The sequence below is a fragment of the Oncorhynchus nerka genome, linkage group LG25 (assembly GCF_034236695.1).
Source record: "Oncorhynchus nerka isolate Pitt River linkage group LG25, Oner_Uvic_2.0, whole genome shotgun sequence".
NCBI classification, from domain to species: Eukaryota; Metazoa; Chordata; class Actinopteri; order Salmoniformes; family Salmonidae; genus Oncorhynchus; species Oncorhynchus nerka.
The window spans coordinates 10,224,905-10,296,993 of record NC_088420.1 but is presented as its reverse complement, the minus strand read 5'-3'; the positions used below and the strand labels follow the sequence as shown (position 1 = coordinate 10,296,993).

Genomic DNA, 72,089 nt, shown 5'->3' with positions numbered 1-72,089 from the left:
GAGTATATTTGGTATTTAATATTTTATTAGGATCCCCATTAGCTGTTGCAAAAGCAGCAGCTACTCTTCCTGGGGTCCAACACAAAACATGAAACATAATACAGAATTACATAATACAGAACATCAATAGACAAGAACAACTCAAGGACAGAACTGCATAAACATTTTTTAAAGGCACACGTAACCTACATGCATACACACAATGCATACACACAAACTATCTAGGTCAAATAGGAGAGAGGCGTTGCTTTATCTGTTTTTTGAAACCAGGTTTGCTGTTTATTTGAGCAATATGAGATGGAAGGAAGTTCCATGCAAGAAGGGCTCTATATAATACTGTACGTTATCTTGAATTTGTTCTGGATTTGGGGAATATGAAAAGACCCCTGGTGGCATGTCTGGTGGGATAAGTGTGTGTGTCAAAGCTGTGTGTAAGTTGACTATGCAAACAATTTTGGGATTTTCAACACAATAATGTTTCTTATAAAAAGAAGAAGTGATGCAGTCAGTCTCTCCTCAACTCTTAGCCAAGAGAGACTGGCATGCATAGCATTTATATCAGCCCTCTGATTACAATTAAGAGCAAAATGCGTCGCTCTGTTCTGGGCCAGCTGCAGCATAACTAGCTTTTGTTGCAGCACTGGGCCACACTACTGGACAATAATCAAGATAAGACAAAACTAAAGCCTGCAGAACTTGCTTTTTGGAGTGTGGTGTCAAAAAAGCGGAAAATCTCTTTATTATGGCTAGACCTCTCCCCATCTTTACAACCATTGAATCTGTATGTTTTGATCATGACAGTTTACAATCTAAGGTAACGCCAAGTAATTTAGTCTCCTCAACTTGTTCAACAGCCACACCATTCATTACCAGATTCAGCTGAGGTCTAGCACATAAGGAATGATTTGTACCAAATACAATGCTTTTAGTTTTAGAGATGTTCAGGACCAGTTTATTACTGGCCACCCATTCCAGAACAGACTGCAACTCTTTGTTAAGGGTTTCAGTGACTTCATTAGCTGTGGTTGCTGATGCGTATATGGTTGAATCATGAAACATGCTTTGTTTAATGCCAGTGGCAGATCATTGATAAAAATAGAAAAGAGTAGAGGGCCTAGAGAGCTGCCCTGCGGTACACCACACTTTACATGTTTGACATTAGAGAAGCTTCCATTGAAGAAAACCCTATGAGTTCTATAAGATCGATAGCTCTGAGTCCCATTATGGCAGAGGTTGAAAAGTCGTAGCACATACGTTTTTTTCAATAACAGGTTACGGTCAACAATATCAAAGGCTGCACTGAAATCTAACAGTACAGCTCCCACAATATTGTTATTATAATTTGTGTCAGTGCAGTGCATGCCGAGTGCCCTTCTCTATACAGTGGGGCAAAAAAGTATTTAGTCAGCCACCAATTGTGCAAGTTCTCCCATTTAAAAAGATGATAGAGGCCTGTAATTTTCATCATAGGTACACTTCAACTATGACAGACAAAATGAGAAAACAAAATCCAGAAAATCACATTGTAGGATTTTTAATGAATTTATTTGCAAATTATGGCTGAAAATAAGTATTTGGTCAATAACAAAAGTTTATCTCAATACTTTGTTATATACCCTTTGTTGGCAATCAGAGGTCAAACGTTTTCTGTAAGTCTTCACACGGTTTTCACACACTGTTGCTGGTATTTTGGCCCATTCCTCCATGCAGATCTCCTCTAGAGCAGTGATGTTTTGGGGCTGTTGCTGGGCAACACGGACTTTCAACTCCCTCCAAACATTTTCTATGGGGTTGAGATCTGGAGACTGGCTAGGCCACTCCAGGACCTTGAAATGCTTCTTACGAAGCCACTCCTTTGTTGCCCGGGCGGTGTGTTTGGGATCATTGTCATGCTGAAAGACCCAGCCACTTTTCATCTTCAATGCCCTTGCTGATTGAGGGAGGTTTTCACTCAAAATCTCACGATACATGGCCCCATTCATTCTTTCCTTTACACGGATCAGTCGTCCTGGTCCCTTTGCAGAAAATCAGCCCCAAAGCATGATGTTTCCACCCCCATGCTTCACAGTAGGTATGGTGTTCTTTGGATGCAACTCAGCATTCTTTGTCCTCCAAACACGACGAGTTGAGTTTTTACCAAAAAGTTATATTTTGGTTTCAATCTTCTTCTGGATCATCCAAATGCTCTCTAGCAAACTTCAGACGGGCCTGGACATGTACTGGCTTAAGCAAGGGGACACGTCTGGCACTGCAGGATTTGAGTCCCTGGCGGCGTAGTGTGTTACTGATGGTAGGCTTTGTTACTTTCATCCCAGCTCTCTGCAGGTCATTCACTAAGTCCCCCCGTGTGGTTCTTGTGACCATTTTGACCCCACGGGGTGAGATCTTGCGTGGAGCCCCAGATCGAGGGAGATTATCAGTGGTCTTGTATGTCTTCCATTTCCTAATAATTGCTCCCACAGTTGATTTCGTCAAACCAAGCTGCTTACCTATTGCAGATTCAGTCTTCCCAGCCTGGTGCAGGTCTACAATTTTGTTTCTGGTGTCCTTTGACAGCTCTTTGGTCTTGGCCATAGTGGAGTTTGGAGTGTGACTGTTTAAGGTTGTGGACAGGTGTCTTTTATACTGATAACAAGTTCAAACAGGTGCCATTAATATCCGGGTAACGAGTGGAGGACAGAGGAGCCTCTTAAAGAAGAAGTTACAGGTCTGTGAGAGCCAGAAATCTTGCTTGTTTGTAGGTGACCAAATACTTATTTTCCACCATAATTTGCAAATAAATTCATAAAAAATCCTACAATGTGATTTTCTGGATTTTTTTTCCTCATTTTGTCTGTCATAGTTGAAGTGTACCTATGATGAAAATTACAGGCCTCTCTCATCTTTTTAAATGGGAGAACTTGCACAATTGGTAGCTGACTAAATACTTTTTTGCCCCACTGTAAGTATGATGAAAGTCTGTTGTTAATTAATTTACAGAGAAATAGCATTGTATTTGATCAAACACAATTTTTTTCCAACAGTTCGCTAAGAGCTGGCAGCAAGCTTATAGGTCTGCTGTTAGAACCAGTAAAGGCCGCTTTACCACTCTTGGGTCGCAGAATTACTTTGGCTTCCCTCCAGGCCTGAGGACAAAGACTTTCCTCCAGGCTCAGATTAAAAATATGACAGATAGGAGTGGCTATAGAGTCAGCTGCCATCCTCAGTAGCTTTCCATCTAACTTGTCAATGCCAGGCGGTTAGTCATTATTGATCGATAACCATCATTTTCCCACCTCTCCCATGCTAACTTTACAAAATTCAAACTTGCACTGCTTTTCTTTCATTATTTGTTTTTTTTTATACATTAATATAATTGCTCACTGTTAGTTGTTGGCATTTCCTGCCTAAGTTTGCCCACATTGCCAATTAAATAATCATAAAAATAATTGGCAACATCAAATGGTTTTGTGATGAATAAGCCATCTGATTCGATGAAAGATGGAGTTGAATTTGTCTTTCTGCCCATAATTTCATTTAAAGAACTCCAAAGTTTATTTTCCATCATTCTTTATGTTATTGATCTTGGCTTCATAATAAAGTTTCTTCTTCTTTTTGTTGAGTTTAGTCACATCATTTCTCAATTTGGAGTAAGTAGGGACGGCAGGTATCCTCGTGGTTAGAGCGTTGGGCCAGTAACCGCAAGGTTGGTGGATCGAATCCCCGAGCTGACAAGGTATCTGTCGTTCTGAAAAAGGCAGTTATCCCTCTGCTGTCATTATCAATAAGAATTTGTTCTTAACTGACTTGCCTAGTTACATTTAAAAAAAAATTAAGGCAGCCAGACTTATTAGCCACTCCTTTTGCCCCATCTCTTTCAACCATAGTTTATCAATTCCTCATCAATCCATGGAGCCTTAACAGTTCTAACAGTCAGTGCATGTTTATCAATAATTGGAAGAAGCAATTTCATAAATTCATCAAGTGCAGCGTCTGGATGCTCCTGTCATGCCCTGATCTTAGAGAGACTTTTTATGTCTCTATTTGGTTTGGTCAGGGTGTGATTTGGGGTGGGTATTCTATGTTCTATTATTTGTATTTCTATGTTTTGGTCGGGTAGGGTTCTCAATCAGGGACAGCTGTCTATCGTTGTCTCTGATTGAGAACCATACTTATCGTATTTCGTCGTCTCCTATCTGTCCAACACGTTCACCGTCTACCGTAGCACTGTAGTACTATCACACTCAACTGAACGTCTTGATTAGTGTAGTGTTAGCTAGCTACATAGCTAGCTACATAGTTGTCTTTGCTGTCTTCGTATCCAAGATAATTGTGTAGCTTAGAGTGTGGAGTCTTAGAGTGATAATTGCGTTATTATCGTATTTCGTCGCCCTCCTATCTGCCTAGCAGCTAGCATACGTTCACCGGCTACCGTAGCACTGTAGTAACTATCACACTCAACCGAACGACTTGATTAGTGTAGTATTAGATAGCTACATAGTTGTCTTTGCTGTCTTCGTATCCAAGATAATTGTGTAGTTTAGAGTGTGTAGTCTTAGAGTGATTATCTTAATTCACCGAGGTTAGCTAGCCAGCTATTTTGTCGTCCTTAACGTAGGAGACACTCCTAGCTAGCCAATAGCCAGCCAACGTCTACTGAATAGAACTTTCGCATTCCGGTCGCATTCCGCGTCGCTCCACAGGTAGTATCACTTTTTCACTTCATTTCATTACAGTCCCAACGGTGTGATTTGTTTGATCGTAGCTAGCTACATAGCTAGCTACATAGCCGTCTTTGTTTCAAAGATAATTGTGTAGTCTAGAGCGATTTTCTAGGTTAGCTAGCCAGCTATTGTCGTTCCCCTACGCAACGTAACGTAACCAACACTGATAGCTAGCCAGCTAGCTCCCGATAAGCAGCATTGTAGAAACTTCACACTCAACGGTACGACTTGATTAGGGTAGTGTCAACAACGCAGCTAGCCTACCCCAGCAGTACTCTATCATTTTAATCATTTTAGTCAATTAGATTCTTGCTACGTAAGCTTAACTTTCTGAACATTCGAGACGTGTAGTCCACTTGTCATTCCAATCTCCTCTGCATTAGCGTAGCCTCTTCTCTAGCCTGTCAACTATGTGTCTGTCTATCCCTGTTCTCTCCTCTCTGCACAGACCATACAAACGCTCCACACCGCATGGCCGCAGCCACCTAATCTGGTGGTCCCAGCGCGCACGACCACGTGGAGTTCCAGGTCTCCGGTAGCCTCTGGAACTGCCGATCTGCGGCCAACAAGGCAGAGTTCATCTCAGCCTATGTCTCCCTCCAGTCCTCGACTTCTTGGCTCTGACGGAAACATGGATCACCACAGACAACACCGCTACTCCTACTGCTCTCTCTTCGTCCGCCCACGTGCTCTCGCACACCCCGAGAGCTTCTGGTCAGCGGGGTGGTGGCACCGGGTTCCTCATCTCTCCCAAGTGGTCATTCTCTCTTTCTCCCCTTACCCATCTGTCTATCGCCTCCTTTGAATTCCATGCTGTCACAGTTACCAGCCCTTTCAAGCTTAACATCCTTATCATTTATCGCCCTCCAGGTTCCCTCGGAGAGTTCATCAATGAGCTTGATGCCTTGATAAGCTCCTTTCCTGAGGACGGCTCACCTCTCACAGTTCTGGGCGACTTTAACCTCCCCACGTCTACCTTTGACTCATTCCTCTCTGCCTCCTTCTTTCCACTCCTCTCCTCTTTTGACCTCACCCTCTCACCTTCCCCCTACTCACAAGGCAGGCAATACGCTCGACCTCATCTTTACTAGATGCTGTTCCTCCACTAACCTCATTGCAACTCCCCTCCAAGTCTCCGACCACTACCTTGTATCCTTTTCCCTCTCGCTCTCATCCAACACTTCCCACACTGCCCCTACTCGGATGGTATCGCGCCGTCCCAACCTTCGCTCTCTCTCCCCCGCTACTCTCTCCTCTTCCATCCTATCATCTCTTCCCTCTGCTCAAACCTTCTCCAACCTATCTCCTGATTCTGCCTCCTCAACCCTCCTCTCCTCCCTTTCTGCATCCTTTGACTCTCTATGTCCCCTATCCTCCAGGCCGGCTCGGTCCTCCCCTCCCGCTCCGTGGCTCGACGACTCATTGCGAGCTCACAGAACAGGGCTCCGGGCAGCCGAGCGGAAATGGAGGAAAACTCGCCTCCCTGCAGACCTGGCATCCTTTCACTCCCTCCTCTCTACATTTTCCTCCTCTGTCTCTGCTGCTAAAGCCACTTTCTACCACTCTAAATTCCAAGCATCTGCCTCTAACCCTAGGAAGCTCTTTGCCACCTTCTCCTCCCTCTTGAATCCTCCTCCCCCTCCCCCTCCTCCCTCTCTGCAGATGACTTCGTCAACCATTTTGAAAAGAAGGTCGACGACATCCGATCCTCGTTTGCTAAGTCAAACGACACCGCTGGTTCTGCTCACACTGCCCTACCCTGTGCTCTGACCTCTTTCTCCCTCTCTCTCCAGATGACATCTCGCGTCTTGTGACGGCCGGCCGCCCAACAACCTGCCCGCTTGACCCTATCCCCTCCTCTCTTCTCCAGACCATCTCCGGTGACCTTCTCCCTTACCTCACCTCGCTCATCAACTCATCCCTGACCGCTGGCTACGTCCCTCCCGTCTTCAAGAGAGCGAGAGTTGCACCCCTTCTGAAAAAACCTACACTCGATCCCTCCGATGTCAACAACTACAGACCAGTATCCCTTCTTTCTTTTCTCTCCAAAACTCTTGAACGTGCCGTCCTTGGCCAGCTCTCCCGCTATCTCTCTCAGAATGACCTTCTTGATCCAAATCAGTCAGGTTTCAAGACTAGTCATTCAACTGAGACTGCTCTTCTCTGTATCACGGAGGCGCTCCGCACTGCTAAAGCTAACTCTCTCTCCTCTGCTCTCATCCTTCTAGACCTATCGGCTGCCTTCGATACTGTGAACCATCAGATCCTCCTCTCCACCCTCTCCGAGTTGGGCATCTCCGGCGCGGCCCACGCTTGGATTGCGTCCTACCTGACAGGTCGCTCCTACCAGGTGGCGTGGCGAGAATCCGTCTCCTCACCACGTGCTCTCACCACTGGTGTCCCCCAGGGCTCTGTTCTAGGCCCTCTCCTATTCTCGCTATACACCAAGTCACTTGGCTCTGTCATAACCTCACATGGTCTCTCCTATCATTGCTATGCAGACGACACACAATTAATCTTCTCCTTTCCCCCTTCTGACGACCAGGTGGCGAATCGCATCTCTGCATGTCTGGCAGACATATCAGTGTGGATGACGGATCATCACCTCAAGCTGAACCTCGGCAAGACGGAGCTGCTCTTCCTCCCGGGAAGGACTGCCCGTTCCATGATCTCGCCATCACGGTTGACAACTCCATTGTGTCCTCGTCCCAGAGCGCTAAGAACCTTGGCGTGATCCTGGACAACACCCTGTCGTTCTCAAATAACATCAAGGCGGTGGCCCGTTCCTGTAGGTTCATGCTCTACAACATCCGCAGAGTACGACCCTGCCTCACACAGGAAGCGGCGCAGGTCCTAATCCAGGCACTTGTCATCTCCCGTCTGGATTACTGCAACTCGCTGTTGGCTGGGCTCCCTGCCTGTGCCATTAAACCCCTACAACTCATCCAGAACGCCGCAGCCCGTCTGGTGTTCAACCTTCCCAAGTTCTCTCACGTCACCCCGCTCCTCCGCTCTCTCCACTGGCTTCCAGTTGAAGCTCGCATCCGCTACAAGACCATGGTGCTTGCCTACGGAGCTGTGAGGGGAACGGCACCTCACTACCTCCAGGCTCTGATCAGGCCCTACACCCAAACAAGGGCACTGCGTTCATCCACCTCTGGCCTGCTCGCCTCCCTACCACTGAGGAAGTACAGTTCCCGCTCAGCCCAGTCAAAACTGTTCGCTGCTCTGGCCCCCCAATGGTGGAACAAACTCCCTCACGACGCCAGGACAGCGGAGTCAATCACCACCTTCCGGAGACACCTGAAACCCCACCTCTTTAAGGAATACCTAGGATAGGATAAAGTAATCCTTCTCCCCTCCCCCCTTAAAAGACCTAGATGCACTATTGTAAAGTGGCTGTTCCACTGGATGTCATAAGGTGAAAGCACCAATTTGTAAGTCGCTCTGGATAAGAGCGTCTGCTAAATGACTTAAATGTAAATGTAAATGTTAGGCTGCCCTAAGTTCACATTAGTAAAAATGTGATCGATAAATGTGGATGATCTTGTTCCTGTCGAGTTTGTAAACACCCTGGTAGGTTGATTAGTAACCTGAACCAGATTACAGGCACTGGTCACAGTGAGAACCTTCCACTTGAGCGGACAGCTTGATGAAAACCAGTCAATATTCAGGTCCTGAACCCTCTCTGTTTACATCACATACACTATCAAGCATTTCACACATATTATTTAGATACTGACTGTTAGCACTTAGTGGCCAGTAGCAACACCCCAAAAGAAAAGGCTTTAGATGTGCCAAGTGAACCACAACCCTTCAATAACACTTGACATAAGATCTTCTCTAAACATTACAGGGATATGGCTCTGAATATATACAGCAACACCTCCCCCATAAGCATTTCTGTCTCTTCTATAGATGTTATGTCCTTGTAAGTAAGAGTAGAATTTGATCGTCAGTTAAACTGAAGAAAGAATGCAGAGGTTTTCTCTCTGATGTAAACATTCTTGGTTCTATGTTCTTTAGCACAGTCTAGTGGACACTGTAAATATGGGTGAAAACTACACTGATTTGATAGCCTTCCAACATATCATTTCTATGGGTTAAAGGTTAAGGGTTAAGGTTAGGGGTAACGGTTAATGTTAGGTTGGAGGACGAGAGAAGGTTAGGGGTTAAGGTTAGGCTGGAGTATGAGAGAGGGTTAGGGGTTAAGGGTTAAGGTTAGGGGTAAGGGTTAATGTTAGGCTGGAGGACGAGAAAAGGTTAGGGGTTAAGGTTAGGCTGGAGGACGGGAGAGGGTTAGGGGTTAAGGTTAGGCTGGAGTATGAGAGAAGGTTAGGGGTTAAGGTTAGGCTGGAGGACGGGAGAGGGTTAAGGGTTAAGGCTGGAGGACACGAGAGGGTTAGGAGCACAGGAGGTTGGTGGCACCTTAATTGGGGAGGACAGGCTTGTGGTAATGGCTGGAGTGGATTCAGTGGAATGGATTCAAATACATCAAACACATTGGTTTCCAGGTGTTTGATGCCATTCCATTTGCTTCGTTCCGGGCCATTATTATGAGCCGTTCTCCCCTCAGCAGCCTCCACTGGTTAGGGGTTAAGGGTTAAGGTTAGGCAGGAGGACGAGCGAGGGGGTTTTCGAGTAAGGAAACCCTAAACGGCCTCTGTGACCATGCGTTCACCTAGGGTGGGGCGGGTGGGAAGGCTTGGACTTTTTCATAATTTCACCCCTTCCAACAGAGACTGCCAGAAAGCATCAGGCTGATTATATATTCATGAAGCAGCTGCTTTCAACAACAGAGCACAAGGTCAGCGTGTCAATACACTTCCTATGACACATTCCACTACGAACCCTCAAGTCTAATTCAAGATGAATGGATTCTACAATGGAGTCCAGAAACACAGGGTGACCAAAGACGCTCTGCCTGTCAGGGGATGTTTTGCTGCATGTCATGGGGTTGAGCTTGTGACAACAGTTCTCTAGGTCTCTAGTTCATGAGCGGGTGTTTTCATGTTTTCACTGAACTTAGGCAGCAACCCTCCCCCCCCCATATATGGGGGAGATCAAATCAATTTCATCAGTGACTAATTTATAGATGTTTTTTTTAAACATTATGTTTGTATTGGCAAGCTGAAGAAGAGAGAGAGAGAGAGAGAGAGAGAGAGAGAGAGAGAGAGAAAGACTGCATTAGATACAGACACACTGGCTGTATTTGATAGAAAGATATACATTTAAAATCAACAAAAGCCAATACATGTCACAGTCATAGGATATTACAACATACAGCATCTATCTGGATAATATACTAACTTGAAATCAGTTGGTTTAATATTTAATTGTTCCATGACAGATAAAAGATATATGCATAGATATTGAGCCCTATATCTATTTGAGATCTTTCTATGGATCCATGCATGTAATCTATTCATAATAATACCATTTTGACAACTTCAATATCACCTAATTCAGACAAGTGAAGCATATGATCTTTACAGGTTTACTGCTCCCAACAGAATGCTACACTGCATTCTGTGCATTGGAGGGGAACGACAGGGAAATTAATTGGCAGGATGCCTGGTCATTTGTGTGTGTGTTTATGTTTGTGTGTGTGTGTGTGTGTTTATAATATTTCCCTGAAGCTGACAAATGGCCTATCTTAACCTTTCACTCACATTTTACAACATACAGTAAATCAACATTTGAGGAAAAACTGACAGCTATAATTAAATCTGTCCTTCTAGTCCAACCCAGAGCCCTGGGCAAACCCCTTCCATGCCACATTGCTTGAGGACATCTGATCAATTGAAGTACCGGTTCCATTCCTTCTTGGTTATTTGAGGACAGGCACTACTAGAGGACAGGCACTACTAGAATCATGCAGTTCACAAGATTAAAGACCACTTGTAAAACACTGGTTAGACAGTGATACAGTAGCAACCTTCAACACCTACTGACCTTGTCAAGAGGTTCAGACATCTTGATGTTGAGGTGTTGGACTGTCAGTCACATGGAACCGGTACAGCTACCCCCCCCCCCCCCCCCCCCATATTTGCTACATCAGTGTCAGAGGTGTCGCTGATATGAGGACTTTGAAAATGTATCCGACTGGTTCAGGCGCAATATGTTATAGTGAAGTGTTCTGACGCATTGTCTAAAGAAAGACTGGAGTGTAGAACCCTTAGCGACCTTGTCAGGAAGTTACATCTATTTTATGGCTAAGATGTTGGACTGACAGCTGCTGGGACCGCCATGTTATAAATCTAATCCAAACACTTTGTTTTCTTCAAATATCAACTCTAAGGACCATTATGCTTCATCAGGGAAAGTTTTGTATAAATCTGACTCTAACTATATTCAGATACATCAGAAAAATTGAACTCCGCCTACAGTTGTTTTTGCAGAAGAAAAAAAAACAGTTTTTCATTCGCTTCAGATGAATATAACAGATTATTGGCACAAAACTTCGCTTTGCAACGGAGAACATTTTTATGGCTATTTTGGAGCAGATCTGGAGTCTGTGCAGCATACTTGCCGGCACAACTACTGTAGTTGGGCAGTTGCTTTCCTACAGACTGTGGTGGCATGTCATAATGTTTGCTTATAAAATTGGATGTTTAATAGAGTCCCAGTAAGCAAAATTACATTGAAAATACATATTTTAGATGTCTTTTCCGTGACGTTAACATTGTGTGCATTTCAGGCGGTGAATGAAAGTTTAGAAGCGTCTTATATGGGCGTCAAAAATACGTATTTTCCAGACGATGAAAATATATATTTTCTCAACGATGAACACGAGTCTTTCAGACATTGAAACAAGGTGCCTTTTTAGTACTGAATGAAAGGTTGAAATATGTATTTTCCGGACGTTAACAATATCTAATTTACAGACATTGAAAAGTATTTTACCTTCATTGGGGGCGGCAGGGTAGCCTAGTGGTTAGAGTGTAGAGGCGGCAGGGTAGCCTAGTGGTTAGAGTGTAGAGGCGGCAGGGTAGCCTAGTGGTTAGAGTATAGAGGTGGCAGGGTAGCCTAGTGGTTAGAGTGTAGAGGCGGCAGGGTAGCCTAGTGTTTAGAGTGTAGAGGCGGCAGGGTAGCCTAGTGGTTAGAGTGTAGAGGCGGCAGGGTAGCCTAGTGGTTAGAGTATAGAGGTGGCAGGGTAGCCTAGTGGTTAGAGTGTAGAGGCGGCAGGGTGGCCTAGTGGTTAGAGTGTAGAGGCGGCAGGGTAGCCTAGTGGTTAGAGTGTAGAGGCGGCAGGGTAGCCTAGTGGTTAGAGTGTAGAGGCGGCAGGGTAGCCTAGTGGTTAGAGTGTAGAGGCGGCAGGGTAGCCTAGTGGTTAGAGTGTAGAGGCGGCAGGGTAGCCTAGTGGTTAGAGTGTAGAGGCGGCAGGGTAGCCTAGTGGTTAGAGTGTAGAGGCGGCAGGGTAGCCTAGTGGTTAGAGTGTAGAGGCGGCAGGGTAGCCTAGTGGTTAGAGTGTAGACCCGCTTATCCAGAGCGACTTGTAGGTTTAAGTTGTCTTGCTCAAGTGCACATCAACATATTTTTCATCAAGTCAGCTTGGGGATTTGAACCGGCAACCTTTTGGCTACTGTCCCAACGCTTGCAACCGCTAGGCTCGCTGCCCTAGTAGAGTACATTAGAGTAGAGTGCAATACAGTACACTATAATTGTCTTTACCTTACTGTACTCTAGTGTGCTATACTATACTGTATTGTACTGTACTGTACTCTACTGTACTATACTACTTTTCATTACTATACTCTGCTGTGCTCTACTGTAATGTGCTGTGCTCTACTGTACTGTACTCTGCTGTGCTCTACTGTACTGTACTCTGCTGGGCTCTACTGTAATGTGCTGTGCTCTACTGTACTGTACTCTGCTGGGCTCTACTGTACTCTACTCTACTGGGCTCTACTGTAATGTGCTGTGCTCTACTGTACTGTACTCTGCTGTGCTCTACTGTACTGTACTCTGCTGGGCTCTACTGTACTCTACTCTGCTGGGCTCTACTGTAATGTGCTGTGCTCTACTGTACTGTATTCTACTCTACTGTACTGTACTCTGCTGTGTTCTACTGTACTCTACTGTACTGTACTGTACTCTACTGTGATGTACTGTACTGTACTGTACTGGGCTCTACGGTACTGTACTGTACTCTGCTATGCTCTACTGTACTGTACGGTACTCTACTGTGCTATGCTCTACTGTACTGTACTGTGCTGTGCTCTACTCTACTGTACTGTACTGCACTGTACTGTACTGTACTCTGCTATGCTCTACTGTACTGTACTGTACTCTGCTGTGCTCTACTGTACTGTACTGTGCTGTGCTCTACTCTACTGTACTGTACTGCACTGTACTGTACTGTACTCTGCTGTGCTCTACTGTACTGTACTGTACTCTGCTATGCTCTACTGTACTGTACTGCACTGTACTGTACTCTGCTATGCTCTACTGTGCTGTACTGTACTCTGCTGTGCTCTACTGTACTCTGCTGTGCTCTACTGTACTGTACTGTACTCTGCTATGCTCTACTGTACTGTACTGCACTGTACTGTACTCTGCTATGCTCTACTGTGCTGTACTGTACTCTGCTGTGCTCTACTGTACTCTGCTGTGCTCTACTGTACTGTAGTGTACTGTGCTCTACTGTGCTCTACTGTACTGTGCTGTACTCTACTGTACTGTGCTGTACTCTGCTATGCTCTACTGTGCTGTACTGTACTCTACTGTACTCTGCTGTGCTCTACTGTGCTCTACTGTACTGTACTGTACTGTGCTCTACTGTACTGTGCTGTACTCTACTGTACTGTACTGTGCTGTACTCTGCTATGCTATGCTCTACTGTACTGTACTGTACTGTACTGCACTGTACTGTACTGTACTCTGCTATGCTCTACTGTGCTGTACTGTACTCTGCTGTGCTCTACTGTACTCTGCTGTGCTCTACTGTACTGTACTGTACTGTGCTCTACTGTACTGTGCTGTGCTGTACTCTGCTATGCTATGCTCTACTGTACTGTACTCTGCTGTGCTCTACTGTACTGTACTCTACTGGGCTCTACTGTACTGTACTCTACTGGGCTCTACTGTACTGTACTGTACTCTACTGTACTGTACTGTACTGTACTGGGCTCTACTGTACTGTACTCTGCTATGCTCTACTGTACTGTATTGTGCTGTGCTCTACTGTAATGTATTGTGCTGTGCTCTACTGTACTGTATTGTGCTGTGCTCTACTGTAATGTATTGCGCTGTGCTCTACTGTACTGTATTGTGCTGTGCTCTACTGTACTGTATTGTGCTGTGTTCTGATGTATTGTGCTGTGTTCTGATGTACTGTGCTGTGTTCTGATGTATTGTGCTGTGCTCTACTGTACTGTATTGTGCTGTGTTCTGATGTATTGTGCTGTGCTCTACTGTACTGTATTGTGCTGTGTTCTGATGTATTGTGCTGTGTTCTGATGTATTGTGCTGTGTTCTGATGTACTGTGCTGTGTTCTGATGTATTGTGCTGTGTTCTGATGTACTGTACAGTACTGGACTCTACTGTACTGTACTCTACTGTAATGTATTGTGCTGTGCTCTACTGTACTGTATTGTGCTGTGCTCTACTGTACTGTATTGTGCTGTGTTCTGATGTATTGTGCTGTGTTCTGATGTACTGTGCTGTGTTCTGATGTATTGTGCTGTGCTCTACTGTACTGTATTGTGCTGTGCTCTACTGTACTGTATTGTGCTGTGCTCTACTGTAATGTATTGTGCTGTGCTCTACTGTACTGTATTGTGCTGTGCTCTACTGTACTGTATTGTGCTGTGTTCTGATGTATTGTGCTGTGTTCTGATGTACTGTGCTGTGTTCTGATGTATTGTGCTGTGTTCTGATGTATTGTGCTGTGTTCTGATGTATTGTGCTGTGTTCTGATGTACTGTGCTGTGTTCTGATGTATTGTGCTGTGTTCTGATGTACTGTGCTGTGTTCTGATGTACTGTGCTGTGTTCTGATGTATTGTGCTGTGTTCTGATGTACTGTGCTGTGTTCTGATGTACTGTGCTGTGTTCTGATGTATTGTGCTGTGTTCTGATGTACTGTGCTGTGTTCTGATGTATTGTGCTGTGTTCTGATGTACTGTGCTGTGTTCTGATGTATTGTGCTGTGCTCTACTGTACTGTATTGTGCTGTGTTCTGATGTATTGTGCTGTGTTCTGATGTACTGTGCTGTGTTCTGATGTATTGTGCTGTGTTCTGATGTACTGTGCTGTGTTCTGATGTACTGTGCTGTGTTCTGATGTATTGTGCTGTGTTCTGATGTACTGTGCTGTGTTCTGATGTATTGTGCTGTGCTCTACTGTACTGTATTGTGCTGTGTTCTGATGCATTGTGCTGTGTTCTGATGTACTGTGCTGTGTTCTGATGTATTGTGCTGTGTTCTGATGTATTGTGCTGTGTTCTGATGTATTGTGCTGTGTTCTGATGTATTGTGCTGTGTTCTGATGTATTGTGCTGTGTTCTGATGTACTGTGCTGTGTTCTGATGTATTGTGCTGTGCTCTACTGTACTGTATTGTGCTGTGTTCTGATGTATTGTGCTGTGCTCTACTGTACTGTATTGTGCTGTGTTCTGATGTACTGTGCTGTGTTCTGATGTACTGTGCTGTGTTCTGATGTATTGTGCTGTGTTCTGATGTACTGTGCTGTGCTCTACTGTACTGTATTGTGCTGTGTTCTGATGTATTGTGCTGTGTTCTGATGTATTGTGCTGTGTTCTGATGTACTGTGCTGTGTTCTGATGTATTGTGCTGTGTTCTGATGTACTGTGCTGTGTTCTGATGTATTGTGCTGTGTTCTGATGTACTGTGCTGTGTTCTGATGTATTGTGCTGTGTTCTGATGTACTGTGCTGTGTTCTGATGTACTGTGCTGTGTTCTGATGTACTGTGCTGTGTTCTGATGTACTGTGCTGTGTTCTGATGTATTGTGCTGTGTTCTGATGTACTGTGCTGTGTTCTGATGTACTGTGCTGTGTTCTGATGTACTGTGCTGTGTTCTGATGTACTGTGCTGTGTTCTGATGTATTGTGCTGTATTCTGATGTATTGTGCTGTGTTCTGATGTACTGTGCTGTGTTCTGATGTACTGCGCTGTGCTCTACTGTACTCTGCTATGCTCTACTGTACTGTATTGTGCTGTGTTCTGATGTACTGCGCTGTGCTCTGCTATGCTCTGCTGTACTGTATTGTGCTGTGTTCTGATGTATTGTGCTGTGTTCTGATGTATTGTGCTGTGTTCTGATGTACTGTCCTGTGTTCTGATGTATTGTGCTGTGCTCTACTGTACTGTATTGTGCTGTGCTCTACTGTACTGTATTGTGCTGTGTTCTGATGTATTGTGCTGTGTTCTGATGTACTGTGCTGTGCTCTACTGTACTCAGTGGTGGGAAAAGTACCCAATTGTCATACCTGAGTAAAAGTAAAGATACCTTAACAGAAAATGACTAAAGTAAAATTGAAAGTCAACCAGTAATATACTACTTGAGTATTTGTAATTGCTAAAATATAATTTAATACGTAAAGTAAAAGTATTAATAATTTCAAATTCCTTATTAAGCAAACCAGCATTATTTTCTTGTTTATTTTAATTTACGGATAGCCAGGGGTACGCTCCAACACTCAGACATCATTTACAAACTAATCATGTGGTTAGTGAGTCTTACAGATCAGAGGCAGTAGGGATGACCAGGGATGTTCTCTGTTTAGTGAGTCCTCCAGATCAGAGGCAGTAGGGATGACCAGGGATGTTCTCTGTTTAGTGAGTCCTCCAGATCAGAGGCAGTAGGGATGACCAGGGATGTTCTCTGTTTAGTGAGTCCTCCAGATCAGAGGCAATAGGGATGACCAGGGATGTTCTCTGTTTAGTGAGTCCTCCAGATCAGAGGCAGTAGGGATGACCAGGGATGTTATCTGTTTAGTGAGTCCTCCAGATCAGAGGCAGTAGGGATGACCAGGGATGTTCTCTGTTTAGTGAGTCCTCCAGATCAGAGGCAGTAGGGATGACCAGGGATGTTCTCTGTTTAGTGAGTCCTCCAGATCAGAGGCAGTAGGGATGACCAGGGATGTTCTCTGTTTAGTGAGTCTTACAGATCAGAGGCAATAGGGATGACCAGGGATGTTCTCTTGATAAGTGTGTGAATTTGACAATTTTCCTGTCCTGCTAAGCATTCGAAATGTAAGGAGTACTTTTGGTTGTCGGAGAAAATGTATGGAGAGAAAAGTACACTATTTTATGTGTGCTGTGCTGTCCTCTGCTGTGCTCTACTGTGTTCTACTGTACTGTGCTGTACCCTGCTGTACTCTACTGTACTGTGCTGTACTCTGTCTGCTCTACTGTACTGTGCTGTGTTCTACTGTACTGTGCTGTACCCTGCTGTGCTCTACTGTACTGTGCTGTACTCTACTGTGTTCTACTGTACTGTGCTGTACCCTGCTGTACTCTACTGTACTCTGTCTGCTCTACTGTACTGTGCTCTACTGTACTGTGCTGTACTCTGCTGTGCTCTAATGTACTGTGCTGTACTCTGCTGTGCTCTACTGTACTGTGCTGCGCTGTCCAAACTTGTGAAACATAGATGTCTGTGATTGTTTCAGATTTCCGGGGCATTTCTGAACCAATCACCATCATTAATAATAATACTTTATTCAACTTTTATACCGTGTGCTTCTTGAAGCCTCCAGCAGCCGGACAGCTGTGGTCATGAGAGGATCTGGAAGCTCATAGCTAGATGGTCAGCGGAAGTGGTAGTCGGAGCTGGTGGTCGGAGCTGGTGGTCAGGTCAGCAAGTCTGTTTGCAGATTCTCTGTATTGGGACTCTGTGATTAAGTTTTAGCTCCCCACAGAGTACAGCCCACTCCTTACTTCAGAATTATCCTCCTGAGCAACAAAAAAGATGTCCCACTGCCACCTCTGTATGCAAACCCTCCTCTTGAGTCACTGTTGGTGAAAAACAACCCAGAGTCAGTAAGTGTAATTCAAATGAAAACACACACCGGATAGCGAGCACTAGCATTAGCTATCTAACTTTGGTTGACAACACTGTTTTTTTTTGTCAATTTAGAGAAAAAATCCAATACATGATATGAAGACTTAATCTGCATTCTATTAAGCTATTCAAAAATAAAAAGTTTATCAAAAAGTATTTGCATATTAAATATGATTAAATACGTAAATAATTGACATGTCTATGTTATATAATTACAGATGTCTATTTTCTGAATAAATCATGGCCAGTCCGGACCAAATTTGAACGTCTAAGTTTGGACCAAATATAGACTGGACATCTGTGGATATCTATGATTGGTTCAGGTCTAGTCTGGTCTGAACTGGACCAAAAATCTGCATCTGTTGACGTTGAGAAATCAAGGTCGGTCTGGACTGCACCAAAAAAAGACCCCAAAAAGACAGAGGACCAACAAAAGACCCCAAAAAGACAGAGGACCAACAAAAGACATCCAAAAGGACAGTGCCTGACGCTAAATGCTTAGTGGGGTGGCCTAATCTAAATGATGTGTGTCATACTAGGTTGATCAAATCATTTAAATATTTGTTTTTATCTATATTGCATTTTCATAGCTTTGACATTGCAATATCTATAATGGATATGTCCAATCAGGCTGCATGGGAACAGAAACTGACAATACGAAAAACAATGATTCATTCAAGAAATGTATTACATTCATCTTGATCTGTGAATCATGGTCATGAGTCATTTTTCTATTGAACAAAAGATTGAAGTCAAGCTGAATCATCGTACCTGGATTCATTGTGGCCACAGGTTGGTGGCACCTTAATTGGGGAGGACCGGCTCGTGGTAATGGCTGGAGGGGAATCAGTAGAACGGTATAAAATACATCAAACACATGGTTTTCATGTGTTTGATGCCATTCCAATCGCTCCATTCCAGCCATTATTATTAGCCGTCCTCCCCCCAGCAGCCTCCATTGACTGTGGCACACACTTTCACGTGTCTAGCTTGCTCAACTCCGAGACATGGGTGGCTCAGTAGAGAACATTTATTTGAGATCCAACATATAGCGCAGTGTTTGATGCCGAGTTCACGTCATGTCAGAAACTCAGGACCTCTGAGTTAGAATGAATGTAAGTTATTTGCGTTGAGCTTCCTATTTGTTGATTCTGATACTTCTCAAGTGGTAAACTCGGGCATCATCTTTAACCGCATTCATGTCATGTTGGACACTCGGGACCTCCGAGTAAAATGGAACGTAAATTATTTGTGTAGAGCTTCCTATTGGTTTATTCTGATACCGCCCAAGTGGAAAACTAGGGATCCAAATCTTCCACCTAGATTAGAAAATTGGAAAATTCAGAGTTTCCAACGCAATGGGAAGGCGGCATTTTAACAACGAGTAAGCAAGTCATGCCACATTCATGTGCTAGTCGGAACGCCGACTAGGACGTGCTTATCGTTGTAGAAAGATGATCCTGAATTTCTTGGTAAGTATCAGAATCAACCAATAGGAGGCTCTATGCCAGGAGTGTCAAACTCATTCCATGGAAGGCCAAGTGTTTGCAGGTTTTTGTTTTTTTCCTTTCAATTAAGACATTAAAAAACCAGGTGAGTGGAGTTCCTTTCTAATTAGTGACCTTAATTAATAAAGTACAAGGGAGGAGTGAAAACCACTCGGCCCTCCGTGGAATGAGTTTGACCGCAGGTTGGTGGCACATTAATTGGGGAGAATGGACTTGTGTTCATGGCAGGAATTAGTGGAATGTATCAAATACATGGTTTCCATATGTTTGATTAGCTCTGTTCCAGACATTATTGAGTCATCCTCTCCTCAGCAGCCTCCACTGAGTTTGACACGTGCGCTCTACATAAATAACGTTTGTTAATTTACGTAAATAACTTATGTTAATTTTAACTTCTGAGTTTCCGATAGCACATGAACGCAGCATTTGACACTGGTTTGAGATGAGAAACACTATTTTCACGCCATTGTGAGACCACCACAGCCGGAAGTTAAGGTTAGGGAAAATGTTCACATTACCTGCTATAAAAATCACTCCAGGTCGTAGCTGAATCGAAGTGGCATGAAAAGTGTGTCCCGGTTTGGGATATCAAATTCTTTCAGAATACGATAAACGCTCTTTTCACGGCACTTTGATACAGCTACAACAGGAAGTTACTTTTTCATAGCAGGTTAGGAGAACTTAGGCAACTGGTTATGAGAATTAGGTTAGGGTTAGCGAAAATGCTCTCCTAACCTGCTACGAAAAATAATTTCCGTTCGTAACTGTATCGAAAAGAGTGTGGCCAAATACAGCACAGCACGGTTAAAGGATTTGTTCTATCTGTGGTATGATGTGTCCCTTCAGAATGGTCGTCACTAGTTACCACAGCCACAAAGTCCCACCGATTTCTACAATATATTTTCCTAAAATCTGATTTTAAACCTAATCCTTAACCACACTTGTAACATTATGCCTAACAACCAAACTTATATTAAGACAACAAAAAAGCACATTTGCGTTTTCATTTTTACGATTTAAAAAGTAAATCAGCGTATCCCATTCGAATTCTCCAATGATTTACGTAAGTCAATGCGCAATCCTCCCAGAGTGCTGTTCGTTTTCTTTTTTGCCATCTTGTCGAGTGGTAAGAGGAAGAGCAGAGCGGCAGTTAGCTTGCTGCTAGTAAGTAGGTTTCTGACATAGCAGCAGCTCTAAATAGAGACAACCAGAGGACGAGGAAGATAAACTTTATTAAATTCAGGAATATCTGTCTATCGGAGGATATAGATTCAATGTAAAGATTTGGAAGAACATTAGGACTTGTTTACATGATGTCGTACAGGCTTGTTTATAGGTAAGGATCGAACTAACGACACCGATAGCTATTATTTGGTTAGCTTTGAGCTACATTAGCTAGCCAGCTAAAAGGGAGAGTGGTGAACGGAGCCCGCCTCAGACTAAAGTGTTGGTAGCAGCTGGTGAGCGGTAACTGCAACAGGGGGCTGCTTACAACTCCGGGGCCGGGACAATAACGCACGCAGGAGGCCAGGTTCGGGAAGAACTGGAGGAGAGGAGGTGGTGATATCGGGATACTTGTCACACAGCGACAAGCTAACGTTACCCTGTCCGATTCCGGACGTTGGGCTGTTTTTTTTTTTTAACAGACAATCTGCAACAGGAGAGGGGAACAAGGAATATGTCGCATACTTGCTTGCTATAATCTGTAAATTCTTTAGCCAGCTCGTTAAAAGGTATCACTTATTGAGCTCAGACGAAACGCTTATCAAGGAAATAGACAGTCACTTGAGTGACTAGCAAAGATATTCAACATGTCAAAAATGCCAGCAAAGAAGAAGAGTTGTTTTCAGATCACGAGTGTGACACAGGCTCAGGTGGCGGCCAGTAGCATCACGGATGACACCGAGAGTCTGGACGATCCGGACGAATCCAGGACCGAGGATGTGTCATCCAAAATATTCGACGTGTCCCTGGCCGATCCGGGAGTATGTGATCGAAGTTCATCCGAGGAGACTTTAAACAATGCAGGGGAGGCGGAGGCAGCTGTCATGGCCTTACATTTACTTCAAGAGGGGCAGCCAGTAGCTGCAACAGGTACTTTTAATGGGAGCCATGCTCTTAGAAGTACAGGCCTGAGCCATATCAACCCACAATTTTTAGGGGGTAGTGTTCCTGTACCAGCTGCGAGTCAGCCCTCCATTCCAACCTCGGCCACCCAGCAGCCGACAACAGTCAACGCTGGCCCTGCTGCGAATGTTTCCCCAAGTGTATCTCAAACGCCCACAGCGGCGCCTAGCTCTACAACAACGACAAGCTGTAGTTCCCGTTTCAGGGTCATTAAACTTGACCACAGTACAGGAGAGCCCTTCAGACGGGGCAGATGGACATGTATTGAGTTCTATGAGAGAGATTCTGAGTGCTCTAGCATGAGCAGGACTGTGGATAGCATAAAACACGCTGTCACCATTGACCACAATGCAGACAGTGGGCTAGGGACCACAGGAAGCAATCTGGTTGCTCCTAGTACTCTCTCCACACAGGCTCAGGAGTCCACAGGTGATAGTGGCTACTACACTTTCCACCATGGCCACCCTCCGGAGCTTCAGCAGCAAGGCTACAGCCAAGAGCCCCAGACAGGGAGTGGGGCGAATGCCTTACAGCCCACAGGGTACTCAGCGACGGTATCGCAGACACAGGTCAACGTGCAGCCCGCTGTCCCCCAAATGCTTCACCCTATTGGCCTCAATGGCGTGCCCCAAGGTGGCATGCTGCAAAAATCTCCCCTTGTGCCTCTTGCCACGCAGGCCCAGCAGTTTGCCTACTCCACTCATCCCTCTGGAATGCACCCCAGTCAGCTGGACTACCGACAGCAGCACTTAGCCCCTCTACAGCCTCAGGGCTCCAACCCTCAAACCCACCCCATGGCCTCCCTCTCTGTGGGGCCTCTGTCGAGTCAGGGCCCCTCGTCTGTCAACACCCCTCAGGCTGGGGAGCTGTCTGGGTCTTTGCACGGCGGTCCATTAGCCTCGACCCATGGCCTGTTGCTGCAGGTAGCCAGCGGGGCCGTTATGTCTCCTGCCCTACAGCAGCCGGTGAGTCATCCTCAGCCTTCAGGAGGAGTGGGCAGGGCCTCCGATGTCCAGAATGTGCCTGCCACAGTGCCCAGTGCCACCAACACCCCCCCAGGCATGCCAAGCCAGGCCCTTGACCCAGGAGGACTCCCCCTGGCCCAGGTAGCTCGCGGTGAGGCCACAGCCGGGCAGGGCCTTCCCACGGCCAGCCAGGGGGACGACAGCCGCAGGAGGTCGGACACCCTTCCTCAGCCCAATGCAATCCCTGGAAAAGATGTCATGAGGCCTTTCATCCCTGAGAGTTTGCAGCTGGCCACTCCCACCGTCAACAGCCTGTTCGGGATAGCCATTCCCATGGATGGAGATGAGGATGGGTAAGAGATTTGTTTTAAATTCACTTCAAATGTTGGGGGGCCTAGCTCAATGTTCAAACCTTATCTGTGTAGTGTCCAGCCAAGGTGTTTATCCATTCACTCTCAATGGGGTGTCAATGGGCATCATGTTAAGATGTAAACAAAACTCAAGTGTTAGAAAACTGAGTAGCGCTGAGGGACTGAGGGCTGTTTCTGGAAGACTGCCATCATGTTATACATTCCCGTGGCATTCTGCAGCAGTGCGGTCATACTCAATGTTGTGTAGTGAAGGCCTCTTCTTGCCAAGGCTAGTGTGAGGTATGCTGTTCCTGGAAATGTTTACTTGTATGTAAAAACATCTCTCGCGGTTGTGTTCAGAAGGTAAATGTGGAGTTTGGGGAAGGGCAGGGGGGGGGGGGGGGGGCACTGGTGAGAACTGCGCCAGAGAGAACTGGCATGGAGGGAGGAATCCTTTTTAATGTGTTTCATTAGTGCCTACTGGTTGATAAAAATAAATATATATATATATATATATAAAACATTTTGTTAAAATTACTTTTAGTCAAGACTGCAGGAATGGCTCACCAGTAGTGCATTTGCCGTTAATTCCCATAATTTCAGATATCCAATGTTTGTTTGTCTGTAATTTCTGTGAAAGGCATTACATTTATTATTTTTCTTCTTCTTCTTTTTTTAAAGTTGTCATTGTCGTAGTGGACACGTTGTTTGCGGAGTGCACAACTTAGGCTACGCTTGTGATAAACAAGTTTTAGTTTTTCATTCCATTTTTCATTCCATCCTGTCAATGTTGAGTAAGGACTCGCACCTGATTACGCACAGAATTATGCCTAGACTACCTGGCCAGCATGCAAATGTAGGCTTATAAATGTGTTCATTTGGAGATCTGATACTATTTCTGAAAAAAAGTCACGCTCAGAATCAGTGGAAACGTCATCAAATAGGCCTAGCTCATTACTTATCCTTTGCGCAAATACAGCTGTGTCTGTCTGGAGCGCACTGGCGCAGAAACTGAGGAACCAGAACTGGTGCGTGGGCACCAGTTAGTTGAGGTAATATGTTGCTAGAGGTAAAGAAGTTACTTTTAGATTTGTGTAAATTTAATTTAGTTATTAATGACAATTCAATGATTTTGAGATACGAGGTCTTTATTATAAATGAAACTGTTCCATGAAAATGAGCATAGGAAAACCATAACATGCAGATCAGTAGAAATGGTAAGATAAATTCGCACTCCAAATCGAAAACGGTTGCCAGCCTATTACCAGCAACTCCGGGAACTAATGGCAGAATCTGTGAAGGCCAGTAGCAGTGGGTGGTGGTTCGGGAACAGCCTAACCAGAAGAAAAAAACCTATCTTGATCTCTGGCTCCCTCTTGAGTCATGTGTGTCATTATTTAATCACAGTGTGCTTAAAGCATCAGACAAGCTCCGTAGTCTACATATAGTTGATTTTTATAAAAACACACAGTGTGAGTATGTTAGCTTTGGACCAGTAACCGAAATGTTGCTGGATTGAATCCCCGAGCTGACATGGTAAAAATCTGTTCTGCCCCTGAGCAAGGCAGTTAACCCACTGTTCCCCGGGTGCCGAAGACATGGATCGACGATTTCCCTTATATGGGAAAAATAAAATTCAGACAAGTCCATTGGTCGATTTTATTATTATTTTTTTGTTTGGGGACGGCCTTAAAACACTGGACAACAAGCCACTTTGTTATAGACACTCAGAACCCCATATTTATCCCCCCCCCTATCCTTTTTGTGTTGAGGGCTCTTAAATAAATTACACTAAAAGTAATGCTGATACTTTCACTGAAGTGAATACTGTCCTAGCATGGAGCACTCTGTTTTGTTCTGGGTTAGAGTAACTCTGGATCTCTTCCTAGCATGACACCTCATAAATAGGGGGTAGAGAGGGAGAAATAATGATGGACAGAGCAAGTTGTTGCCAGTGTAATGTCATCGGGAACAGCCCGTGCCCATTTTCTAATCGTTCTCGGATGTTGGCCTTGACATCAGTGGAGCCCTATATAACCGACCATGGAGCCATGATTGCAGCAGGTCTGTATCCCAAGTTACACCTTGTTCACTACCGTTGACCAGAGTCCTATGGAGAATAGGGTGTCATTTGGGAAGCTGGACGTTGGTGGAGAGGACAGGCCGACAGGTGGGCTCCAGTCAACGGTGAGATGACACTGCTGGATTGAGTCGAGTCTCTGTCAACGGTCTAGCTCAGTCCTATCATGGCCTGCCCTGGCTGATGTTGACATGGGATTTTCTCAGTCCTTGTTCACGTTTCAGACTGATTCTCGATCACTTGTACTCTCACTGTTTATTGACTTTTGGAGGCTCTTGAGAGGCTTCCTATAGATTCTCACAAACACTTGTGTAGAATGTTCCTGTGCTGAAGTTTGGTTAACCTTGGAGTGTGAGCTGGGAGGCTAGCCTGTGTGTAGCCTAAAGGGGAGATAGCAGGCAAACAGAGCCAGCTAGGCTCTAGATTATTATGTTATCAGCTAATATTCAGATAAAATATATAAAACTTCCTGACAATTCAAAATTATCCAAATGTAAGAAACACGTCTAAAATCATGTCACATCTTCTAGGGAGAGATATGTTCACTCCTACAGCCAGAGACACATTGTTCTGTACACAATTTCAACTCCAATGTGAAACCAGGTCAGGGCCAAGTCTCATCGTTTGTTCTGGTCTTTATTAAAACAATGCTGGGTGGCGCAGTGCGACTGGGGAGAGATTGAGTCTTCAGTTTGGAAAGGTTGGCATCATCTATGCTCAATGCTGTCCTTTAGGCCAAATAAACCAGTGAGGATGCCCTTGGGACAAATTGGCTCCATTCAACAGAATGGTATGGTCTTAAACTGAATTATAACTCCCTGGATAGGTTCCCCTCAGCCGGACTCTCAATTGCGAGGTTAGGGGGGCGTAGTAGTTGGATCCTAATTTAGGACTACATCTTAATCGGCAATCAATTATTTAACCGGTTTTTATCACAGATTTTTTTTAGATAAATACCTGGGCTACTTTTAAGAGGCAACACCGACTTGAGCTACAGTCAGGCCTTATGCCGTCGTGGTCACTCCAGGACCCAGCATTGATAGTCCTGTGCCCCTGTGGTGGCCCTACTTAACAAAGTGACTGGTTTCAGTGTGTGCATGTGAGCCATGCCCCTTTTGTGTCACCGCTGAAAAAAATAAAGGGAACACTTAAACAACACAATGTAACTCCAAGTCAATCACACTTCTGTGAAATCAAACTGTCCACTTAGGAAGCAACACTGATTGACAATACATTTCACATGCTGTTGTGCAAATGGAATAGACAACAGGTGGAAATTATAGGCAATTCGCAAGACACCCCCAATAAAGGAGTGGTACTGCAGGTGGTGACCACAGACCACTTCTCAGTTCCTATGCTTCCTGGCTGATGTTTTAGTCACTTTTGAATGCTGGCGGTGCTTTCACTCTAGTGGTAGCATGAGACGGAGTCTACAACCCACACAAGTGGCTCAGGTAGTGCAGCTCATCCAGGATGGCACATCAATGCGAGCTGTGGCAAGAAGGTTTGCTGTGTCTGTCAGCGTAGTGTCCAGAGCATGGAGGCGCTACCAGGAGACAGGCCAGTACATCAGGAGACGTGGAGGAGGCCGTAGGAGGGCAACATCCCAGCAGCAGGACCGCTACCTCCGCCTTTGTGCAAGGAGGAGCACTGCCAGAGCCCTGCAAAAGGACCTCCAGCAGGCCACAAATGTGCATGTGTCTGCTCAAACGGTCAGAAACAGACTCCATGAGGATGATATGAGGGCCCGACGTCCACAGGTGGGGGTTGTGCTTACAGCCCAACACCGTGCAGGACGTTTGGCATTTGCCAGAGAACACAAAGATTGGCAAATTCGCCACTGGCGCCCTGTGCTCTTCACAGATGAAAGCAGGTTCACACTGAGCACATGTGCCAGACGTGACAGAGTCTGGATACGCCGTGGAGAACGTTCTGCTGCCTGCAACATCCTCCAACATGACCGGTTTGGCGGTGGGTCAGTCATGGTGTGGGGTGGCATTTCTTTGGGGGGCCGCACAGCCCTTCATGTGCTCGCCAGAGGTAGCCTGACTGCCATTAGGTACCGAGATGAGATCCTCAGACCCCTTGTGAGACCATATGCTGGTGCGGTTGGCCCTGGGTTCCTCCTAATGCAAGACAATGCTAGACCTCATGTGGCTGGAGTGTGTCAGCAGTTCCTGCAAGAGGAAGGCATTGATGCTATGGACTGGCCCGCCCGTTCCCCAGACCTGAATTCAATTGAGCACATCTGGGACATCATGTCTCGCTCCATCCACCAACGTTGCACCACAGAGTGTCCAGGCGTTGGCGGATGCTTTAGTCCAGGTCTGGGAGGAGATCCCTCAGGAGACCATCCGCCACCTCATCAGGAGCATGCCCAGGTGTTGTAGGGAGGTCATAGAGGCACGTGGAGGCCACACACACTACTGAGCCTCATTTTGACTTGTTTTAAGGACATTACATCAAAGTTGGATCAGCCTGTAGTGTGGTTTTCCACTTTAATTTTGAGTGGGACTCCAAATCCAGACCTCCATGGGTTGATAAATTTGATTTCCATTGATAATGTGTGTGTGATTTTGTTGTCAGCACATTCAACTATGTAAAGAAAAAAGTATTTAATAAAAATATTTCATTCATTCAGATCTAGGATGTTATTTTAGTGTTCCCTTTAACTACACCTGTTGTATTTGGCGAATGGGACAAATATATATTTTTATTCTAGGTTATTTTTATATATAAATGATATAATAGGTTATTTGTACATGTAGGTAGGGGTAAAGTGACTATGCATAGATAAACGGTGAGTAGCGCAGGAAAACAATGGGGGGGTGTCAACTCATAGTCCGGGTGGCAATTTTATTAATTGTTATGCAGTCTTATGGCTTGGGGTTAGAAGCTCTTTATAGAAGCCTTTTGGACCTAGACTTGGCACTCTGGTATTGCTTGCCGTGCGGTGGCGGAGAGAACAGTAAAATATTTGGGCCCTTCCTCTGACACTCCTAGTATATAGGTACTGGATGGCAGGAAGCTTGTCCCCAGTGACGTACTGGGCTGTATGCACTACCCTCTGCAGCGCCTTGCAGTCGGATGCCGAGCAGTTGCCATACCAGGCGGTGATGCAACCGGTCAGGATTCTCTCGCTGGTGCAGCTGTAGGACTTTTGGAGGATCTGGGGACCAATGCCAGATCTTTTCATTCTCCTGTGGGGGGAAATGGTGTTGTCGTGCCCTCTTCACGACTGTTTTGGTGTGTTTGGACTTTGATAGTTTATTGGTGTCCACAACACCAATAAACTAAGGAACTTACCTCTCGACCCGCTCCACTACAGCCTTGTCGACGTTAATGGGGGCGTGTTCGGCCCTCCTTTTCCTGTAGTCCATGATCATCTCCTTTGTCTTGCTCACGTGGAAGGAGAGCTTGTTATCCTAGCACCACTCTGCCAGGTCTCATCGTTGTCGGTGATCAGGCCTACCACCGTCAGCAAACTTAATGATAGTGTTGGAGTCGCGCTTGGCCACGCAGTCGTGGGTGAACTGGGAGTACAGGAGGGGAGTAGGCACCCACCCCTGAGGGGCCCCTGTGTTGAGGATCAGCATGGCAGACGTGTTGTTGCCTACCCTTACCAACACAGTGGTTGGAGGGGAAAGGTCAGAGTGCAACCTGTACATTGTATTCCTTGATGCATGCAAACTATACATGTACTGGAGTAGTTCACCTGTACAATTGTTTCGCCCTGCTTTGACAGCGGGCTCCTCCTGTGAGCGGCGGTAGTGTTGAGTGAGTGCCACATGAAAGCATCCATGGTGTGGTTGAGAGATGGGCAGTCTTTAATCAATGGGCCTCCGTCATATTTAATCTCTCCTATCTCGAGTTACGCGGTGGCCCTTTTCCTACCCCATGCTGTAGCCTGTTACTGTCAGTTATTTTACCCCGGGCAGTTTCTTTGCCCCCCCATGACTAAAAATAAGTTTGTTGGCATTTGGACAAAAACAAAAATGTTTCCTCTATCATAGCCTCATTGTGGATGGCCTCCTTGAACAACAACTATGATTGGGTTGTCAGAGGAACCTGTCACTTGGATTGAGAGATGTTTTGAGTGTATGTGTGAGTTGAGGAACAACTCGATCAGTTTGTTTTTAGTTCCTCTTCTTGTGAGTGTCAGGCGGTTTGGGCTATGATATCAATCCCACTCTGAACTGTTTTGGACGTGCACCGTCTGTCATATTGATCAACCCACTCTGCCTCTCTCTGTGTGTGTCTGATTATGGGCCAGGGGACCTACTAGACTCTTGAGACAGAAAATATACAGCATGTCAAATCACCGCAGCGTTGATTACAAACCACAGTCTTTGTTCGAGAGGAGATGGGAGGCTGTGTCAACCGTGTAGGGGAACCCTCCCACCCTCTGGGGCTTTTTAGGTTCACATTGAGTGGTGACAGAGGGTGAAAAATATAGAGGCCACACTGAGGGTTATTCTCAGCAATTTTAAATCTGACATTGCTAAAAGAGCCATGTCAATTATTCTGGGTGCATGTTATTCTCTGCTCAGATCGGTCTTGAAAGGAATTTACTTTCCTGCTTTGATGTCTGCCTTTTTTTGTTTGTTGCCAAACTACATCCTCGTTTTTAAAAACTTTAGTTTCTAATGTTTCATGTTGTCAGCGTTGTGCACTTCCTGTTCCCCCTCTTGTGCTGAGCTTCTGCAGGGCAACGGACGTGACTCATACTGGCGGAGTAGAGATGTAGCAGTTTAATTCACTAATCTGACACCGTTTCACAACAGACTAGTATTTAATCAGTGCGCGTGTGTTTTTGTCATTCACCAAGTGGTGTAAATCCTGTCTGTTATTTGGTGACAGAGCAATTTGGGTGACCTCACTCCTTTCCTACTCTCCTTTTAGTTATAGGTCCCATGAGAAGGGGAGGGGGGTGGGACAGATTTAGGAAATTGTTATGCACTGTTGGTTCTTATCAACTCTGACCTTCAACCTACCTTCTATGCCTTCAAGTGTGTGGTGGCTAATGTATACTAAGCCCCTTGAGTCTTGCCTCTACGCACTAGATCCAAGACATGGTTTTTACCCTATCCGTGACCAATGGCGGTCAGTGTCATGTCCCGAATGTGGAAAACCGAAGGAGACCACGTCCAATAAAATAATTGACCGTTTTGGAGCATTACGAGGGATGAATCAAAAAAGGATGCGGTAAGACGCCACATGAAACCTACCCTGACAACATAATCACGGTGCATTCATTCTCAAATCCCTCTCTCTGCGTCGTCCCTTTCATTCAGAACTGCAACGTTGACAGCCACCTAAAGCCTGAAGTGATGGTTGCTTTGATTTCCATAAAGGTTGGCTCGGGGCATCCAGTGTGCTGTCTAAAGGGTCTGTCACAGGGAGTACGGTATGTAAAGGTTTTTTTGTGTGTGACTTGTCACACTCGTATGTTAGCTGCAGCGCAGATGAGGCCTGGGATTCTTGGGCCCTGTAGTCATTTAGTAATGTTATGTACAGTCCAGGCCTGGATTATTAGCTGTCTAAGCACAGCTTTAAAGATTTCCGGATACAAGTTATGTGTTGGAGTGTCACATGCCGCCTGGCTGCACAAAGCCTTTTTAACTGAAGCGTTTCACTGGGTGTCCTGTTCGTTCGCTGCCACTGTATAATGTGGCACAAGCAGGGATGAACTGTGGTGCGCTGTATCAGCCCAGTCTGTCATGTTGCCCTGCTCTCTTGCCTGCACTCTGCTCTGTTGCCTGCGCTCTGCTCTGTTGCCTGCGCTCTGCTCTGTTGCCTGCGCTCTGCTCTGTTGCCTGCGCTCTGCTCTGTTGCCTGCGCTCTGCTCTGTTGCCTGCGCTCTGCTCTGTTGCCTGCGCTCTGCTCTCTTGCCTGCGCTCTGCTCTCTTGCCTGCGCTCTGCTCTCCTGCCTGCGCTCTGCTGCACAGTGGCTGCCTTACACTTCTCATTAGCTCTCTGCTGTGCATCAGGCCTGCTCATTGGACCCCAGGCAGTTACTGGAGAGTGACCGACTGTGTTTAAAGGGAATTGTCTGGACACATTAGAGCAGACCTGAGGGGGACACACACAGGGAGTTCAGTGTGTCAAGCTCATGCTTCAGTTACCCTATTCTGTGCTTTATTTAACCGGCAGAGTCCATGAACTAGACCCTGATTTGGTGAAATGGAGCAGATGGCGTGTCTTTTGTACCGGTTACTATTCTAATGTCATCAGTTACTTGTTGCACTTGGGCTGAGCTGAGTGGGCTGGGCTGAGTGGGCTGGGCTGAGTGGGCTGGGCTGAGTGGGCTGGGCTGAGTGGGCTGGGCTGTGTGGGCCTAAATATAGTAGCTGTTTTTCTCTCTTGGATTGACTCATTGTGACAGTGTCAGCAAAGATGCACAAGAAATACATCACCTTTTGGCACAGAGCTGTTTCTAATCTGTGGAGCATTTTTGGCGCCAACCTTTCACTGAATTAACGTTTAGCCAGACACTGGGGAGCCATCTGTCTGGTAACACTGTGTGCCGTTGAGTCAGAAGACTCAGTCCACACCCTGCCAACGGTGATCCACCTCACCCTCCATGTCCTGACCCCTAAAGAACAGAGGCAGGAATGGTTGGTGGCTAGCAGCACAGCTGGTACAGCTGGCCCCCTACTGAGAGTCACGTCCTTGAGCCATCCAATCTCCCAGAGCGTAATGCATCGGCTCTGCCCGTACTACCGCAGGGTTCACTGTTTTTATTCGACTCCCCATCCAGCTGACTCACTCTGCCTCAGTCATCCGTCTCTGTGCACTGAGCTCACATTACCTCTGGTTCATATCCTGTATGGATATTTTCCCAAGGAAGTCGTAGCGCAGGGAATGGCGGAGGCCGCTACGCTGGATGAGGAACACCAGACAATGGCGGCCACCTGGCCTCAAGCCACTTGCATTGCATTCTGTGTACAGGATCGTTTTGTTTTCCTGCTTAAGAGGACAGTGTCTTGTGTATGTGGCTTGTGGTTAGGTTATTCTGGGGGGGGTCATCCAGTTTTTCAGAGGATTCACTCAGCTGAGTGACCTGAGTCTGAGTGGCTGCGTTCATATTCTGTTCACACCACATTTCGAAAGAGGTTTAGGCCCCCAAAATGAGAGAAATAATGTTGATTATGTTAACTCTGCCTCGGGTTTTTTTCCATGTAACATGTTGATGCATTTGACCTGTCAGGGTAAATGTATTCAAGTTAGTTTTGTTTAGGTTGTGTTTTACAACTGTTACTCAATAAGAAATGGACATCAAATATTCTCTTTATTTAACCTAATCTGAAATAGAATACATAAATTATGTAAAATAACCTTTTCACTCATCACCTTTTATATAATATTTTAGGTATTTGGTAACCGCTGCCAATGGGTAAAACCCTTAAGAACACAGATTTTTTTTCATTTGTATAAAGGTATTGTTGTGCAAAGCTTCTTATTTACTGAAGTACTTGTTTCTAAATCCCCTGTCAAGCAGGCATCATGGGGCCAAGACTCTCTCTTTAACGGTTGTCACTATGATACACGCTCTTCAGTGAATAGCACAATAAAGACCTTGTATTTCTTGGTACTGTTTTGATTACCCACGGTTCGGGCCAGATCCAATACATAATATTAGCCTGGACAGGTGTACCCAAAGGCTGTATCCTAGGACCAATACTTTTCTGCTCTCAGTGCACTTGTAGGTGTCTGCAATCACTTTGTTTTGATGAATGTGATTTTACCTGCCAGTCAAGTGCAGCAGTGCTCTAAATACAATTGTTTTCTTGTAATTATCTGACAAGGTAATGCCAAAGGGACGCACAATGTTTCTGGTGACGTTTCCCATGTGGACTCTGGGCTATAGGTCACCCAGATAGTAAGTGTTATTTTGTGGCCTCTGCCTGGCAGCATTCCCAAACCTTCACACATTTACCTAAAGCAATTATTTCACTGCAGTCTCTACATTTTGGCATATATTTAATCCAATAATGTTTACTGTTTGATGTAAGCGGGAGAGGCTATTTCTTGTGTAGGGTGCTCTCCCACTCTAAATATAATCAAGTGGAATGGAACAAATTGGCCATGTTAGCTACCACCATCGCCGTGATACAGCTGCTCAGTGGGAAGCACCTTGATACAACACTGGTCATTTACACTGGCTTGTCGTTACGTTAGCTAATTGTCATGTCACGGTGACCAATACTACAAGTTGTTTCTCCCTCGCCCATCAAAACAAACATCTCTTTATTTTTACAAGTTTTAACTATCTCCGAGTTGACTTTTTCTCCCCTTCTCTCTTAGAACTTATTCTCCATTTCTGTCTGGTCTCATTCGTGCGTTAATGAATTCATTCTGGGCACTAGGGGTGTCTGACTCGTTCTTTAAAATCAGTCATTTGGTTTCTTACTCTGGTTGTTACCAAGTGACCTCTTCACAGCTGCTCTCTGAGGTATTTGTTGAAGTGAAACTTGCAAGCTAAAATGCCTCTTTACAGCACTTACTTGAGGTAATTCCACAACATGGCTTATGAGCGAGACTCAGAGGCACGGTGAAAAATAAATCTGTCATGAGCTAAAATATACAGTGCATTCTGAAGGTATTCTTACCCCTTCGCTTTTTATATATTTTGTTACATTACAGCCTTATTCTGAAATGTACCCTCCAATTTATACACGATACCCCATAACAACAAAGCGAAAACAGGTTTGTAGATGTATTAACAATAAAAAAAACACCTTATTTACATAGCTATTCAGACCCTTTGATCATCCTTGATGTTTCTACAACATGATTTTAGTTCATCTGTGGTAAATTCAATTGATTGGACATGATTTGGAAAGGCACACACCAGTCTATATAAGGTCCCACAGTTGACAATGCATGTCAGAGCAAAAACCAAGCCCTGAGGTCGAAGGAATTGTCCGTAGAGAACTGAGACGGGATTGTGTCGAGGCACAGATCTGGGGAAGGGTACCAAAAAATGTATGCAGCATTGAAGGTCCCCAAAAACACAGTGGCCTTCATTATTCTAAAATGGAATAAGTTTGGAACCACCAAGACTCTTCCTACAGCTGGCCGCCCGGCCAAACTGAACAATCGGGGGAGAAGAGCCTTGGTCAGGGAGGTGACCAAGAACCCGATGGTCGCTCTGACAGAGCTCCAGAGTCCCTCTGTGGAGATGGTTGTCCTTCCGGAAGATTCTCCCATCTCTGCAACACTCCACCAATCAGACCTTTATGGTAGAATGGCCAGACAGATGCTACACCTCAGCAAAAGGCACATGACAGCCCACTTGGAGTTTGCCAAAAGGCACCTAAAGACTGGCAACATGAGAAACAAAATTCTCTGTTCTTATTGATGTCTTTGGCCTGAATGCCTGCGTCAATTCTGAAGGAAACCTGGCACCATTCATATGGTGAAGCGTGGTGGCAGAATGCGGTGGGGATGTTTTTCAGCGGCAGGGACTGGGAGACTAGTCAGGATCGAGGCAAAGATGAACAAAGCAAAGTACAGAGATCCTCGATGAAAACATCGATGAAAACTGTTCCAGAGCAGTCAGGACCTCAGACTGGGGCAAAGGTTCACCTTCCAACAGGACAACAACACTAAGTACACAGCCAAGACAATGCAGGAGTGGCTTCTGGACAAGTCTCTGAATGTCCTTGAGTGGCACGGCTAGAGCCTGGAATTGAACCCGATCGAGCATTTCTGAGGAAACCTGAAAAATAGTTGTGCTGCAATTTTCCCCATCCATTCGGGTAGAGCTTGACAGGATCTGCAGAGAAGAATGGGAGAAACTCCCCAAATATACAGGTGTGCCAAGCTTGTAGCTTCATACCCAAGAAGACTCCAGGCTGTAATCACTGCCAAAGGTGCTTCAACAAAGTACAGGATCTGAATACTTATGTAAAATGTGGTATTATTATTTATTTTTTTAATTGAGAATGTATTTGCAAACATTTATAAAGCCTGTTTTTGCTTTGTCATTATGGGGTATTGTTTGTAGATGGAGGGGGGAACACCCCCAATTTCGATCCTTTTTAGCTTAAGGCTATAACGTTCCAGAATGTGGAAAAAGTTGAGTGGTCTGAATACCTTCCGAATGCACTGTAGAGAAGAGCCATTAATCAGTTGAGTTCAGTCCCCACTATTAGGCCACGGAAGTCTTCTCCGAGAGTGGATGGAGGACTCAGCTATTCCAGTTTCAATCTCTAAGCTGCGTGAGCCCTCTGGGACCTTTTTGTTGGGGGCCCCCTCGTGCAGTAGATCAGTCCAGTTTTATACTTCCAGAGACCAGCCCTGCTCTTGTTTTGAGATGTAGACCCAGTGTAATCAAGTGTTTTTACACTGTAGTTAATGTCCCTCCCCTTTTGAAAATCCATTCAAATTTCGCTTCGGAGAACCAACTTTTCTCTGCAATTGCTTGCACGCAGGCAAATGAAAATGTTTTTTTATTTCACAAATTATATTTGTCACGTGAATCACTGTTTTATGTTTTGTGTATGCACTTGATATATTGAATTAATTTCCCATGGGGGTTATCAACTCAGCAAAAAAAGAAACGTCCCTTTTTTAGAACCCTGTCTTTCAAAGATAATTTGTAAAAATCCAAATAACTTCACAGATCTTCATTGTAAAGGGTTTAAACACTGTTTCCCATGCTGTTCAATGAACCATAAACAATTAATGAACATGCACCTGTGGACCGGTTAAGACACTAACAGCTTAGACGGTAGGCAATTAAGGTCACAGTTATGAAAACTTAGGACACTAAAGAGGCCTTTCTACTGACTCTGGAAAAACACCAAAAGAAAGATGCCCAGGGCAATAAATTGCAATGTCTGTACTGTGAGACGCCTAAGACTGCGCTACATAAGTAACAGTCTGGTGTGGCCACCAGCTGTATTAAGTACTGCAGTCCTCTTCTCTCGTGGTACCCTTCCTGCAGGCTCATCCTGACATGACCCTCCAGCATGACAATGCCACCAACCATATTGCTCATTCTGTGTGTAATTTCCTGCAAGACAGGAATGTCAGTGTTCTGCCATGGCCAGCGAAGAGCCCGGATCTCAATCCCATTGCAGTCCACGAGGAGGAGATGCACTGCAGTACTTAATGCAGCTTGTGGCCACACCAGACTGTTACTTTTGATTTTGACCCCCCCCCCCCCGATCAGGGACACACTATTCCAGTTCTGTTAGTCACATGTCTGTGGAACTTGTTTAGTTGTTGAATCTTATGTTCATACAAATATTTATACATGTTAAGTTTGCTGAAAATAAATGCAGTTGACACTGAGGACGTTTCTTTTTTGTGTTACGCAATTTTTCACGAACATTTGTCATCCTATAAATCAGTCTATAGATTAATTCTATTTAAAAGGCTATGTTGTATTAGGAAAAAGATGCTCAATGCGTTCAAGGATGTTTTTAATGCCATTAAAATCTTTGGCACGGGGCCTCCCGAGTGACACGTCAGTCTAAGGCACTTCATCGCAGTGCTACAGGCACCACGACAGACCCAGGTTCGATCCCGGCCCGTATCACAACCGGCCGGGATCAGGAGTCCCATAGGACGGCGTACAATTGGCCTAGCTTCGGGTGTTAAGAAGCGCAGTTAGGCGGGTCATGTTTCGGAGGAAGCATGACTCGACCTTCGCCTTCCGACCCCGTTGGGGAGTTGCTGCGATGGGACAAGATTGATATTGTGGCGAAAAAGGGGATTAATTTTTTGGGGGGAACTAAAAAAAGTTCAAATAACAAAGTAAAAATAAATATGTACTTTAAAAAAAAATACATCTGAGAGAGAAGTCGCCAAAATAAAAGCTAGACAGTGTATTTTAGCAGAATACATTTTATTATGTTTGAGCAAAACACAGCATTAGCCATGGCAAAATCTTATATAATTGCAGGAAATTAGCAAAAAAAATACAAGAAGTCTCATTCTATAAATTGTTAATTTGGGTGCATCTCATGAAAGGAATAAGGACTCATACCTTGCAGTGTGTGGTGTACAAACGTCGTGATATTTGGGTGATAATAATCACTAAGGCGCTTTGTGATGTTCTCCTGCAAAGGAACAATTACTGGTATCTCACAAAGTGAACATACTGCATCTCTCAACCAAATGACAGGCTGTAGTTGAACCGATTTCAGCCTTAGGGCCTACCTAGGCCTTTAACCTAGATTTCCAAGTCAGGACATAGCAGCGCTAAAAGAACATGAAAAGAACATTTAACTGAAACATGTTCAGTTAAAGGCAAGTACATGTAGGTAATGGTAAGTGTTTTGTAACAGATTTAACAACCTTGTGAGGTACATGAGTAAACTGACCTTTTAATAACCTTGGGTTGGTCGAGCCCTGAATGCTGACAGCCATGGTATATCGGACCGTATACCTCAGGTCTGACAAAACATTTAATTTTTACTGCTCTAATTACATTGGTAACCAGTTTATAATAGCAGTAAGGCACCTCGGGGGTGTGATATATGGCCAATATACCACGGCTAAGGGCTGTGTCTGGGCACTCAGTAAATGGATCATTCTATACCTTTCACAGAGGATTCTGTTTGCACGTGTAGACTTGGTCCAATATTATTATTTTTCCACCAGTCTTTGCAACAAAACATCTGGCATGAGATTTTTAAAGCTAATTGTATGCCTGGATCCCTTGACTGGCATTAAATACCATTTGGATCAGATGTTTATTTATTCTGGAAGGATGTTTTAGCGCTGATTTGATTGTAGCTGTGGATCAATACAATTTCTGACGTGAGAGCTCAGCCTGGACTGAGTCACTAAACCTCAGCTTCACTCCTTATCAATCAAGTTCTCTCCCTCCTTTCTTTTCTTTAGGTAGCTGCTTTTTTTCCCCCCATACTCATGTTTCTCTTTTTTATTTCTATGTTGATATGCAGGAACCTGTCCACTGCTTTCTACCAAGCCTTCCCTACTATGGGGGGGGCAAAGCCTGTGTGTGTGTGTGTGGACCAGCCATGGCTGGCGATCCCCAAGTTTGCATGGTTAGAAGCATGGCATTGTGGGAAGTGTCGGTGCAGGTCGGAATTTCACACTTCAGGACCCGTTGACACTTTTAGTGTGGTAATCTATCAGTCACGAGGACCCAGCGATTAAGTTTCTTTGGCACCGCAGCTGTACAGAGTAGCACCACAGGGTTTTAGCCACTCCAAATAGAAGATCACCTATTACTTAGTGTAATATCCCATGAAATACGATGCGATTTACGTAATATTTTGAAAGCTGGATTTTTGTTTTGTTTTTTGTTGTTGCAATGTTAGGGAGAGCTGAAGAGGAGCAGATTGGTGAATACCTTCACCTCCTTTAGCTTAGGCAAAGTATTTTTGTCTCATCCATTAGCCTTAGTGAATTGATTATCTAAAATATCTCTGTAGCATATAAAATGATTATGTACAAAAACTGAAGAGCCAAGTGTTATATTGAACTCTTAAGACAAACCAGGCAGTAGGAGGACAGATATTTTGTATGTTGACGTGATTTATGGAGCTTCAGTTTTGTTGGGTGTTTACGGACATAACCAACTGAAGTGATGCAGTCACATGGTTTGGCTTGTTTAAGTGACCTGGCCTAACTCCTATGGGAGTTAAGTCATTCACTTGCATTATATTGACTCACTTTTAACTCTCATTATTGAAACACTTGGATAATACTTGAGTCTCTGTGTGTGTGTGTGTGTGTGTTGCCTCGGTAACAACTTTAGGCCTACCTCAATATAATAAGTGCCTGTTTTTGGTAGTATAGGTCAACGTTGTATCCCATCCATCCCATCTGGAGCTGAACACATGTTATATAACCAATCATTTGAATATCCTTTTGTAATGAAATGAGTTTCTGCTAAATGACTAAAATGGAGATAATATTGGGTTGGATAATTCCATTAAATGCAATTTACGTGGCGGCAATGTACTTTGTTCGGAGACGAGCGTGCATTACTCATGCCCCTGTTCTGATCAGGTTTGAGGCACATGAAAGACTTTCCCACGTGCTGTCTCATGCTCCTGCAGGGCTTTCTCTCCGCCACGTACTGTATTGCCTGTGAGCTAGTGCCTTTTTTTTGTTTTACGGGTTAGCTGGCAGGAACGCGTCTCATTCAGGTCTGTTTTGTCAAGACGTCGTAGTTATACAAACGCTCTGATCTCATGATTTATGTAAGGAGCGGTCGACCCATGAAGAATGCACCTCGGCGGCACTCTATACCTAAGGCCTTTCTCAACAGTTATGTCTTATCAAGTTCATGCAAGGTCACTGCCATAGAAAACACAGCCCACCCTGAAAACAACCCCCCCCCGCGCTGTCATCCCGTAGTATGGCCTATTGTGATCAAAGCACAAGTTACCATATACACTCCCAGTGTACCAACAACACACTGGTGCACTTGGCAAGAGATCGATGGCGGTTGACCGTCCCTGCTGTTGAAATTGGTTGGATTTGGGTAAACAACAATAGCTGTGTTGTGTAAGAGTTGTGGCTCATCACTTACATGTTTGATCCCCGCCCAGCTGAAGTGCCCCCTGGGCTGCAGTGACAAACGGTTTTGGCTTTTTTCCTAACTGATTTAATCTAACCACAGGTAAACCTGAGAGCTGCCTACCATCCACCCTCCCTTTTGTCTGGAGTCGGCTAACTTCTCACTCCTTTGCACTGACCGACTTGTTGGAATGGGGCTAATGTCGCACTAGGTGGCGTAGCGTGTTTTGTCAATGCAGCACCTGCAACCATGTTGACTACGATGCTGTTTTCACTTTGCTATTAGCTTGTGTTTCTTACATCTGCAAACAGCTAGTTTGTCTGTTCTTAGCAAGTTGTGGCTAAATCGTGTTATCCGCTAATGCTAATCGCTAGCTAATAAATGTACTGAGTCAGCGCAAACGTAGCTAGTTATACATCCTGATACCAGTGACGGTGTAGGCCTAAATCATCCTGATACCAGTGACGGTGTAGGCCTAAATCATCCTGATACCAGTGACGGTGTAGGCCTAAATCATCCTGATACCAGTGACGGTGTAGGCCTAAATCATCCTGATACCAGTGACGGTGTAGGCCTAAATCATCCTGATACCAGTGACGGTGTAGGCCTAAATCATCCTGATACCAGTGACGGTGTAGGCCTAAATCATCCTGATACCAGTGACGGTGTAGGCCTAAATCATCCTGATACCAGTGACGGTGTAGGCCTAAATCATCCTGATACCAGTGACGGTGTAGGCCTAAATCATCCTGATACCAGTGACGGTGTAGGCCTAAATCATCCTGATACCAGTGACGGTGTAGGCCTAAATCATCCTGATACCAGTGACGGTGTAGGCCTAAATCATCCTGATACCAGTGACGGTGTAGGCCTAAATCATCCTGATACCAGTGACGGTGTAGGCCTAAATCATCCTGATACCAGTGACGGTGTAGGCCTAAATCATCCTGATACCAGTGACGGTGTAGGCCTAAATCATCCTGATACCAGTGACGGTGTAGGCCTAAATCATCCTGATACCAGTGACGGTGTAGGCCTAAATCATCCTGATACCAGTGACGGTGTAGGCCTAAATCATCCTGATACCAGTGACGGTGTAGGCCTAAATCATCCTGATACCAGTGACGGTGTAGGCCTAAATCATCCTGATACCAGTGACGGTGTAGGCCTAAATCATCCTGATACCAGTGACGGTGTAGGCCTAAATCATCCTGATACCAGTGACGGTGTAGGCCTAAATCATCCTGATACCAGTGACGGTGTAGGCCTAAATCCGTAGGTTTTGTGTGCAACAGGTATCTTCTAAATCAAAGAGGATTGGGCAAAGCATGAAAACGATAACTACATGAAGTGACCTAAGAGAACATTTTAATGTATCTGAAGATTATATGGTCCCCTAGGAAACACGGACTAAGATTTTGGTTCCTACCCTGTCACAAACTCCTCCTTGGCATTTTCATTCGTTGTCGTGTCAAACAAAACGCTATTCAATAATAATCTTTCAATTTCCATGATTCCAAAAGTTCAAGTGTATTGATCTAAATTGCAAGTCAAATCGCATTTGCAACATTTGGATAAAAATAAGGCCTAGATTTTTCGCCGATATCGTGTGGAAATGCTCTCAAATGAGTGCAGAAATTGATGAAAAATAAAGACAATTGTTGTTTTTAAGTTTAATTGAACAGTATAAAACAATCAGAATGGTGAGAGACCCATTGAAATCACTTAAAATATGTGTTGTCAACCTGGGTTATGCACTACTCATAAAGCACATTTTCAAATTTGTATTATTCAAAAACACAAAATACCGTCAAATTAGAAAAATACCGTAATATGATATTTTGGCCATATCAACCAAGCCCTAAGCTAACTTGCTCTAAAGCAATTTTAGGGGAAAACATTCCTTCGAAATGATTTGTTATATAGATGTGTATAGTATTGTTTACTAGGTCTGTCCAATCAACTTTGTAACCATTCCCTCTTCCAATTAGGGCTAATTGGAAAAGCTGTTCAAAAGAGGACATTGTATTTCTTTGTACTGCCTGACGAAGGCTATGCAGCCGAAACGCGTCGGATTTTTAAACTTTATTTCTATAGAATATGCCATAACAAATAAAGTCATTTTAATTCATTATATTTTTTTATTGATTTGACCTTTTATGTCAGTTAAGAACAAATTCTTATTTTCAATGACTGCCTAGGAACAGTGGGTTAACTGCCTGTTCAGGGGCAGAACGACAGATTTGTACCTTGTCAGCTCGGGGATTTGAACTTGCAACCTTTTGGTTACTAGTCCAACGCTCTAACCACTAGGCTACCCTGCCGCTATATGAAGTGCCTTGGTCCTCTTTTTGATGACCAATTCACCCCTTTTACCAAAGAGCACCTTCTGTCTACCAAAATGTACTTTTGTGTACCTTAGTAGCGCTTCCCTTCCTACTCTTTCTAAGAAATAATATAGATAAAATAAAAAAAAATACAATGTACAAATGGCAACTTGTAGGTGGGTCGGATCAGTCATAGTTTTGCGTCGCCACCGATGGCTTTATCCCTAAGTTGTATTATCATAGCCATTCAACCGTTTCTTATAGTGAAACAACTGGAGTAAGCCGACAACTCTGGTCTCGTGTTTCCTTTGGCTATTTTAAAAAGGGAGTTGTCGTCGTTTGAACTTAAGTGACTCCATCCATTCACATCTCTACCTGTTTTTGGCTTCCTTTTTAAACAGCAAAAACAGATGAGGACATTTTTGGGTCACCATGACCGAATCCGTGATCACACTGACTGCGTGTTTGTAAACATTCCGTGAAAGTTAGTGGGTTTGGTGAATGGGATCGGTGTACAAGGCGGCAGCACCAAAAATGAACTTGTCACCAAGTTAAAATAGCAGATGCCTTCTCTATTTTTACTGCCCTGAATAAAATACTTTTATGATTTATGAGCCATAAGTGTCTCCTGCTGTCTGGTATGGAGGGTGATTTGACCTCGATCATGTATGTGGCCCACATTTATGGCAAGAAACAAACTATTCTATTACTGATATCATTAGAAATTTCTGCGCATAAAGTCCAAGTCATACGATCGTATCTAAAATGTATTGTGAAGCTCAACAAAGTCACGTATAGATGATTTTTGAACATGATGCGTGGAAAAATACTATTATCGGTTCCATGACTTGAATGGGATCTGTGCCACGTATGCTGAAACTTTAGCATTTGGAAACCGTGCCAGGGGAAACTAAACAAAAGCATGGATTCCTGCCATGTCCATAGACGGCTGGCTGAGTTAGAAAACCATTGCCAGGCGCTACGTTTGTCCTCTTTAACTACTGACCTGGCACCTGACCTCGCACCACTACTTACTCTAGCCCTTTGTGTAACTCATACAATGATGCTGCTTTTTCTGTCCCAACAACAACAATGAAATAAAATAGTTCAGATTTAATTTTTAACCAATACCCCCCCCCCCTCCTTACTACTTCTGTAGTAAAATAGAAGATGGACCTATTACCCCCCTCCTTACTACTTCTGGAGTAAAATAGAAGATGGACCTATTACCCCCCCCTCCTTACTACTTCTGGAGTAAAATAGAAGATGGACCTATTACCCCCCCCTTACTACTTCTGGAGTGAAATAGAAGATGGACCTATTACCCCCCTCCTTACTACTTCTGGAGTAAAATAGAAGATGGACCTATTACCCCCTCCTTACTACTTCTGGAGTAAAATAGAAGATGGACCTATTACCCCCCTCCTTACTACTTCTGGAGTAAAATAGAAGATGGACCTATTACCCCCCCCTCCTTACTACTTCTGGCGTAAAATAGAAGATGGACCTATTACCCCCCCTCCTTACTACTTCTGGAGTAAAATAGAAGATGGACCTATTACCCCCCCTCCTTACTACTTCTGGAGTAAAATAGAAGATGGACCTATTACCCCCCCTCCTCCTTACTACTTCTGGAGTAAAATAGAAGATGGACCTATTACCCCCCTCCTCCTTACTACTTCTGGAGTAAAATAGAAGATGGACCTATTACCCCCCCCTTACTACTTCTGGAGTAAAATAGAAGATGGACCTATTACCCCCCCCCTCCTTACTACTTCTGGAGTAAAATAGAAGATGGACCTATTACCCCCCCTCCTCCTTACTACTTCTGGAGTAAAATAGAAGATGGACCTATTACCCCCCTCCTTACTACTTCTGGAGTAAAATAGAAGATGGACCTATTACCCCCCCTCCTCCTTACTACTTCTGGAGTAAAATAGAAGATGGACCTATTACCCCCCCCCCTTACTACTTCTGGAGTAAAATAGAAGATGGACCTATTACCCCCCCTCCTTACTACTTCTGGAGTAAAATAGAAGATGGACCTATTACCCCCCCCCCCGGGCCCCCACTGGCCACTCTCCTACAGGGAGGCCTCCCGAGCTACGATTAATTTAACTGTCCTTTTCTAAGCATCTTATTAAGGAGCACATGAAAGTGTCATTTTGAGGGGATTACATGGTGCCTGGTCTGCGAGGCCTGATGGACGTGACACAAGCCTGGCACTCTGATTTTTTTGCTTTACGACTTGGGGAGGAAAGGAGGCTGGCCATCATGGCCAAAGGGGATAATAAATATATATATATATATATATTATGTGTGTCTCGTCTTACGTATATATATATATGTGTAAGACGAGACACTGTTCCTAGAATATGCCTCCTCCTTGCCAGCTGAGTGAGAATGTTAATCTTGGCAAACGTCTCCAACGTGACTGCTGCCCTTTTCTTGACACCCTGTTGTGGCCAATCGAGGGGGCTCTGAGATATGGAGAATCCCCCAGTTGTCAGCAGTCACATCATAAGGGCAAGAAGTATTTTTTTTAAATTTGATTTGACCTTAACTATGAAGTCAGTTAAGAACAAATTCTTACTTACAAAAGGTCTCGCATCACAGCAAGAAACAACACGGGACGGCAGGGTTTGCCTAGTGGTTAGAGCGTTGTGCTAGTAACCAAAAGGTTGCAAGTTCGAATCCCCGAGCTGACAAGGTACAAATCTGTCGTTCTGCCCCTGATCAAGGCAGTTAACCCACTGTTCCTAGGCCGTCATTGAAAATAATAATTTGTTTTTAACTGACTTGTCTAGTTTAATCAAGGTAAAAAATAATTAACATCACATAAACGGCGTAAGTAGCACTACTAGCAGACGAGATGTAGATTAGGGCCTAACCCCTGGTCTCCGTGTTGAAAGGGGAGCCGTGGCACCTCCATACCAGAGGGGAAGCCCCTAATTGAGGTGCTGATTCTGTGATAATGATCTAATGAATACAGAGGATCTTTAGGGGCCAGGCGCTATGTTACTCCTCTTAACTACTGACCTGGCACCACTACTTACTCTGTCACATGGAGTTTGATGGTGAAATCACACAAATCAAGTTGTTTTGATTTTACAGACCTGGCCTCTTTACCGTCTCATGTGCCCATTAGTTCCAGGGGGTGAACACTCGGTCCTTGGCAAGCCTGGATTCTCCTCCATTTAACGAGCATCCTAGATGAAAGTTACTTTAGTGGAACATTTTAGCCTAATTTTGTTTTTGATTTATTCAACCTTCATTTAACTAGGCAAGTCGGTTAAGAACATTCTTATTTACAATAATATAGCTCCGTCAGACTTCAGTAGGGTCTAACGTGTATGTATGTGTGTGTGTGTGTGTGTGTGCAAACTCTCGTCACTCAGATCCAAAACATCTACAGTTATGTATACCTTTCCACACACACACACACACACACACACAATCTCTCATTCCAGCCTGCCTACCAGGACCCCCAGTGTGTCTCAAGGAAGACAACTTATAAGCTCTCAGCGCAGCATGCAAGGAACATGTGCAGACAGAGCAGCTGTGTGTGTACTCGGCCGAGGATTATGCAACAGGACAGCGAACGAGCTGGCCGGCATCGGGTTTCTATTAAAACCTCTTCAGGATCGGATGCTTTTTCCCCATTTTTGCCTAAAAGGACATAACCAAATCTAACTGCTTGTAACTCGAGCATATGCATATTCTTGGTACCATTTGAAAGGAAACACTTTGAAGTTTGTGGAAATGTGAAAGGAATGTAGGAGAATGTAACACAATAGATTTGGTAAAAGAAAAACCTTTCTTTCTTTGAAATGAAAGAGAAAGGCCATGTAGTATTCCGGCCCAGCTGCAATTAAGATTTTGGCCACTAGAGGGCAGTGTATGTGCAAAGTTTTAGATTGATCCAATGAACCATTGCATCTCTGTTAAATGTATTAAGACTACCCAAATGTGCCTAATTTGTTTATTAATAACTTTTCATGTTCAAAACTGTGCACTCTCAAACAATAGCATGGTATTATTTCACTGTAATAGTTACTGTAAATTAGACAGTGCAGTTAGATTAACAAGAATTTAAGCTTTCTGCCAATAGATATGTCTATGTCCTGGGAAATGTTCTTGTTACTTACAACCTCTTGCTAATCGCATTATCTTACGTTAGCTCACCGTCCCACAGGGAGGGGACCCACTGATCCTGAAGACGTTTTGAGGCCTGTTTACAGAATAGCCTTGGGAGGGACAATGCTCATGACTGATTTTGCACTGGAAAATAGCATGGGCCAGTGATCTGATGTACAGGCGTTGGGCGGTTGAGGCTCTTCTGTTTCTTTGTGTCAACCATTCCCCATTTACAGTAGATGACGTCCTAACAATGCAGCCTCAGAAGAAAAAAATGCTTGTTCAGAGGAACCCGTTCATCCAGATTCCACATCCTTCAATTGTTATCGTCTCAATTCATGCCGTCTTTCCAAGGAAGAAGGGGCCAGGGTTGGTTCCTTTGTAGAAGCACGGTACTGCAGTTTAACTAACGCCCGGGTCAGAAAGACCATTTCCATAGACGGCCACATAGAGAAGTCAGATTTGAACATTCTTAATAGAGCTGCCCAAGTCGATCCCAGGCTGTCACAGCTTGCTGGTAGCCACATAGGGAAGCGCCGTCTGGGTTGGTGGGGGTGGGTTCCTTAGTTCATCAGCCCTCCAGTGACTCCTTGTGGCGAGCAAGGGCGCCTGTAAGCTGACCTCTGTTGTCAGTCGAACTGTTTCCTCCAACACATTAGTGCGGCTGGCTACCGGATTAAGCAAGCAGTGTGTTAAGAGAGAGCGCGGCTTGGTGGGTCATGTTTTGGAGGACGCATGTCTCGACCTTCGCCTCTGCCGAACCCGTTGAGGAGTTGCAGCGACGAGACAAAATCGTAACTTCCGATTGGATGTCGTGAAATTAGGAAGGAAAAGGGGGTACAATTACAAAAAAATATATAAAAATCCTAAGAGACTTTAGTCATCACCAGGTTGCACAAAACAGCCTTTGAATTATTCAAATAATTGTAGCTGAGAAAATACTATACATGGAACCAACATTTTTTAATTGAGAGCTTAATGGAAACAATAAATAGCAAGGCTGTCTTCGTCAAAAGGCCTTTTTCACTATCATTGAACATGGAACTCCTATAAGGAAGTGGCTAATAAAATGCCATTTTCAAACATTTGCCAAAATGGAATCTGTTCTGAATAGTGCACCTAATGAGAGCTGTTCCATGTGGTGTTCCACTAAGAAATAGGGGGTATCTAATAGCAACAACTAGGATGGTTTGCTATGACTACGATTGTGGCTTTGGCTTCTGGACAACGAAAGAAAGTTCATATGAAAACCAATTAGAACAGGGGGGAAATGCTGGGTAACGGCACGAGGAAGTCTTTATAAAAATAATTGCCCCCACGTTTCTATGGGTTGGATTTTGGATAGGCTACATTGAAGCAAGGTAAGAGATGCCTGATTATTTGAAGTAAAGTAAAACAATTTCAGGTTTCAAACACAAGCTCCCATCGTGATGTGGTGGGTGCCAAGCTGATAGCCTGCCTACCGGTATCGATAGCAGAGGCACGCTTTAATTACCAGTTGAAATTGAGAAATAAAAAAAATAGCAGCGTTTTTTAATTTATTGTGGCTCTCAACAGTTAATTTAAAAAATATTAACACGCGGTTGTATTTGTTGCGCAATAATTGGGCTTACAAACGCTTGTTTCACTCCAGTACCAGCTTTTTGAGGAGCTGCTCTCACGCTGACAGCACTATGCCGCTCCTCAAATTAGGCTCTGTATGCTGTACTACTTAAGAAAATACACGCATGCCAATTTAATTCCACTAAATTATGCAAATTAACCTATAGACCGATAAGCATGTCAGATGTATTTTTGGCAGCTAACCGATTTAACATCCCTTCAACGTGTAGGCATATAATTATTATATTTTTTTTGTGGCACATGTTTGTAAGGACAGATTACCTAGATTGAACTATGCACGCTTCGTCCTGTAGTAGGGATGACCCCATTTAGTCAACTGGTCGATTGTTTGGTCAGGCTATTGGTCGACAGATCTTTTTTAGTCGAGCATTCAGTCGCAAAGTTTATTTTTCATTTAAAAAAAAATTGTGCATAAATGTCTGAAACTCGCCAAGTCACAGAAAAACACAGCAATTTTTCCAGCCAATGAGAGGAGTCGCAGAAATATAGATAAAATGAATCACTAAACTTTGATCTTCATCAGATGACACTCATAGGACTTCATGTTACACAATACATGTATGTTTTGTTCGATAAAGTGCATTATTATGTCCAAAAATCTAATTTTACATTGGCGTGTTATGTTCAGTAGTTCCAAAACATGCGGTGATTTTGCAGAGAGCCACATCAATTCACAGAAATACTCATAATAAACATTGATAAAAGATACAACTATTATACATGGAACTTTAGATAAACTTCTCCTTAATGCAACCGCTGTGTCAGATTTCAAAAACACTTTACGGGAAAAAGCACACCATGCAATAATCTGAGTACATCGCTCAGAGACAAACCGCAAAAGAGATATCCGCCATGTTGTGTAGTCAACATTAGTCAGAAATAGCATTATAAATATTCACTTACCTTTGATCTTCGTCAGAATGCACTCCCAGGAATTCCACAAATGTTTGATTTGTTCGATAAAGTTCATCATTTATGTCCAAATACCTTCCTTTGTTAGGGCGTTTGGTAAACAAATCCAAACGCGCATGCAAGTCCGGCCCGAAAGGCCGGACAAAGTCCAAAAAGTTCCGTTACAGTCCGTAGAAACATGTCAAACAAAGTATAGAATCAATCTTTAGGATGTTTTTAACATAAATCTTCAATAATGTTCCAACCGGAGAATTCCTTTGTCTGTAGAAAAGCAATGGAACGCGAGCTAACTCACATGACCGCGCGCCACGAGCTCAAAGCATTCTGCCAGACCTCTGACTCATTCCCCTCTCATTCGGCCCCACTTCACAGTAGAAGCATCAAACTAGGTTCTAACGACTGTTGACATCTAGTGGAAGCCTTAGGAAGTGCAACATGACCAATATCCCACTGTATCTTCAATAGGGAATGAGTTGGAAAAAGAACCAACCTCAGATTTCCCACTTCCTGGTTGGATTTTTTTCTCAGATTTTTGCCTGCCATATGAGTTCTGTTATACTCAGACATCATTCAAACAGTTTTAGAAACTTCAAGGTTTTCTATCCAAATATACTAATAATATGCATATATTAGCAACTGGGCCTGAGTAGCAGGCAGTTTCCTCTGGGCACCTTATTCATCCAAGCTACTGTATGTTGTTAACATAACAACCTGTATGTTAATGTTCCCCCTGGCTAAATATTAGCCCAATAGAGCAGGTTTATACTGGGCTCGTTACTTAGGTGTTCACACTACGAGAGCGAGGGAGAGGTTTTGAGAAAACACCCTCAGCTAGACCTTTTTACTTGTAATGTAAATTTGCAATCTTGTCTTCTACGCCTCCGTTTGAAGGCTGCGGACGAGCTTTGCTTGAGATTCACCTCCACTCCGAGCATTGCGGTGTGAAGAGATGTATCGGCCCGTGTGTATTGTAGTCACGTGAGCGGTGATGTACGAGGTTTTAAGGTCGAAGGACGTTTCCGGGCACAATGTATGAACTGACATTTGCCAGTGTTACGAATCCCTTTTGGCCCGACAGTCTAGGGGGGATGGTAATGAGACCCGTAACATAACTCATGCAAATTATTATTGTGACAAAGTAAAAGTGTGCACGAAATAACCACGACAACAGAAATCTACCGTCAAACTCTAGGTTTATTTATAAACCCACGGTAATGGGGGGAGCAGGAAAAGGGGCTGAGCTGGACCCAAGAAAAGAAACAATAAGTATTCAAAAACACCCCTAAGCTAGACTAGCCTACTTTAACAACAGCTAACTAACTAACCAAAAATACAGTGGGTGGTCCGCCCAGTTCTAACTAGTGTATTTAACAAAGTTCACCTACGGGTAGTGTATGCCCATGGGCGACTTGTCTTGGTTTCCCCTTTTCCCACCAGCAAACAAACACCATAACCAAAAACAATACTCACAGGTGATGACAAAGTGCTATGGAGGTGCTTAAACAAAAGAGAGGTTAAGACAAAAAGCGAGAGTGAAACACAGAGACCTACAGACATGGCATTTACAGAGAGATTGAGCTAGAGATTGCTAGAGATTGCTCCAGAGCAAACAAATGATGGGGTTTTTAAACCATGGGGAAGGAACTGTGATAGGGTAGGAAATAGGAGGTGTGTCTTCTGATTGATGATTGATTGTTGACTGATTGGGGAGTGATGATTTTCACCTGTGAGGGGAGAAGGAGAGAAAAGAAACACACACAGGATACACACACAGGATAACTGTATCCGTAACAGCCAGAGAAACCCCTATGCTTTGCATTCATGCTTGCTGTTTGTACATATCCGTATTGATATCGACAATACCATAGCAAAATGACTTGTTCCGGTGCGGAGACCAAGCTTTTGATCTCCATTTGGTCAAGCGATCGGATTCTAGCGAGGTTGTTGCACTAATTACAGAAAGAAAGACGTCTACCTCGACGTCTGCGGCGTTGCTTGAACATGGTCACCATCCTTTTGTGGAAGCAGCGCCAGACATGAAATATGCGTATCGCCGGACCAAAGATGAGAATGGACTGAGTGGTATTGGCAGAGAGGCCTGTCCATTCAATAGGGAATTGGACAATTTCCTCATCACGCAACCTGCCTCCATCCCGCCCCACATTATGGAGTCCAGGGTAACTGCAGCAGATGAAGAGCAGGAATTTGGCAAGTACTTTTTATTTGTGTAAAATTAACTTAGAAAAGTCATCCGGAGACACTATGTCCTAATGTATTAGCCAGACGGCTAGCTAGTTCTAAGTTATATGAATCTAAAGTATCACTACTTAACGTTGTCGTCTGCTAGCTGGCTGCTAACAAAACATTGCTAGCCTGTTTTTGTAAACTTTGCTTATCACTCCCACCCAAATGCTTGTAATGACTATGAGCTAGTTGTCGTTGAGTTATTTCACCACAGCTTTACATCGGGGAATGCTAGCTGCTTGCTTACAAAAATCACTGTTCATAGTGAATGTATCCTGTTGGGTAACTTTGCTTATCAATCTCTCCCACACAGACTCTGACGAAAAGCAATGCAGCAACACCAGCCTCGGGTCCCGTCAGTAGCCCCAACTCTGAGCAGTCTGCCCCTAGTTTCCCTCTCAAGTCCAACCAACTCCTCTCTTGACTCGAGGTGCTCAGGTCAGCAAAATACCCCTTACAGGTATAGGACAGTATAACATGTTATTTTACTTGATGTTTTGTTGGTGACGCTACATTAACTTATGTATGGACATTTTTTTTACATTGTTGATTTGGCTGACAGTAATCACTTTCTTGTTCACTCCAGGGGGCAGAGCATCCAGAAAGATGCCATATGGGCGGTAACAACACAGCGAAAAGGCTGCAAGGGAGAATATAAAGGAGCTTGATGAATTCACCATGTGGTCTCAAGAAAGGCAGGTCGAGATGAACTGGCAGCTTGTGTTCAACTTTTCTGCCGTTATGCTCGGGAAGCGCTAGCCTGATGCACCTGCTCCTCAGCAGGCCCCTGTGCAGAGCCAATCCAGGATGTCACTGCTGCAGGGTCAGGAGCCAGTGTAGCCGACACACATTGGCAGTAGAATGGCTTTACTGAAGAGCTCAGTGACTTTCAACGTGGCACTGTCATAGGATGCCACCTTTCCAACAAGTAATTTTTGTCAAATGTATGCCCTGCTAAAGCTTCCCCGGTCAACTGTAAGTGCTGTTATTGTGAAGTGGAAACGTCTAGGAGCAACAACGGCTCAGCCGTGAAGTGGTAGGCCACATAAACGTATTAAAATCTTCTGTCGTCACTACAGTCACTACCGGGTTCCAAACTTCCTCTGGAAGCAATGTCAGCACAATAACTATTAGTCGGGAGCTTCGTGAAATGGGTTTCCGTGGCCGAGCAGCCGCACACAAGCCGAAGATCATCATGCGCAATGCCAAGCATCGGCTGGAGTGGTGTAAAGCTCGCCACCATTGGACTCTGGAGCAGTGGACACGCATCCTCTGGCGTGATGAATCACACTTTACCATCTGGCAATCTGACGAACAAATCTGGGTTTGGCAGATGCCAGGAGAACGTGCCCTGCCTGAATGCACAGTGCCAACTGTAAAGTTTGGTGGTGGAGGAGGAATAATGGTATGGGGCTGTTATTCATGGTTCGGGCTAGGCCTCACTAATGCTCTACTGGCTGAATGGAAGCAAGTCCCTGCAGCAATGTTCCAACATCTAGAGGAAAGCCTTCCCAGAAGAGTGGAGGCTGTTATAGCAGCAAAGGGGGGGGACCAACTCCATATTAATGCCCATGATTTTGGAATGAGATGTTCGACGAGCAGGTGTCCACATACTTTTTGTCATGTAGTGTACATCTTGGCGGGTAGAACAGACTTACCTGTAGCCAAAATTGCATGTACTTGTCTCTGTATGTACCTCTATTAAGGCCATGTGTCAATGTTGCTATTCATTATAAAACCGTACCAAACAGGAATGTCAACATTTATACCATCAGCAGCACTTGTTCCCTGGAGAGCACCATGTAGAATCTAAGGTAAAGCCAAATACGTCAGCCAGTGAGTTTATACGCCTTCCAGGTCATGGGGCTGCGTACGTAAATGCTGCTTCAAGCCCCCCAAACTCCCTCTCAGTACATGACATCCCTCTTGCTTATGTAAATAGAGAAGTTTATGTACGTATTATGTAAATTGAAACTTATTAAAAAAATAAAAAAAAAAGTTTTATGCACACAAAAAAACAGATTTAGATATATATATATATATAAACCTTGCATATCAAGATTAATTTTCAATATGTTATACTTTTATGGTGCGTATTGTTTTTACATTTACTTACTAAGATTATCTCATATAATGTGAAGAGGGGTTTGTTCTCAGCCGACTTCTTCCATGAAAGACGGAAACAAATTAACATTGAAACTTTGTTGCGATGCCTCTGCTTCAATTCTCTTCATTCTGAATAAGCTCCAAATGTTCCCCCCTGGCTCTCTCTCTGTTTGTAGAGGTAAACAATAGCCCTCACAATACCCCTAGAAGACTGCCCTCTGGGCAGGTTTATACTGGGCTGTTTACTTACATAATTGGCACCATCAATTAAGATAGTGGAGGAGCAAAGCTGGTTTATTTATTTTTTTGTCTTGCTTGATGATTTTATATTTACCATGCAGGACCATTGTCCCTTTTAGTCGTCTAGTCTTGGGTGAACAAATGGCTAGACATGAATGGTCTTTTTAACATTAACATAACTGATTAACTAGGCTTCTGTTCTGTTTGACAGTTCATAGTCGGCTGAAGTAGTTTTGTTGACTTTGATTTAGGTGAGGACAATGGCTAATAACTCACTCTGCTGACGACATCTGGTTAATGTGAGGATAATGGCTAATAACTCGCTCTGCTGACGACATCTGGTTAAAGTGAGGATAATGGCTAATAACTCACTCTGCTGACGACATCTGGTTAAAGTGAGGATAATGGCTAATAACTCACTCTGCTGACGACATCTGGTTAAAGTGAGGATAATGGCTAACTCACTCTGCTGACATCCTCCGGTTTAGCGACTGTAGTGCAGCTGTTGAGAAGAGTAGAGGCCCATATGCGGTAAACTCCTAGTATAAATAAGGTTTCCCCCATATGCTGTAAACTCTGTCGATGGGCCCTTCAAGGCCCTAATTTGAGCCAGTGGCCCCGTACTATTATGGCTGACCTGGTAAAACGACACATTTCATTGCTTTTGCTCAATAAAATGTTTTATACTTTTGCTAACTGGTGTGATGAGTATAAACATAACAAATACATTGCAGATCATACTTGCAAAGACTAGGCTGCTATAGCGGGTAGGAATGTTGGGCCAGTAACCGAAGGCAGTTAACCCACTGTTCCCCAGGTAACCGAAGGCAGTTAACCCACTGTTCCCCAGGTAACCGAAGGCAGTTAACCCACTGTTCCCCAGGTAACCGAAGGCAGTTAACCCACTGTTCCCCAGGTAACCGAAGGCAGTTAACCCACTGTTCCCCAGGTAACCGAAGGCAGTTAACCCACTGTTCCCCAGGTAACCGAAGGCAGTTAACCCACTGTTCCCCAGGTGACCGAAGACATGGATGTCGATTTTTATATATATATATATATATATTTTTTAAAGCAACCCCCCCCCGCACCTCTCTAATACAAAGGGGTTGGTTTTAAATGCGGAAGACACGTTTCAGTTGATGAAATCTAATTTTATTCGTCACATGCACCGAATACAACAGGTGTACAGTGAAATGCACCGTACAGTGAAATGCTTACTTACAAGCCCCTAACCAACAATGCAGTAAAAAAAGTAACAAGTAATTAAAGAGCAGCAGTAAAATAACAATTGCGAGTCCATATACAGGGGTGTACCGGTGAAGAGTCAATAACCAGGCACGGGTTAGTTGAGCTAATATGTACATGTAGGGAGAGTTATTAGTGACTGTGCGTAGATGAAAACAGAGTAGCAGTGGTGTAAAGGGAGGGGGGGTGCGGCCATTTGATTAGATGTTCAGGAGCTTTGGGGCTAGAAGCTGTTTAGAAGCCTCTTGGACCTAGACTTGGCGCTCCGGTACCGCCTGGTATAGAGGTCCCGGGTGGCAGGAAGCTTGACCCCAGTGATATAATGGGCGGTACGCAGTACCCTCTGAATAGGTTTTGTGCCCTCTTCACAACTGTCTTGGTGTGCTTGGACAATGTTAGTTTGTTGGTGATGTGGACATCAAGGAACTTGAAGTTCTCAACCTGCTCCACTACAGCCCTGTCGATGAGAATGGGGGGTGTGCTCGGTCCTCTTTTTCCTGTAGTCCACAATCCTCTCCTTTTTCTTGATCATGTTGAGGGAGAGGTTGTTGTCCTGGCACCACACGACCAGGTTTCTGACCTCCCTATAGGCTGTCTCATTGTTGTCGGTGATCAGGCCCACCACTATTGTCATCAGCAGACTTAATGATGGTGTTGGAGTTGTGCCTGGCTATGCAGTCATGAGTGAACAGAGAGTACAGGATGGGACTCAGCACGCACTTATTGATGAAGCCAATGACTGATGTGGTGTACTCCTCAATAACATCGGAGGAATTCTGGAACATATTCTAGTATGTGCAAACAACACAGTCCTGTAGCTTAGCATCAGCTTCATCTGAACACATTTTTACTGACCGAGTCACTGGTACTTCCTGCTTTAATTGTGGCTTGTAAGCAGGAATCAGAAGGATAGAATTATGGTCAGATTTGCCCTAATGGAGGGTGAGGGAGAACTTTGCGTCTCTGTGTGGTGTAAGTGGTCCAGAGGTTGTTTTCCCCTCTGGTTGCACATTTTAACATGCTGATAGAAATTTGGTAAGACAGATTTAAGTTTCCCTGTATTAAAGTCCCCGACTACTAGAAGCGCTGCCTCTGGATGAGCGTTTTCCTGTTTACAGCTCATTCAGTGAGTTCTTAGTGCCAACCTCGCTCTGTGGTGGAATGTAGACAGCTACGAAAAATACAGATAAACGCTCTTGGTAGATCTTGTGGTCTACAGCTTATCATGAGATATTCTACCTCAGGTGAGCAAAACCTTGAAACTTCCTTAAGTGCACCAGCTGTTATTTACAAAAATGCATTGTCCGCCGCCCCTTGTCTTACCAGACGCCGCTGTTCTATCCTGCCGGTGCAGCGTGTAACCAGCCAGCTGTATGTTGATAATGTTGTCGTTCAGCCACGACTCCGTGAAGCATAAGATATTACAGTTTTGAATGTCCCGTTGGTAGATTAATCTTCTGCGTATGTCACCTATTTTATTGTTCAAAAATTGCACGTTTGCTAGCAGAATAGAAGGAATTGGGGGTTTATTCGATGGCCTACGAATTTTCAGAAGGCAGCCCGCCCTCTGGCCCCTTTTTCTCCGCCTTCTATTCACGCAAATGATGGGAATCTGGGCCTGTTCCTGAGAAAGCAGTATACCATTCAGGCCGGGCTTGTCAGACTTGTTAAAGTAAAAAAAGGATTCCGCCAGTCCATGGTGAGTAATCGCAGTTCTGATGTCCCAGAAGTTATTTTTGGTCATAAGAGACGGTAGCGGAAACATTATGTACAAAAGAAGTTACAAACAACGCAAAGAAAAAAACAAAAACACAATTGGTTAGGAGGCCGTAAAACGTCAGCCTTGTTCTCCGGCGCCGTCTTTGTTGCATTCGTACAAGTGACTGGTTGTAATCGCCCTTTCCCTATCATACACCCCAGGTTTCACGCTTCATTCTCTCTCTTGTGCCTTGTATCCCCCCCGTAGTTGCAACGCGATCACACCAGATAGACTTCAGTATTCAATGTTTGTCCCTCGTCCACAGGACATTGGATGATGCCTTTTTTTAATACCGTCCACTAGGTGCAACTTAACTGTCATTTTATTTTTTTAATGCTTAACCGTGAAGTTATTTTCGGTTTTAACAACTTTAACCATTTATCTACTTTCACTTCACCCACAGATGTTTATCCCACTGGACAAACATTGAATACCAAAGTGAGATCTTGTTGCCAGTCGAGCCGACCATTATCAAACCGCAAATTGCTGTTTCATCCATGGCAATGATGTTGGTATTCTTTCTCTCTTCTGTTGCTCAACCTTTACAGTACTCACTGAAGTTAACTCGTAAACAATTTCATTTAGACCAGTGTTTATTTGCTGACACGTGTGCCAGCTATTAAAAGGGACAGGCGGCTATTTGAGAGACTGCGTCAGTCAGTAATCTCTTAACCCCCCCCTCCTCCTCCATTGGCCGAGGGGTTGAAGTATGATTTGTTCAGCTGCCGCCGCCTGGTGTGGTGTTTTGTATGGTTTTACAGGGCGAAGTGTGCCTGTGCATCTGTCCCCTGTTGAAGAACTAATTCGATTTTTCATCTCTGAAAGCATGTGTTCTCTGTTTTTGTGTCCCTGGTATCCCGTCAGCACCCCTGACCCAAATGTGGGGTGTTGTGGTTCTGCCGATTCCCCGTCGGGAGTGAGGTGACTTGGATATTTGGGTTTGCGTCGCGGGGGTGATACACGTGTGGGTGCGTTGTGTTGGGGGTCTGGGGGGTGACTGGAATGTCTGCTGTTGTGTTCCTGGCGGAGGGGGGCACACGCACGTGCACTGTTGTGGTCAGAACAGGTCCTTGTTGAGCAAGCCATGTCTCTTTTATATAAACGGCCCATAGGTCCCCTCCCTTAATGAAATGTACCGGCCGCCTTGTTTTCCTTTAGATTTGGCTGCCCGTGTCTCCCCTCCTGTTAACCACTCCCTGTCCATCATCCTTCCCCAGCTCCTATTGGGACATTGCCGACTGCTGTCCATGTGTTATGGATAAACGCATTCCATACTCAGCCGTTGGGCATTCTGTTTCCTCCTTTTGTCCTGGATGTGTTAATTGGTTGGTTCAAAGGGGGGGGGGGAATGTGCTGTTCTCTCCTTGTTTATCAACCAGTCAGATTTAAATGAACTCAGGCCCCTGCGTGGAATGTGGTCACTTCATTTAGCTGTCTCGCGTGTTATCATGGACCTGTTGGCATCGCATTCCTCTCAGTCCCTGGTCTGTATAGCTGTAGTATGCGTAGCCAACATAAAGCCCAATGCATACCAAACATGTTTACAGTAGGTAATCACAGCAAGGTGTATGGCTCCCCAGATGTCCACTGTTGACTAGAGACACTGGGAAAGGTAAAACGATCCACATTTTCACTATTTTTTCCATATTTTGATACCTGATTTTTGATTAGTTGGATGTTTGCATTTTGAAACATAGCCACAGAAGACTGGAGGGTAAGGACCTTGGTGATATGAGGAAAGTTGTTGGATATTTGATTTGTTTAATTCAGGGGTTCCCAAACTTTTTTTTGTTGTCCTGCGACCCCATTTTGATAGCAAAATGTTTCTGTGACCCCCAACCATGTACAAAAAAAACGAAGTTATATAATTAACGGCCAAAGTTGACTTTTTTACAATTTGGGCTGTGAGTCTATTTAAAAATCAGTCGGACAATATTGTCAATCTCAAGATGGTTTGAAGTGACTGATGCATCATAAAAAGGTATTGGGAAATTCAGAAGATCATTTAGACAATGTTGTGTGATCTTCTGTGTAGAAAATAACATGAATATATGTGCCTGGTCTTGTTGTAACAGCTTGCAGACATAGTAGAGGGAAGCAGAATGTACAGTTGAAGTTGGAAGTTTACATACACTTACGTTGGAGTCATTAAAACTTGTTTTTCAACCACTTCACAAATTTCTTGTTAACAAACTAATAGTCTTGGTATGTCGGTTTGGACATCTACTTTGTGCATGACACAAGTCATTTTTCCAAAAATTGTTTACGGACAGATTAGTTAACTTATAATTCACTGTATCTCAATTCCAGTGGGTCAGAAGTTTACATGCACTAAGTTGACTGTGCCTTTAAACAGCTTGGAAAATTCCAGAAAAGGATGTCATGGCTTTAGAAGCTTCTGTTAGGCTAATTGACATCATTTGAGTCTGTGGATGTATTTTAAGGCCAACCTTCAAACTCAGTGCCTCTTTGCTTGACTTCATGGGAAAATCAAAAGAAATCAGTCAAGACCTCAGGAAAAACAATTGTAGACCTCCACAAGTCTGGTTCATCCTTGGGAGCAATTTCCAAACTCCTGAAGGTACCACGTTCATCTGTACAAACAATAGTACGCAAGTGTAAACACCATGGGACCACACAGCCGTCATACTGCTCAGGAAGGATATGTGTTCTGTCTCCTAGAGATGAATGTACTTTGGTGCAAAAAGTGCAAATCAATCCCAGAACAACAGCAAAGGACCGTGTGAAGATGCTGGAGGAAACGGGTACAAAAGTATCTATATTCACAGTAATATGAGTCCTATATCAACATAACCTGAAAGGCCGCTCAGCAAGGAAGAAGCCACTGCTCCAAAACCGACATAAAAAATACTACGGTTTGCAACTGCACATGGGGACAAAGATCATGCTTTTTGGAGAAATTAAACTGTTTGGGCATAATGACCATTTTTATGTTTGGAGGGAAAAGGGGGAGGCTTGTAAGCCGAAGATCACCATCCCAACCGTGAAGCATGGGGGTGGCAGCATCATGTTGTGGGGTGCTTTGCTGCAGGAGGGACTGGTGCATTTCACAAAATAGATGGCTTCGTGAGGAAGGAAAATTATGTGGATATATTGAAGCAACATTTCAAGACATCCGTCAGGAAGGTAAAGCTTGGTCGCAAATGGGTCTTCCAAATGGACAATGACCCCAAGCATACTTTATAAAGTTGTGTCAAAATGGCTTAAGGACAACAAAGTCAAGGTATTAGAGTGGCCATCACAAAGCCCTGACCTCAATCACATAGAACATTTGTGGGCAGAACTGAAAAAGCGTGTGCAAGCAAGGAGGCCTACAAACTTGACTCAGTTACCACCAGCTCTGTCAGGACTAGTGGGCCAAAATTCACCCAACTTATTGTGGGGAGCTTGTGGACGGCTACCAGAAACGTTTGACCCAATTTAAACAATTTAAAGACAATGCTACCAAATACTAATTGAGTGTATGTAAACTTCTGACCCACTGGGAAAGTGATGAGACATAATAGCTGAAATAAATCATTCTCTCTGTTATTATTCTGACATTTCACATTCTTAAAATAAAGTGGTGATCCTAACTGACCTAAGACGGGGAGTTTTAACTAGGATTAAATGTCAGGAATTGTGAAAGTGAGTTTAAATGTAATTGGCTAAGGTGTATGTAAACTTCTGACCCTAACTGTATGTACGTGTTCCTGGGAGTTTTCTCTCTCTGTGATAATGTCATAATATTTTGTAGCTTAAACCATTGAAAAGAGACACATTTGTCGGAAGAAAACAGGAACCTCTGTTTACAACCACATCTCCCATCTCAAATTACTCAATTACCCAACCAGGAAATGGCGGAGTGATGTCTGCATTACACTTTTTTTTTATTTTTAAGTGATACGAATTGAACATGTAGTCATTAACAAGACCTTGAATGTTTTTACAAATAACATGTTCTTTACTCAAAGCATTAGAGGTCATATTAGTGTGTAGCCCAAACTGTTCAGATGCTACAGACAGAAGTTGGCAGATTGGCTGTACCGACTTCAGACAAGTTCCAAGACACTTGTGGGGGTTGTAGAGCGAAACGGAGAACGCCATCGTGTTCGAGAGAGTCATCTTTCTGTAAAGGGGTCATTAAAGTTTGGGGTCATAACCGTTCGGACGCTACAGACTATTTTGTGAGAAGACTGATTTTCGTCATGTCTCATGGTCTGACAGATACCGCTCTAGCTCTGTCACCTTTCACCTCAGAAGTAGAAGTGTTACATAGGTGGATGCTGTGGATTGAAATGAATCCAATGCAAAGAAACAGATCTAGCTTAAATTGATTAGATTTCTTTAAAAAAATAAGTATATATATATAAATATTTCCGCAGGGGCGTGGACATTGATCTTAGGGGGTATTAAGTCAAGTTTAGGCGAAGGAAATGATCGTGCTTTTACACCTGCATTGTTTGCTGTTTGGGGTTTTAGGCTGGGTTTCTGTACAGCACTTTGAGATATCAGCTGATGTACGAAGGGCTATATAAATAAATTTAATTTGATTTGATCAGGCCCACACAACCTGAAAATAGTATCACCCTGAAATACCATATTGATATTTGATAACCATAGTTATTCAAAAGTGCTATAATTTGGGTTTGATACAAATCAAACATGCACATACTTGAGAGATTATTATTTTTTCACCTTTTATTTAACCAGGTAAACTAGTTGAGAACAAGTTCTCATTTTACAACTGCGACCTGGCCAAGATAAAGCAAAGCATGAGTAAGCTTAAGTTGATTGATAAAGGTGTGGTTTAACACATGCATTGTGAGATTTATGTTTTGCAACAGCAGTAAGTAAATATGATTTATATAAGCCTGTCACTGAGTAGACAAATTAGAATGTAGACGCAACAAACTCCTCCCCTAACATTCTTCCAGGCAAGTCCCATGTGACGTAAAAGGCTTTTAAAGACTGGAGACACTCACTCCCATCAAAACACTGAAAGTATTACCTTCGAGTCGGCGAGAGAACGTGGACTCTTCTTCAACTCTTTTCTGAGAGTTGTAAATTTGGGAAGTTTTGGTCATCATGCGTTGCGAAATGAGCTACACTCTTCCCTACTCGCCAGGATCCTCACCCACAAATTCAGGACGTGTGGTTCGTTACAGAGCACGATGCAGGTAAATAGTGTTGAGTATTTGGAGGCTATTCCCTCATCATTGTGTAGCTGTCTTTACGATTGTATTTAGACGCATCATCTATGCAGGATTTTTTTTTTCAATCAACTTGCTTGTGCTCTTGCTCTATATATTGTCAGTTAGAAAGACCTAGTTGCGAGTGTACCCTGGATAATAGTTGCTGTATCTGCTTGTTGGTATCTCTTATCTTCACGGCGTTGTTAGCAATTGTATGAAGTTTGAGAGCCGCAGTGATTTAAGTGCTTTGGCTACTTTGTAGCATTTAGTAGCTTCAATGTGGTGCTTTGACTGGGCAGTTGTGATTGTCTCTGCACGTCGTCTTGTTGAGCTGCAGTCGGTCATGTAGGCTACATAGCCTTAGGGATACAGTGCTCCCTCTGTGCACGTATAGCCTTAGGGGTACAGTGCTCCCTCTGCACGTGCTCTCGTCGTCTTGTTGAGCTGCAGTCGGTCATGTAGGCTACATAGCCTTAGGGGTACAGTTCTCCCTTTCTGCACCTCGTCTCGTTGAGCTGCAGTCGGTCATGTAGGCTACATAGCCTTAGGGGTACAGTGCTCCCTCTGTGCACGTATAGCCTTAGGGGTACAGTGCTCCCTCTGTGCACGTGCTCTCGTCGTCTTGTTGAGCTGCAGTCGGTCATGTAGGCTACATAGCCTTAGGGGTACAGTGCTCCCTCTGTGCACGTATAGCCTTAGGGGTACAGTGCACCCTCTGTGTACGTGCTCTCGTCGTCTTGTTGAGCTGCAGTCGGTCATGTAGGCTACATAGCCTTAGGGGTACAGTTCTCCCTTTCTGCACCTCGTTGAGCTGCAGTCGGTCATGTAGGCTACATAGCCTTAGGGGTACAGTGCTCCCTCTGTGCACGTGCTCTCGTCGTCTTGTTGAGCTGCAGTCGGTCATGTAGGCTACATAGCCTTAGGGGTACAGTGCTCCCTCTCTGCACGTCCTCTCGTTGCCTTGCTGAGCTGCAGCGAGTCACGTAGTCTACATAGCCGTGGGGATTCTGTGGTCTTAGACCATTGATCGATGACTTGTTTACATTGAATGGAGGAGCCAAAGACATTCATGGCGTAATCAGGACCTAATTTTAAAATGATCTTGTCAACCGTTTGGCGGATTGTTAAATTAAATTGCGCGCCAGCATAATTTTAGGCAACAGTTGAATTATGATATGCCGACACACTCAACCTCTCTCACACACATATGTATCACATGTAGACAGTTATCCTATGCCGACGGTGCGCTAGAAGTCCTAACTGTAAAGGGGCATAGATCAGCAAATTAATGTTCTGTATCCTGTTCATGTTTTGAAGTATAGCGAGAGAACCTAAAACTTTCACTGTTATTTGGAGCAGAATAGCATAGTTTCACCTCACATGCATATGGAGGAATAATACAATTTTATTCCGCAGGATCAGTAAAATATTTAAAATACACAATTACAGACCTGCACAATATATTGTCTTGCCAGTGCACCTTCTAGCGGCGTGTTGCGCGAAAGCGCCTTTGTTCAGATGGGGCGGTGTAGTCAGTGGACGACAGGCATCGACCGGGCGTTGCTAAAAGGATCAGAAACGCAACATTTTGGGGGGTTAAATAGAGATTTGTGATATTATTTAATGTGTCTACGAGAAGTTGGCCACTGAACGACGTGAGTATAATGCATTTTCTACAAGGGTAATACGCTAAACGGAGTAAGGGAGGATAAGTGGTGGTAACCGCCATAAAAGGGCACACAGTATGCTGTGTGTCGCCTAGACGACAAAACATTGCGAAAACAAATACTATCCTCAAATCAATGTCGAGACAAAAGCATGTCAAAACAACATGATATTTATATACATCTGACATAATTATTTGGAGGATGGTGTTTAAAAAACGTTTTTTTTCACGTCACACGGTGTTGTGACCAATGCGCAGTTTTTACACGTGCATCAACATGAAATGCGCCTTTTGTGAGCTATGCATTATACACGTAAATGTTTTCAAATAACGGGATCAGTTCTGTTTTGTATGGCATGTTATTCTGTCGCTAGAATGCAGCGACCAGTTGCCCACGCATTTTTATATTCTACAGTATAACAATTTTATGCACATGTACTTATTCCCTTATCCTTAGGATATGTTTACACTTGATTAGATATCATATTGGAGTAAATGTGCAGCTGAAATGCATCACGTGCGGCTCACTTTGGCCCTGGGCCTATTGGAAGTGCACAGTATCATGAAACGATGACTTTCCACACAATGGAGCATCATTTTGCATAGCCCTTCCAGCACTGGGTTCTGTGCTATAAACCAAATCTCCCCCCCTCAAACATCTGTGCTGCTTAAACCCCTTTATGTTCAACTAGCCTAAATCCCAATTGCATATAGCCTGTTTTTTAAAAACAGTATTAAGAGGCAAGGCAGCATTCTTTTACATGCTGGAAAAGCAGACAAAAAAACTGTATTGTGCCTAAATTCTTGCATTATGCTGCATGGGGAAACAGAAACATACATTGGAATGTGTAGTAGAGGATTGATGATTCTCTTCAAAGCAATTTGAAGGGGGGTGGGCTTTTTCCTCATTCCTTCGGTATGTTGACATTATTTTCTCCCTGACTCTTTCTCCACAGTTCTTCTGGAGCCAGTGTTGTAGCCATCGATAACAAGATCGAGCAAGCGATGGTGAGTGCATCTCTAGTTCTGCACTTTTCTACCCACTAGCTAGGCACTACTAACTAACGTATTGAACAGTTGATGGCGATGCCTTTTGACCTGAAATCAGTGGTAAAGCTTGACATGGTAGTATCTCTGTCTTGTTAGCACTCTGATGTAACCCCTCCCATGACATGGTAGTATCTCTGTCTTGTTAGCACTCTGATGTAACCCTTCCCATGATATGGTAGTATCTCTGTCTTGTTAGCACTCTGATGTAACCCCTCCCATGACATGGTAGTATCTCTGTCTTGTTAGCACTCTGATGTAACCCCTCCCATGACATGGTAGTATATCTGTCTTGTTAGCACTCTGATGTAACCCCTCCCATGACATGGTAGTATCTCTGTCTTGTTAGCACTCTGATGTAACCCCTCCCATGACATGGTAGTATCTCTGTCTTGTTAGCACTCTGATGTAACCCTTCCCATGATATGGTAGTATCTCTGTCTTGTTAGCACTCTGATGTAACCCCTCCCATGACATGGTAGTATCTCTGTCTTGTTAGCACTCTGATGTAACCCCTCCCATGACATGGTAGTATCTCTGTCTTGTTAGCACTCTGATGTAACTCCTCCCATGATATGGTAGTATCTCTCTTGCTAGCCCTCTGACCCCTCACATCATATGACATGGTAGTATCGGTCTTGCTGGCCCTCTGACCCCTCACATCATATGACATGGTAGTATCTCTCTTGCTAGCCCTCTGACCCCTCACATCATATGACATGGTAGTATCTCTCTTGCTAGCCCTCTGACCCCTCACATCATATGACATGGTAGTATCGGTCTTGCTTGCCCTCTGACCCCTCACATCATATGACATGGTAGTATTGGTCTTGCTGGCCCTCTGACCCCTCACATCATATGACATGGTAGTATCGGTCTTGCTGGCCCTCTGACCCCTCACATCATATGACATGGTAGTATCGGTCTTGCTGGCCCTCTGACCCCTCACATCATATGACATGGTAGTATCGGTCTTGCTGGCCTTCTGACCCCTCACATCATATGACATGGTAGTATTGGTCTTGCTGGCCCTCTGACCCCTCACATCGTATGACATGGTAGTATCGGTCTTGCTGGCCCTCTGACCCCTCACATCGTATGACATGGTAGTATCGGTCTTGCTGGCCCTCTGACCCCTCACATCATATGACATGGTAGTATTGGTCTTGCTAGCCCTCTGACCCCTCACGTCTCTGTAGTGTTATATGCTCCTGAGTTGTTGTACTAACGCTCTCTCTCTTTCTCCTCAGGACCTAGTGAAGAGCCACCTGATGTATGCGGTGAGGGAGGAGGTGGAGGTTCTGAAGGAGCAGATCAAGGAGCTGTATGAGAGGAACTCTCAGCTGGAGCGGGAGAACGCTGTGCTCAAGTCCCTGGCCAACACTGATCAGCTCACCCAGCTGTCGTCCACCCAAATCAGCCCGGCCGGCAGCACCTCCCCGCCTCAGCAGCAACCCCCCGCCAATACCAAACCCCACTTGGAGGGTGCAGCCCAGGCTCTCAGCCTGCTCCAGCAGCCCAACGTCACCTCAGCGTGATCACCTGCCTCCGTAAAACACCTCCCCGAAATACGTGAGGAGGAGTCCCCAAACAACCAACTAACCAACCATAACATAATCAACACTTGATTATGTTTTTTTTGAGAAGCAAAATCGGCCTTTGTTTGCCACCCTTGTCTTTTTGAGTGGCGTTAAGAGCCATGCTTCAGTGTGCTGCTGCTGTCGTCGGGCCTTCCCAGTATTAGACCATCATCCTGTGAAAGCATTGTTTTGTCCGGGCGTCCCGTGTTCAGTCGAAGGGGAACTGGCCAGGGGCGAGTACATCGCAGCCTGTGTCCCCACGCAGGGGAGAGAGAGGTGATGGGCTGTATTGTGGCTGGATAACTGGAGGTGGTCCAAAGGGCCCCAAAAATCAACACTGGGCTGTTGGTGGTGAGTGGAAAAGAACGGGGGGACTGAGAGGGACAAAGAGACTGAGGTGGGGAAGAGGATTCTCACCCTACCATAAGAGGAATGTGTCTCTCACCGTGAGAAGAGCGAGACTAGTTTTCCCAGAGCCATCACACTTTGACCCAAGTAAAAAAAAAAAAAACATACCTTCATTAGTTCAGTTTTACTGTTTGCATTTATTTATTTTGGGGCTGCTATTTTCATAATGTAAATGAACAATGTAACAGAAATACTTATATTTAAAAACAACAAAAAAAGAAGCGAAGAAAAAAAAGTTTCTGTTTATGATTATCGGTCAGACATTTTTGGTAGTCTAATGCAACAAGTAGTTCCGTACAGGCAATAGGTTCTTTAAAATGGCAATTTCCTATTTCCACCGCTAACACTAAAAGGCAGTTCATTTAAATGAGATGAAATCCAGGTTGAATGTACATTTTGTAGAGTGTAAAGTATTGAGAGCGTAGAGGGTTTGTACAGGTGAACACCAGTTCTTCAAATATATATATATATTCTTCAATGAATTTTCGGTGGTTATATTTTGATGAAGAACACTGTTCATTTCCTTTGCTATAGTTTCTTTTTGGGAAAAAAAAATGTAGAGAAAATTGCCATACTTCCCCAACCTTTTTGAAAATTCTATTGCGCATATTTAATTTCTGGGCTGGGGGTAAAAAAAACAACAAAAAAAGCTGTGAAATTGTTCAACCTACTTTGTAACCAAAGACGCAAAGCTGTGTAATTCCTATATATTTTTTATTATTTTTGAATGCACACTTCTATGTATTTTTACTTTAATTTTTTTTTTTACACTTCCTCCTTCACATCAAATATTTTTTTGGGGATGCTGTTTAGCATGTTCTGCATGATCTATAATCAAACCACTTTCTTACCTCATGTTTTTATCCAACGCTCTTATTGTAACGTATAGTTAGTTATTCAGTCTGAACGATGGGTAATGGACAGGGGGGGAGAATGAGGGATTAAGAGGAAGGGAGAGTCAGAAGCTCACATTAGCAGAAAATGAAGTTTGACCCATCTTTTTGTTCATGTAAACAGTGTTTTTTAATTTTTTTTTTTATTTCATATGCAGACAAAGTTTTGTTACGTTTTAATGTATTTGATGAATGCAAACATTTAGATTCTGATTGTAGCTTACCGATCTGTACTTCAATAAAGAAACGTTCTGACTTAACAGAAACTTTGTACACATTTCACAACTCCAGCTTGAACCCGGTAAATTCTTGTCTGAGCATATTATGGTATGTCCTGTCTGTGTTACATGTATTTTGTGCCTCCTGCACCATCGCCAGTTGTCTGGCGACCCTGGTTTATTCTTTGTGGCTTATAATTGTACAATCGGTCATCTTTAGCAGGATGAATTTAGATTTCAACTTCAGTTGTTTTTTTTGTTTTTTTGAAGGAGATGCTGTGCACATGCCAGGTGTACTGTATGAAAGTGATTTATCACTGAGCCTTGGAGAAAATATCTTAACAATTCCCTTGTAATGTGTTCTTCTGACGGTTTCAGTTTTCAGTAAAAAAAATAAATTACTGTTTTATTAAGAATGTCAATGTCTCGCCCAGTGCATTTAAAAAAGTTTTTTTTTAATCTTCCAATGAATGACTAATCGGCTTAGATTGATTTAAGCTGGTTGACGTACAAGTACGCAACACTGTGTCCAGGGTATATATCTGTCAACTATCTCACCTCATTCTCTGCTTGATGTACTTCACTCTAGGATTAACAAGGACACATGATGCACATGTACGATCTTACTTTGAATTGACACTAACACAGGATATATTTGCTTATATAGGTGTGATAATCTCTTTCGCAGCGAGGTTTATTTGTGTGTGTTGACTTAGATTCTGAACTAGGATCCTGATTGAGCCAATAAGACAAATGTCTGGTCTGCACTCCGTCGAAATATGGTAAAGTTGGCACTAAAAGCAGAATAGGAACGTGCCCAGAGGTGTTCATGCCTGCTTCCAATGTACACTACATAACCAAGACCATCTCGTACCAAAATCGTGAGCAGTAATATGGAGTTGCTCTCCCCCCTTTGTTTTAACAGTCTCCACTCTTCTGGGAAAGGTTTCCACTAGACGTTGGAGTGTTGCTGCAGTTCATCCCAAAGGTGTTCGATGGAGTGGAGTTCAGGTCTCTGTTCAGGCCAGTCAAGTTCTTCCACACTCATCTCGACAAACCATTTCTGCATGGACCTCACTTTGTGCACGGGGTTACTGTCATGATGAAACCGGAAAGGACTTTCTCTAAACTGTTGCCACCAAGTTGGAAGCACAGAATTGTCTAAGATGTTATTGCACGCTGTAGAATGAAGATTTCCCTTCACTGGAATTGAAGGGCCTGGCCCGAACCATGAAAACAGCCGCAGATCATTATTCCTCCACCAAACTTTACAGTTGGTATTATTCATTCGGGAAGGTGGTGTTCTGGCATTCGCCAAACCCAGATTAGTTTGTCGGACTACCAGAAAGTGGTGTGATTCATCACTCTAGAGAACGTGTTTTGACTGCTCCCGAGTCGAATGGCGGCGAGCTTTACATCTCTCCGGCCGAGGCTTGGCATTGCTCATGGTGGTCTTAGGCTTGTGTGCGGCTCCTCGGCCATGGAAACCCATTCCTGAAGCTGACATTGCTTCCCGAGGCAGTTTGGGACTTGGTAGTGAGTATTGCAACTGAGGACTGACTATTTTTTACGCACTACAGCACTCGGCGGACTGTTCTGTGAGCTTGTGTGGCCTACCACTTTGCGGCTGAGCCGTTGTTGATCCAAGACATTTCCACTTCACAAAAACAGCACGTACAGTTGTACGCGACAGCTCTAGCAGGGCAGACAATTTGATAAATTGACTTGTTGGAAATGTGGCATCCTATGACAGTGCCACATTGAAAGTGACTGCGTTCTTCAGTAAGGCCATTCTACTGCCAATGTTAATGGAGATTGCATGGCTGTGTGCTCAATGTTATACACCTGTCAGCAACAGGTGTGGCTGAAATAGCCAAATCCACCAATTTGAAGGGGTGTTCACATACTTTAGTTAAATATCTGCCCAGAGGGTTACATTGAACATACCATTTTTAGTTTTTTACATTTGTAACTGAATGGGGTGATGAGTTATTGTTATAACTAGCTAGTATTTCCTTAGTATTTCCTAAGAAATGATGTGGTAATGTGTGCCTAACTGTATCATACTTCTAAGAATGCAACACGGTCATTTCCTGGTACCAAATAGTTGCAACGTGTTGCTTGTTTCATTGCATCCCAGAGAAACGAAACTCCACAATGTAATGACCATTGTACTCTGGGATTTCTAAATATATGCCAGTGAAATGAGGTTGTAGTAAACTCTGCAGTTAATAGGTCGGCCACTAAGGGTTTCCTGATATAGGAAACATTTCTAATGCACATTGGTATATTTCCGTTGAGTTTTGACTGTAGCTAAACATCCTTCCACTAGCCTAGTTTCCATACGTCAGGTGCACGTGTCAAGACAGGTCTCTCTGACTCACCTGTGCTGTGGGTGTGTTTATCGTTGATGTCATTTAGCAGACGCTTTCAGACTTTCTTCTTCTTACTGGTCATCCGTGGGAATCGAACCCACAACTGTGGCGTTGAACGTGCCACGTTCTACCAACTGTGACCCTGTGTTTTTATGTCGCTGTATATTGTTACCAGCTTTAGGAATCTAATCTTATTTTGTCTGCTAATAGCAGACTGTATTGTACTGCACAGGTACAGTACGTAGAAGCATTGGATGTTATGATAATTACAAGCCACACTTATTCTACACAAAACACATAGGATATATAGGTTAAATGATATGTCACACTGGGACAGATGAGAAGCCATGTATCCTCAATATAGAAGGAAAAATGTATTCCAATTATTTTTACGAAAGTGAGGAAAATCAGGAAAGTTAAACATATTTTTCATCAAGGTAATATCACTTGCACAAAAGTATTGTCTCAGTATTTCATGGACTACACAAAAGAATTATCTCAGTATTTCACGGACTACACAAAAGTATTGTCTCAGTATTTCACGGACTACACAAAAGTATTGTCTCAGTATTTCACGGACTACACAAAAGTATTGTCTCAGTATTTCACGGACTACACAAAAGTATTGTCTCAGTATTTCACGGACTACACAAAAGTATTGTCTCAGTATTTCACGGACTACACAAAAGTATTGTCTCAGTATTTCACGGACTACACAAAAGTATTGTCTCAGTATTTCATGGACTACACAAAAGTATTGTCTCAGTATTTCACGGATTACACAAAAGTATTGTCTCAGTATTTCATGGACTACACAAAAGTATTGTCTCAGTATTTCACGGACTACACAAAAGTATTGTCTCAGTATTTCATGGACTACACAAAAGTATTGTCTCAGTATTTCACGGACTACACAAAAGTATTGTCTCAGTATTTCATGGACTACACAAAAGTATTGTCTCAGTATTTCACGGACTACACAAAAGTATTGTCTCAGTATTTCATGGACTACACAAAAGTATTGTCTCAGTATTTCATGGACTACACAAAAGTATTGTCTCAGTATTTCACGGACTACACAAAAGTATTGTCTCAGTATTTCATGGACTACACAAAAGTATTGTCTCAGTATTTCACGGACTACACAAAAGTATTGTCTCAGTATTTCATGGACTACACAAAAGTATTGTCTCAGTATTTCATGGACTAATTGATAATATTATATCAATTATCCACATTACTTTACCACATGGACAATGGATAGATAATCTGTGTTCCCTTCCAACAAATGCCAGATTTATTTTTCAAGGACCCTATCTAGACACCAGCCAATGTACTTCTTGAGGCGTCAGCTGAAGAAATTAAAACTCTCACGGACAGTACTGATTCGATTCTACAGAACCATCATCGAGTTCATCCTCACCTCTTCGATCACTGTGTGATTCCGGAATGCGTCTGTCCGGGCCACGGGGCAACCTGCAACGGATTGTCTGTTCTACTTAGAGGGTCATCGGCTGCCATCTGCCCTCCATCGAGAGTTCTGTACGACTCCAGGGCATGGAGGCGTGTAGAAAAGATCATCACCGACCCATTCCACCCCGGACACCCTATCTTCCAAAGACTCCCCTTTGGCAAACGGACCGTTCAGGTCAATCACGACTAAAACCTCCTGGCCACCTGGTCCACCATGATATTCTCATCCTAGAACTGCATATTACTCTTTGCACACATTCCTATACACCTGACTCTACATATATATATATATATACAGTGTCTTCAGAAGGTATTCACACCTATTGACTTATTGCACATTGTGTTGTGTTACAGCCTGAACCAATGCCCAATAATGAGAAAGTAAAAACATGTTTCTAGAAATTTGAGCAAATGTATTGAAAATTAAACACTGACATATGTAATTGACATAAGTATTCACACTCCTGAATCAATACTTTGTAGAAACACCTTTGGCGTCGATTACAGCGTTAAGTTGTCTTGGGTACGTCTGTATCAGCTTGGCACATCTGGATTTGGGGATTTTCTCCCATTATTCCGTGCAGATTTTCTCAAGCTCTGTTAAATTAGATGGGGAGTGGCGGTGAACAGTAATCTTCAAGTCTTTCCACAGTTTTTCAATGTGATTCAAGTCTGGACTTTGGCTGGGCCACTCAAAGACTTTCATTATCCTGTTGGAACGTAAAGGTAGTTTGCACTCTGAAGCAGGTCGTGATCAAGAATTTGCTTGTATTTGGCTCCATTCATTGTTCCCTCTATCCTTACCAGTCTCCCAGTGCCTGCCGCCGAAAAGCATCCTCATAGCATGATTCTGCCACCACCGTGCTTCACGGTAGGGATGGTGTTAGACGGTGATGAGCTGTGCCTCCAGACATAGTGCTCTGCATTCAGTGCAAAGAGATACATTTTTGTCTCATCAAACCAAAGAATCGTTTGCCTTATGCTAGTCTGGCTGTATATCCTGTTTATAGTCTGGCTGTATATCCTGTTTATAGTCTGGCTGTATATCCTGTTTATAGTCTGACTGTATAACCTGTTTATAGTCTGGCTGTATATCCTGTTTATAGTCTGGTTGTATATCCTGTTTATAGTCTGGCTGTATATCCTGTTTATAGTCTGGTTGTATATCCTGTTTATAGTCTGGTTGTATATCCTGTTTATAGTCTGGCTGTATATCCTGTTTATAGTCTGGCTGTATATCCTGTTTATAGTCTGACTGTATATCCTGTTTATAGTCTGGTTGTATATCCTGTTTATAGTCTGGCTGTATATCCTGTTTATTGTCTGACTGTATAACCTGTTTATAGTCTGGTTGTATATCCTGTT

The 72,089-nt window shown here is 43.9% G+C and overlaps 1 protein-coding gene across 2 annotated transcripts; it reads left to right on the top strand.

Annotated features, from left to right (window-relative positions):
• The first annotated feature begins 20,352 nt into the window (after positions 1–20,352).
• LOC115116878 (TSC22 domain family protein 2-like) lies at positions 20,353–67,298 on the top strand. Of its 2 annotated transcripts, XM_029645345.2 has the most exons (3): positions 20,357–22,687; positions 63,687–63,738; positions 65,028–67,298. In XM_029645345.2, the coding sequence occupies exons 1-3, from the start codon at positions 21,054–21,056 to the stop codon at positions 65,313–65,315; spliced, it is 1,974 nt and encodes a 657-aa protein (XP_029501205.1). In that variant the 5' UTR covers positions 20,357–21,053; the 3' UTR covers positions 65,316–67,298. The 2 variants fall into 2 exon arrangements, with proteins under 2 accessions (XP_029501206.1, XP_029501205.1); XM_029645346.2 differs by lacking the exons at positions 63,687–63,738; positions 65,028–67,298 and adding an exon at positions 30,059–30,165 and having other exon boundaries at positions 20,353–22,687.
• The last annotated feature ends 4,791 nt before the right edge of the window (positions 67,299–72,089 follow it).

Excerpts from the sequence above, each read along its gene's own strand:
- LOC115116878 (XM_029645345.2), top strand. The coding sequence starts at position 21,054 with ATGTCAAAAATGCCAGCAAAGAAGAAGAGTTGTTTTCAGATCACGAGT. Across the intron at positions 22,688-63,686 it reads ATGGATGGAGATGAGGATGG|TTCTTCTGGAGCCAGTGTTG; the intron begins GTAAGAGATTTG and ends CTTTCTCCACAG. Across the intron at positions 63,739-65,027 it reads ACAAGATCGAGCAAGCGATG|GACCTAGTGAAGAGCCACCT; the intron begins GTGAGTGCATCT and ends CTTTCTCCTCAG.